Source organism: Coffea arabica, chromosome 8c (genome assembly GCF_036785885.1).
Source record: "Coffea arabica cultivar ET-39 chromosome 8c, Coffea Arabica ET-39 HiFi, whole genome shotgun sequence".
NCBI classification, from domain to species: Eukaryota; Viridiplantae; Streptophyta; class Magnoliopsida; order Gentianales; family Rubiaceae; genus Coffea; species Coffea arabica.
The window spans coordinates 34,841,930-34,906,069 of NC_092325.1; the positions used below are offsets into that span (position 1 = coordinate 34,841,930).

General features: G+C 36.0%; 8 protein-coding genes across 11 annotated transcripts; 7 read left to right on the plus strand and 1 right to left on the minus strand.

Annotated features, from left to right (window-relative positions):
• Positions 1-5,672: 5,672 nt before the first annotated feature.
• Positions 5,673-6,238, minus strand: LOC140013509 (uncharacterized). The gene is made up of 2 exons (XM_072062813.1): positions 5,866-6,238; positions 5,673-5,803 (listed from the first exon to the last, which is right to left on the minus strand). The coding sequence occupies exons 1-2, from the start codon at positions 6,236-6,238 to the stop codon at positions 5,673-5,675; spliced, it is 504 nt and encodes a 167-aa protein (XP_071918914.1).
• Positions 6,239-13,799: 7,561 nt separating this feature from the next.
• LOC113706006 (protein POLAR-like 1) lies at positions 13,800-16,156 on the plus strand. Its single transcript, XM_072063787.1, has 3 exons — positions 13,800-14,150; positions 14,926-15,413; positions 15,643-16,156. Exons 1-3 carry the CDS (start codon positions 13,892-13,894, stop codon positions 15,937-15,939), a joined length of 1,044 nt encoding a protein of 347 aa, XP_071919888.1. The 5' UTR covers positions 13,800-13,891; the 3' UTR covers positions 15,940-16,156.
• Positions 16,157-21,400: 5,244 nt separating this feature from the next.
• Positions 21,401-23,492, plus strand: LOC140013510 (uncharacterized). Its single transcript, XM_072062814.1, has 2 exons — positions 21,401-21,648; positions 22,242-23,492. Exon 2 carries the CDS (start codon positions 22,254-22,256, stop codon positions 23,490-23,492), a length of 1,239 nt encoding a protein of 412 aa, XP_071918915.1. The 5' UTR covers positions 21,401-21,648; positions 22,242-22,253.
• Positions 23,493-29,568: 6,076 nt separating this feature from the next.
• Positions 29,569-30,363, plus strand: LOC140013511 (uncharacterized). Its single transcript, XM_072062815.1, has one exon. The coding sequence runs from the start codon at positions 29,569-29,571 to the stop codon at positions 30,361-30,363; it is 795 nt and encodes a 264-aa protein (XP_071918916.1).
• Positions 30,364-30,525: 162 nt separating this feature from the next.
• LOC113706007 (uncharacterized) lies at positions 30,526-32,851 on the plus strand. The gene is made up of 3 exons (XM_072062816.1): positions 30,526-30,894; positions 30,961-31,205; positions 31,918-32,851. Exons 1-3 carry the CDS (start codon positions 30,526-30,528, stop codon positions 32,849-32,851), a joined length of 1,548 nt encoding a protein of 515 aa, XP_071918917.1.
• Positions 32,852-32,936: 85 nt separating this feature from the next.
• On the plus strand, positions 32,937-33,983 carry LOC140013513 (uncharacterized mitochondrial protein AtMg00810-like). Its single transcript, XM_072062817.1, has one exon. The coding sequence runs from the start codon at positions 32,937-32,939 to the stop codon at positions 33,981-33,983; it is 1,047 nt and encodes a 348-aa protein (XP_071918918.1).
• A 4,081-nt stretch (positions 33,984-38,064) lies between these two features.
• Positions 38,065-42,733, plus strand: LOC113706008 (probable receptor-like protein kinase At5g18500). 3 transcript variants are annotated; one of them, XR_011820271.1, is made up of 7 exons: positions 38,065-38,218; positions 38,564-38,619; positions 39,832-40,162; positions 40,346-40,701; positions 40,847-40,976; positions 41,493-41,523; positions 42,399-42,733. XR_011820271.1 is itself a non-coding variant. In XM_072062344.1 (7 exons), the coding sequence occupies exons 2-3, from the start codon at positions 39,468-39,470 to the stop codon at positions 40,128-40,130; spliced, it is 564 nt and encodes a 187-aa protein (XP_071918445.1). In that variant the 5' UTR covers positions 38,065-38,218; positions 38,564-39,467; the 3' UTR covers positions 40,131-40,162; positions 40,346-40,701; positions 40,847-40,976; positions 41,493-41,523; positions 42,399-42,733. The 3 variants fall into 3 exon arrangements, 2 of the variants coding, with proteins under 2 accessions (XP_071918445.1, XP_071918446.1); XM_072062344.1 differs by having other exon boundaries at positions 38,564-39,958; positions 40,058-40,162; XM_072062345.1 differs by lacking the exon at positions 40,346-40,701 and having other exon boundaries at positions 38,564-39,958; positions 40,058-40,162.
• A 5,594-nt stretch (positions 42,734-48,327) lies between these two features.
• LOC113705216 (chorismate mutase 2) lies at positions 48,328-51,286 on the plus strand. Of its 2 annotated transcripts, XM_027226999.2 has the most exons (5): positions 48,328-48,797; positions 49,844-49,930; positions 50,027-50,170; positions 50,419-50,511; positions 50,829-51,286. In XM_027226999.2, the coding sequence occupies exons 1-5, from the start codon at positions 48,594-48,596 to the stop codon at positions 51,057-51,059; spliced, it is 759 nt and encodes a 252-aa protein (XP_027082800.1). In that variant the 5' UTR covers positions 48,328-48,593; the 3' UTR covers positions 51,060-51,286. The 2 variants fall into 2 exon arrangements, with proteins under 2 accessions (XP_027082800.1, XP_027082801.1); XM_027227000.2 differs by lacking the exon at positions 50,027-50,170 and having other exon boundaries at positions 48,442-48,797; positions 50,829-51,210.
• Positions 51,287-64,140: the final 12,854 nt, after the last annotated feature.

Consider the following 64,140-nt stretch of genomic DNA (forward strand, 5'->3'; position numbering starts at 1 on the left):
GGACTGGAGATATTTGTCTCTTTAATATTTCAATTGGTAAGGGGGAATTTTATCGGAATAAAACTAAAAATAATTAAGTAATTCAACTAAAAATAAATAATTAACTAGCACGAATATAGGCAGGAATTAAATCAAGAATAAATAAATTCTAACCAAGGATACAACTACTCAAACACAGTCCACTTATCCGATCATTGATGCATGGGAGGTTCAATTAATTTATTAATAGACTAGTTATAGTCGCCGACAAACTCTAACGATCAATTTTTCATTAATTTATTGATAACCAAGATACAATCATTGATTACCCCTAACCAGAAAATACTCTTAGGTACGACCATAGGAATTAATTTCTCACTTGCATTAAGAACTAGAAAAATCTAACCCCAACCAATAACACGCTACGAGAGTTATTTAAATTAAATTGCACGTTCCCCTAGTGTGTAAATACGCCAGTTGCCACTAATATTAATCAATCAAATAATTACGGATTTAATTGACTAATTTGGCAGGAAATTAATAAGTCGCATTGAACGTCGGGTCCTTGACATCCAATTAACAAAATAATCCCAAGAAAATTCAAGTAGACAACGTGCAAATATTAACAAATTAATGAACGCATGAAAACTAATTAGATCTCACAGATATTCAGAACTGCTCCATCGAGTTGATCCTTGACTAGGTGAGGAGATTAGCCATGCCGCATAAGTAAATCTCCACGCAAATTAATTGAATCCATGAACGTCAAATCATTTTTCACTAATTAATCAAGAAGTAAAAAGTGTTTCTCCCGTTGTGAATATTATCAAACAGTAGGCGTGCATGAAAAAGGGAACAAAGGAGAAAAACTAAAACTATTTCTAAAAAGGCCTTCCGCTAGACGCGGTACGTTTCTCCCTTCAAAAGCCAAAAGAAAAAATGACACCATCCTCTCTAGTGGTCCCCCACGAATTGGGAGTCCAAGTGCAAAAAGCAAGCTCTGCCAAACTCCTTGTATTTCCTTTTCTCTTGGTAGAAGGACTCCTAGTCAGCAAAAGGGAAATGGAAGTCTGTTCCTTCTCAGCAATGTGGGCCATATTTGTGAAGTATTTAGAAGTCTCCATTTTTCCCAGAGAGTCCCTCCTTTTTTGTACTTTTTTGCTTCACTTCCTGAAATTGAATCCAAATACCAAATATAAGTAAATATTAATAATTAAAACAATATTTGGCAAGGATAAAGGGGAAAAATTAACAATAAAATAACCAATAATTAATATCTTATCAATCCCCCCCACACCTGAATCATGCTTGCCCTCAAGCATGAGAACAGCAATTGAACACCAAAATTTGACAGTGGCTATTGCTCTAACTACCGTATTGCCAAGATACCCAGAAAAATATATATCAAGCATCACAGGTCAAGATCAAAGAAAAATCACCCCGGTTAGCTTCCCAACCACCAACTCCTCCAATTTAAAGTGAACTAATCTAAGAAAAAGGAATAGTTGCTCACATTTATCAGCAAATGGTCCAACTATTAACCAAAATCTCAACATTAAACCCATAAATCGGCAAGCTGACTTTTATCACATTTTGGTACAACCTTCACTTTTTTATCACATTTTTCTATTGTCTCTTTTTTTTTTCTTAGAATAACAAAAGACTTAGTCTCTAGCCATTAGAGTCTTTTGACACGAACTCCAACATTTGTCAGATGAAAGAGCCCGGTTACTCAGCTCCTATCGCTATACGACTATGTACTCATAGCAGTTACTACCTTTTGACGCGAGAATCGACACTTTCAGGAGAAGATCCCCGGTTACTCAGTAGTAACAACTAGCAGAGCACAGTCAACTTTTATTCACAACCAAATAACAAATAACTCGAAATAACATAGCCAAAGCACAAAATAGCAGCAGCTAGCCTCATTTATTCAAACATGGAGAACTAAATTTAATAACCGGACCAATTCACATGAAAATGCCAACAATCATTCCCTATGCCTAGAAAAGTTAACCAAAAAGTAGAAAAGTCAAGCAATTACTGATATTCACCAAAAAGAAATTTCTGAACTCAATCACATTAACTTGATACACTTTTATTACTAAAATTTGGCAATAGCAGCATTAGAGACAACAATCTAGCATCAAAACTTGGTATTCATATAAGAACTGATCACTAGGAAAAAAAAAGAAAAGAAAATGAATTAAAGATAGGCAAAAACAAACTAAACATAAAGGACAAACCTCTAGAAACTAAAAACTGGAAAAAACTAGCACCACAACTGATCCTCCCCACACCTAAATGACACATTGCTCTCAATGTGACTAACCAACAGCAAAAGTAAAGAGTAGGGCAACGGTACTTCCCTGAAGTCGTCAAAACAGTGGAGGGTCAGGTGGAAACTGAGGAGCAAGGCCTGCATGGTGCATAAATGCTGTCAAATTTTGCGCCATGCTATGCAAGTTGATGTCAATGTGGGTCACTCGATTTTCCAGTCGCTCGCCGTCATCTGGAGTTGGAGCCAGTCGTCAACCCCTGGGGTAGGATCGGAGGTAGACGAGTCGGGATCACCCCCATCAGTGGAGAAGCGGGCAAAAGATGACCAAGAGGGGGCTCGAAGCAGTCCCGGGGGAACAACCTCCCACCCGTTGTCACCTTCCCGAACCAAACCCATTTTCTCTAGACAAGGAATGTCCAGGGGCTCCATTTGACAGGCGACATGCAAATCATGATTAGAAAGATCAAGCACATGCAAATTAACAGTCAAATGAGTAATGTATGACCCAAGAATCAAGGGGCGCTTCTTTTTAGGTAAAACAGATTTGAACTGAGAAGCGAGCCAGCACCCCAAGTTAACTTTAATGTTATTATGCATGCACCAAATAAAGAAAAATTCCGACTTAGACAACACGCCCGAGCTATCTCGCCTACCCGAGAAATTATAGGCCAAGAAACGGTAGATATAGCGAGACACCGGGTCCTTCAGATAAGAATCCTTAAATAGACAGGGTCATAATTATCACGGTCTACGGACATCTCCTCCCAAAGATGTCGATAGCGGGAGAAAAAAGGTTGTACGTAGTCACATGCACTTTCGACATACTCCCGAGATTCGACATAGGCTTGATCAATAAAACCTAAGGCTAGATTGAAATCAGTAATGGAGTGGTGGAACTCTTGACCCATTAGTCTAAAACGGATGACATTGGGAGTAGAAACTGTGTAACCTGTGGGGAGGTCGAACTCGAACGTGGCATAAAACTCCCTAACCAACTCGACAAAAGCTGGACGGTCAACAATGTAAGTGTAGGGACTCCACCCAATGGCCTGGATCAAGCGATCAAAGTCAACCCTAATATTTAGAAGGCCCAAGGGTGCGGCGTCTTGATATCGGCAGGGAGTAATCTGCCGTTCACAACAAGCAGCATATCGCTGCTTGTCGGCAGCCCTAGTGAAGTTTAAATTACCCCCAAAATGTGCAGGGTCAAAAATATGGACGCCTCGTTACCTCCCAAGGCGAGCCCTCCTCCCAGAGGAGGAAGAATCGTGCGATGGGTCAGAGTAGGAAATGGAGTGCTGAGGTGGTGGTGGTTGAGAAGTTCTAGGTGTCCTAAACCTAGAAGAGGATTGTGGTCTCGCCATTGTAACTAGCAGGCAACCCAAACAGCAAAAGACAGAATAACCAGCAAATTGGAATCAATAATAATGGAAGAACCACTAGTGCCGCTCCCGTATGCAACCCAACAATAGACAGCACAATTCAGGCACCCAAAAGCTATAAAAATACCCCAACAGTACAGCAAAGTCAAATAATAAGTACTAGTGTCCCAAGCCTAGCCAAATGCAGAATCAATGGACCCCAAAATCACAACAAGTGCTCCAAAGAGCCTAGTAAAGAAAATCAAAAGGATAAAATGCTCCCACGCAAGGCAATTTAAAGCAACCAACTTCAATAAGCAAATTTAAGCGTTACAGGCACTTCCCAATTTACAAAACAACCACAGCAAATTATCCACAATTAGACACAAATTATAACAAATTAGACACAATTGGACCCAAAATCGTAACAACTGTCTCCAATTAGACAGTCAATTACCCAATTCAACCTGCTAAAATTAGCAATTTACCCAAGAAGATGGCAACTCCAGCAACAACAGTTCAGAAGTTGGACAGAAACAACTCAATCACAAATGCTTAGTAGTAACAACTCGATCAAATAGGCAACCAATAACACAGGATTAACAAATGTTAAAGAACTACCATCTCCAGTACCACTGGTGAATGCACAGGGGAAAATTAAATCAAATAGCCAACTCAAACCACTGTGATATCTCAACCAATAGCGAATAGTACCAGAAATGAGAAGAAATCAAAATGAGAAACAATGGACTACTAACTCCCAAATCACCCCAGATACCTCCAAGCACATGAACTGGCAGAAAAGCCGTCAAATTTGATCCCCCAGATGCCATAGAAACCTCAAGTAGTCAAAACCCAAACAATATTCCACAATGTAATCAATACCAGAAAATACCCCCAAATGGAGCAGCAAAGAAACGTAATTCTACTCCAAAATTAACCCCAGAAAATACTCAAATCACCCCTGCTTGTATCCATCAAGAAACCCACGAAAAGGCACAAAACCCAGCACTTGAAGGTTCAGGGAAAATACTAAAACAAGGATAGAAAGTTAATACCTCCACCTGTCAATTTTGACAGGTGGTGACGTGCGGCAAGGAGATGGCGGACAGCGGAGGCGGTGGCTAGCGTGCTAAGAAGAGCTGGTGGTGGAGCTGAACGTGCGGCAATGGAGAATGGCGCGCGATGTGGTGGAGACATGGCCTGGCCGCAAGGGTGAGCAGCCGCGCGGTGGAGGGTGAGATCGAGAGGGAGAGATGGCGAGGAGAGAGAGTGCGATGGGGTCGGCGGTGGTCATGTGCAAGGGGGAGAGTGAGGGAGGCAGCGGACGCGATGTGGGTGGCGGCGGATAGAGGTTCAGCCGAAAGAAGAAATAAAAGAAAAGAGAAGCAGGGCAACGGGGAAGAAAAGGGAAAGAAAGGAGGAAGAAAGAAAAAGAAAGAAAAGACAAGAAGACAAGAAGGAAAAAGAAAAAAAAGAAAGAAGAAAAGAAGAAAAAAAATAGCTTTTAGTCTATTTGTTTTTTCTTCTTTTTCGAATTCAAATTTCAAGAAAAAAAATGAATTACTGAGAAAAACTAAACTAAAGGCCAAGAAGAAGAAATAATTTTATTTTTCTAAAATAATTTATTTTTTATTTTATTTAATTAATTTTCAAAATTTGAATTTCTGAAAGAAAACACAAAACTGAAGGTTTAAAAGGAAAATAAAATTTTTTTTGAATCACTTTTGGGTCGTTCAACACCGCGTAGGCACGCCAAAATTGCACTTCCTGCTAACGTCGCGAGATGTTGGATTTTACTAACATGGCGTGGGCACGCCAAGATTGATAAATGTCCACTAACCTCGGGAGACACTAACACAGCGTGGACACGCCAAGATTCCACTTCCTGATCACAATGAAGGAAAATATTAAGACCGACGACTACCCAACTAAGAAACGAAAAAAACGAAAAAAATAAACAATGAAAAATAATAAAATTCATATCCGGGTTGCCTCCCAAAAAAGCGCCTTTCTTTAATGTCTTTGGCTAGACATAACCCAAGATTTGTTTAAACTAAGCAAATCAGGTCTTCCAGTTGCATCATCTCCACTCGTTCAACTGGAAATCCTTCATAATACGGCTTGAGACGGTGACCATTTACTACAAATTTCTTCTCCATTTTTAAACTCTGGATCTCCACTGCACCATAATGGAAGACAATAGTCACAACAAAGGACCAATCCAACGAGAACGTAATTTACCTAGAAATAACTTTAATTTGGAGTGGTACAGTAGAACTTTTTGCCTGCAGTCGAACGTCTTTCTAGAGATCTGCTGGTCATGAAAAATCTTATTTTTCTCCTTATAAATCACCGCGTTCTCATATGCTTGATTTTGAATTTCCTCAAACTCTTGTAATTGCAACTTCCATTGAATTTCACCCTCCTCGATGTCCATGTTGCACTGTTTTACAGTCCAAAATGCTCTATGCTCGAACTCGACCGGGAGGTGACATGACTTTCTAAATACCAAACGATAAGGGGACATGCCAATGGGCGTCTTGTACGCCGTTCTATATGCCCATAAGGCATCTTCAAGTCTCATACTCCAATCTTTCCTATCAGGTCGAACCATCTTCTCTAAAATCGACTTGATCTCTCGGTTCGACGCTTCCGCCTGACCGTTTGTTTGAGGATGATAGGATGTGAATACCTTATGTAAGATGCCGTACCTCCTAAAAAGTGCAGCGATCGTCTTATTGTAGAAATAGCTACTCCGATCACTCACAATTGCTCGCGGCATTTCAAAGCGGACAAAAATATTAGACCTGGCGAATTCTGCAACTACTTTGGAATCATTAGTACGGATGGCCTTTGTTTCCACCCATTTTGAAATATAATCCACAACAAGTAATATATACAAAAAATCATAAGACGAAGGAAAAGAGCCCATAAAGTCAATACCCCAAACGTCAAAAATTTCAATAAAAATCATTGGGGTTTGGGTCATTTGATCCCTACGAGAAATATTACCTATTCGTTGGCACTTATCACAGGACTTACAAAATGAGTAGGCGTTCTTGAATAGGATCGGCCAATAGAACCCACTTTCTAGCACCTTACGAGCCGTTCTCTTTGGTCCAAAGTGACCTCCACATGCAAAAGAGTGGCAATAAGTTAAAATAGATTGGAATTCAATTTCACTTACACATTTTCGGATGATTTGGTCGGCACCCTACTTCCAGAGGTAAGGATCACTCTTTAACTTGTTCCTCTTTGCATCACTCTTTAACTTGTCCCTCTTTACCTTAGGCCATCCTGCAGGGAACTTGTCAGTGACTAGAAAATTCACAATATCCGCATACCATGGTAAGGATAAATTAGCAGAAAATAAATACTGATTGGGGAAAGTTTCTCTGAACGAGAGGTCGTCTTTGGCGACTTGCACTCGACTCAAGTGATCTGCTACCAGAGTTTTCGCCCTTTTCTTGTCTTTGATCTCCAGGTCAAACTCTTGTAGCAATAGTATCCACCTTATAAGTCGCGGTTTTGCCTCTTTTTGGTCAACAGATATTGCGATGCTGCATGATCAGAAAAAATAATAACTTTAGTACCTAGTAAATAAGACTTGAATTTCTCTAAAGCAAAAACAACCGCCAAAAGCTCTTTTTCAGTGGTAGAATAGTTCAATTGAGCTCCGTTCAAGACTCGCGATGTGTAGTAGATAGCGTGGGCTGCCCTTCCTACTCTTTGACCCAGCACCGCGCCCACTGCATAATTGCTGGCATCGCACATGATCTCGAATGGTAGGTTTCAATCAGGAGATTGGATAATAGGTGAGAAGGTCAATAGCTCATTCAACCTATCAAACGCCCTTTTACATACTTCATTGAACTCGAAGGGCATCTCCTTTTTGTAAAAGGTGGAATAAGGGTGCTCTAATTTTCGAGAAATATTTGATGAACCTTCAATAGAAACCTGCGTGACTCAGAAAAGAACGCACTTCCCACACACTCATGGGGTAAGGTAAAGTAGATATAACGTCTATTTTTGCTTTATCAATCTCAATACCCCTGGACGACACTACATGATTCAATACTATTTCGTGCTCGACCATAAAGTGACACTTTTCCCAATTAAGTACGAGATTAGATTCTATACACCTAACCAAAATTAATTTCAGATTATCTAGATAGTTGTCGAAACTCTCACCATATACACTGAAATCATCCATGAAAACCTCAATAATCTTTTCAACATACTCTAAAAAAATGCTTACCATGCATCTTTGGAAGGTAGCAGGTGCATTGCATAACCCAAACAGAATCCTTCAGTATGCAAAAGTTTCAAACGGGTACGTGAATATCGTCTTCTCCTAGTTCTCGGGGGCGATAGCAATCTAGAAATAATCTGAAAATTCATCCAAAAAATAATAGTAAGTTCGACTTACTAATCGCTCTACCATCTGATCAATGAAAGGAAGGGAAAAATTATCCTTTTTTGTGACGGTGTTCAACTTCCTATAGTCGATACACTGTCGCCACCCGGTGGGCTTTCGAACTGGTACGAACTCACCCTCTTGGTTTGACTCCACCGCCATCCCTGCCTTCTTCGGGACCACTTGTACTGGACTCACCCAGGAGCTATCTGATATTGCAAAAATTATCCCTACATCCAGTAGTTTCAGGATCTCTTTCTTCACTACCTTCATCATGAGGGGATTCAATCTCCTTTGAACCTGCCGAATAGGTTTAGCGCCTTTCTCAAGTCAAATTCGATGCATACACACCACGGGGCTAATTCCCTTAATATCGGCGATGGTCCATCCTATCGCCTGCTTGTGTTCCCGCAGAACTCGAAGTAGTTTGTCTTCTTGAACTTCTGATAGGCCCGCGAAGATGATCACCGGGAGTATCTCCCCCTCACCCAAGTATGCGTACTTCAAATGTTTCGACAGGAGTTTCAACTCTAAGACAGGTGCCTGCACCACAGATGGAAGTAGCCTTTGGTGAGGTTCAGGTATAAAAATGGGTATAAGATCATATCTCGTTTTTATGGGTGGTAATGTTTGTCATGATCCAATCACACATTTCAGCTCTTCACTCAATTCCACCCCAGAGGTCATCTCTGACTCGAAGCGCCTGGTCAATGCGATTTCTAACTCATCCCTTCCTTCAATTTAAAAAATCTCTTGTACAGCAGGGTCAATAACATTTACAGAGAAAACGGAACTAACATTTGAATTGGAAAGATATTTCATGGTTTCGAAAATGTTAAAATAAATAATGTCACCATCAAATTCTATAGACAGGGTACCCTAATTAACATCAATTTTGGTTCGGATTGCGCTCAAAAAGGGTCTACCAAACAGTAAAGGTGATGGGTCATGAGAATGTTCATCATCCATATCAAACATATAAAAATCAGTAGGGAAAATCAATTCATTAATTTTTACTAAAACATCTTCAATCAACCCGTCAAGGTATGCATTGGTTCGGTCAGTCAGTTGAATTATTATTCCAGTCTCTTTTAAAGGGCCTAAATTCAAAGAAACATATATGAATTTTGGCATGACATTTATCGAAACTCCTAGGTCTAACATGGCCTTTCTAATCAAGGTATTACCTATTCTACAGGGAATGGTGAACATACCTGGATCCCTGCATTTCGGTTGAAGCTTCCTTTGTAAGATTGCTAACACGTTCTCTCCCACTATAACTCATTCATCTCCTTTCAACCGCTTTCGGTTGACACACAAGTCCCTCAAAAATTTTGCGTATCTGAGCACTTGTTTAATCGCGTTCAGTAGGAGAATGTTGATCTCCACCTTGCAGAAGATCTTCAGGACCTCTTTCTCCTTGTCCTGCTTCTTTGGTCTCTCTATCCTGCTGAGAAAAGGATAGGGATTAGTTCTAACTGTAATGATTGGGCCCGAGAGTACCTTTTGATCTTTGTTGTTTCTGCCCTCCTCTTCCAACTCTTTCTCAATTCGTTCCTCGTCCTTGTCTTTTGGCATCACAGGTTCGGGTCCTTGGACTTCCTTGCCACTCTTCAAGGTCATTGCACTCACATTCTTCGGGTTCAACTCAGGTTGAGATGGTAACTTCCCTTGAATCTGGGACTCCAAACGGTTGATCGTGATGGCTATTTGATTTATTTGAATTTGCAATGATTGCAGTTGTCTCAATTGATTTCTCATACTTTGCAGGTCTGAATCCGTCTTCTGTTGATTCGCAAGTAATTCCTTCATCATCTCTTCCATGGACGGACTTGAGTTCGAAGGGGGTGGTGGTGGGCGAAGTTGGTACTGCTGCTGATACCCTTGATGCCTATTTGGTACGAAATTAGACTGCCTGTTCCCTCTATAGTTGAGGTTGGGATGATCTCTCTAACTAGGATTGTAGGTGCTTGAGTAAGGGTCGTACTACTTTCTTGGCGCGGGCGCGTGACCAGCCATGTTCACCTGTTCTGCAGTTTCTTCCTAAACCAGTGGACACATCTTCGTAAAATGACCCACGGCAGTGCATACCTCACATATTTTGGCTTGTGAGGCAATTCCCACAGCTAGTTGTCGCACGAAAGACGTCAATTCGGAGAGTTACTGTTGGATAGAGGATGTTTCTACCTTATTCACCTTATAGGTCAGAATATCCTCTCTTGAACCAAACTCCTGTGAATTTTCAGCCATCCCCTTAATCAACTCCCATGCTGCCCGAGGAGTCTTGTTCACTAACGCCCCTCCACTTGCAACATCAATTATGCTCCTATCTCTGAAAAGTAGCCCCTCATAGGAATATTAGATGAGCAATTGCTCACTTATCTGATGCTAAGGGCATTTGATGCACAGTTTCTTGAACCTCTCCTAGTACTCAGAGAGAGACTCGCGTGGGTGTTGTTTGATACCGCATATCTCCTTCCTTAGGCTTGCAGATCGAGACTCCGGAAAGTACTTGCCCAAGAATTATTTTCTTCAGCTGGTCCCACGTGGTGATACTACTTGGTGGTAGGTAATACAACCAGTCTTTTGCGGAGTCCTTCAAAGAGAAGGGAAAGACCCTCATTTTTATCTACTCTTCTGTGATTTTCGAGAGCTTCATACTGTTGCAAACGACATCAAACTCTTGCAAGTGTTTGTAGGGCTCCTCACCTGGTAGACCATGGAAAGATGGCAACAGATGAATTAGACCAGATTTTAGTTCAAATGGAGTGTTATCATTCAACCTTGGGAAAGTAATGCATAAAGGTTGCTGATTTAAATTAGGAGCAGCCAACTCCCTTAGTGTCTGTGCATTTGTCATGGTGACTTCCTTTTGGTCCGAGTCACTCGAAGTGTTACCAAACGAATCTGCTGGTCCAACTTCTGGCTCAAGTCTCTGATGCAGCACTGGAGTGCTCTTCTCTGAGTTGTCTGGTTTCTTTGCACGTTCTACGCGCGGTCTTCTTTACTTCAGGGTCAAAAATTAATTCGTCTGTACGAGAAGAACGAGGCATAAACTAGAAAAATATCAGAAAATTAGAACAAAATTGAACTTAAAAAGAAACAAATAATTAACGCCAACCCCCGATAACGGAGCCAAAAATTGATAACGGCGCCAAAAATTGACAGGTGTCGAGCCTGTGCAATAATAAAAATAGAACCTAACTACCACTAAAAGCAGTCAATAATTAATCCTAGGTACTGGAGTAGGGACTCTAGGTGTGCAATGGGTTACTTGATTCACCATGTTTCCGAAAAGTTTGCTTAATTCGATATAGCAGAATTAATTAGTTGACAAAATTTTACTAAATAGTAGACAGTAGCAAGTAGGGTCGTCTCCTCAGAGACTGGAGATATTTGTCTCTTTAAGATTCCAATTGGTAAGGGGGAATTTTATCGGAATGAAACTAAAAACAATTAAGTAATTCAACTAAAAATAAATAATTAACTAGCACGAATATAGGCAAAAATTAAATCAAGAATAGATAAATTCTAGCCAAGGATACAACTACTCAGATACAGTCCACTTATCCGATCAATGACGCAAGGGAGGTTCACTTAATTTATTAATAGGCTAGTTATAGTCGTCGAAGAACTCTAACGACCAATTTTTCCTTAATTTATTGATAACCAAGGTACGACCATTGATTACCCCTAACCAGAAAATACTCCTAGGTACGACCATAGGAATTAATTTCTCACTTGCATTAAGAACTAGAAAAACCTAACCCCAATCAATAACACGTTACGAGAATTATTTAAATTAGATTGCACGTTCCGCTAGTGTGTAAATATGTTAGTTGCCACTAATATTAATCAATCAAACAATTACGGATTTAATTAACTAATTTGGCAGGAGATTAATAAGTCGCATTGAACATCGGGTCCTTGACATCCAATTAACAAAATAATCCCAAGGAAATTCAAGTAAACAACATGCAAATATTAACAAATTAATGAACGCATGAAAACTAATTAGATCTTACAGATATTCAGGACTGCACCGTTGAGTTGATCCTTGACTAGGTGAGGAGATTAGCCACGCCGCATAAGTAAATCTCCACGGAAATTAATTGAATCCATGAACGTCAAATCATTTTTCACTAATTAATCAAGAAGTAAAAGGTGTTTCTCCCGTTGGGAATATTATCAAATAGTAGGCGTGCATGAAAAAGGGAACAAAAGACAAAAACTAAAACTATTGCTAAAAGAGCCTTCCGCTAGCCTTTGTACGTTTCTCCCTTCAAAAGCCAAAAGAAAAAATGACACCATCCTCTCTAGTGGTCCCCCATGAATTGGGAGTCCAAGTGCAAAAAGCAAGCTCTGCCAAACTCCTTGTATTTCCTTTTCTCTTGGTAGAAGGACTCCTAGTCAGCAAAAGGGAAATGGAAGTCCGTTCCTTCTCAGCAACGTGGGCCATGTTTGTGAAGTTTTTAGAAGTCTTCATTTTCCCCAGAGAGTCCCTCCCTTTTAATACTTTTCTGCTCTACTCCCTGAAATTGAGTCCAAATATCAAATATAAGTAAATATTAATAATTAAACAATATTTGGCAAGGACAAAGGGAAAAAATTAACAATAAAATAACCAATAATTAACACTCTATCAACAAGTCAAAATACCCATATCTCTAGGTTTATGAAAGGGATAAAGAAAAGTTTTCAAAATTATCCTAGAACAATGGAGGAGGGAAATTTCCCTCCATCTGACACATGGGACCAAAAAAAAAAAAGAATTCAGAAGACAAAAGGTACCCTACCTTTTGTCATTGTCGGTCATCTTTTCTCTCTCATCTATCAGCCACTTTTCCCTCCATCTTTTCTCTCTCCTCTATCTACTCATGAAAAGTGCCCTCACGCATGTCAGCTCTAAATAAAAAGAAAATATAGCTGTCTAAAACTCTTTTTGACTTATTCATGTATAGAGCAAAATTAAAGACAATAATAACAGATTATTAATGAAAAATTCTTACATTGTAATTCGAGCAGCAGTAAAATCTTCTTCCCGGATTTTCAAGTATCCAAGAGGTGCACAATGGTGTTTCTTTACCACATCCACACATTTTTTGGGGCGATCTTTTAATGTTGTTTGAAGCACTTTGTGACATTTTTATGATACTTTTGGTTGACAAAGAAAAATTTTAGGAGCTGTTGGATCTGTTAAAATGAAAGAGAAAAAATATGTTACAACTGGATGGAAGCATGAAAGAAAAAAAAATAGGCTAAAAAGCATCAAACATCCCTTTTTATAACTCATTGAGGGACATTTCAGTCAGCCAAAACAAACGGCTCTCTTCCAATGGTAATTTTGGCATCTTGAAATTTTTAACGGTGCAATTGCTTAGCTGGACTGACGGATAGGGTAAACTGTGAAAAAATAAATGTTGGGGTGTAAATTGAGAAATTGCCCATATTTAAAGGGGATAAAGTGCGATTAATCCTAATAATTATTATTTAAATTATTTTATAGAGATAATTAATTATTAATTATCGTTGGCGTAGAAGCATCCTTTTGTTGAATAATGAGAGACATATTGAAGATTGTGCACTCATTTCCATTTAAACTTTTCCCTCCACTTTTTAAGCAGTTGAACAGACAGCAATATTACTTCTTCGAACTGTCATCCTCACTTCGGGATGATCACATTCAATAGTCGCTTTCTCCCCTATAAATGCACATAGGGATAAACATTCTCCACGTCTCTCTTTAATCGATATAAATTCGAGCACAAATTCACGAGAAGTGCATGAAATTTGTCTCATCTTCTTGAATATTCGCTTCTGATCAAAATCATTTTTGGCATCTATACCAGAATGGTCCAAAAGGGTTGCAGCAACAACCCCTTTACAGCCGCTATCATGACCTGTCGGCGGAGAAAAAGGAGGGAAAACTGCAGAATCTTTACCTGTTTTTCCCCTTGGTCAATTATTTCATCCTGGTTCAATTCGGAAAAATCTAGAAATGGAAAGGATGTTGATGGGGTGGAGTTTCGTGACGAAGATTCAGACGATGAAGTTGCACTTGAGTACTTGCACGAGAAATCATCATCTAATTCTGCCCAGGAAGTTTCAGGTATGCAGTCCAAACTCTTGAATGCAGTCTTCTGATTATGGGATCGGATGATAGCAATTGGACATGTTACTATGATTTAACACATATTTTTACAAACTCATATCAACTCGGTTTACTTAATTATACCCATTAACAGCATTTGTCGTAGAAACTACATCATTTGTTTAGATACGTTACTTCGAAATTTACCAGTTATGATTAGCTAATGACTACTTTATTTGTCTTTCACACTTCTGTTTGGCGAAAATTTGATCGAGTAATATCTTGTTCAATATCCAGTCACACTGCTAATAAACTATTGACACCATGTCAAAAATTTTAATATGGATACTTATCATGATATGTATATACTCTTAAAGAATGACGATGTTGCTTTCATGCGTTATGGATACTTTCATTGATATTAGGAAACTTGACTACTACTCATTGCTAATATCAAAATGGTCACTTTTTTAAATAATAGTTTGATTTATATTACAATGGTAAAACATATGCACTTAGTCGGGCATGCAAGAGCCCAGTTTGCTTTCCACCTTGTGCAATTTAGCATGGAGGAAGTTGTCCAAACCTACCCATTTCATGAGTGATGTTCAATGGACAGTGCCAATTTAATAACCATTATCACTACTATCAAAATGGTTTTAAAGATTGGAAATTTGATAAAGTTGGTTAATATATAAAGAGAAAGCCATGCCAATTTAGGGGGGCTCATGGTTTTTTCTTTTACCACCCTCTCACCCTTTTGCAAGTTACACATATTCAATCAACATTTCAGGGGAACACAGAAAAGAGGCCTCTTTCAGCTTGGGAGTTGGATTTGCTCTAATTTATCTCATGGCTATGAGTAAAATGGAACTTAACAAGATGGTAGAGTTATCCAAACAAATTGAAACACTGCTCCGAAATGTCAAATGGCAACATCAAAATGCAGTGGCAGGTACAAATATTGAAACTTCTCAAACCTCATCCAAAGCCCAAGAAGTTTCTGAGTATGCTATTACAGACCATGGTTCTCTCCAAGTAGATTCTAGTCATGCCATTATAGAGCATTTTTCTCTCCAAGATGGTCCATCTTCTTCCTGGGAACACGAATATTCAGGATCAGATATCACTTCAAGCAGTTGTAACGGGAAAATGAATAGAGAAGGGAAAATTGTGGAGATGGACCAGCTTGAGGCAGAACTTGAAGCTGAATTACAAAATCTCCAATTGCAGTTGGATACTGAAGTTATGCTGATTTACCCCGACAAGAATCATGGAAAGGTACTGTACCAAAAAATTCCCTTTATTATTGATGACGGTCTTCAGGAACCATCTCAAATAAATTGTGGTTCACATGAGATCCTCTTTTTTTTTTTTTCGAGACATGGTACATATAGACCTAGTCTATATCAGAAATGTACGGTGAATAAAAAACTCTTTCAAGTTTCTCAATTTCGAAGAAATAACATTCTATTTTCTCTTCTTAATTTCTAAGGCCTAATAATTGCAGATAGTTGTTGAAGACTCTGCACCCGAAGAAAGCCAGATTACAAATTTTGGGGAAGTATTTTTACAGCCTGAGATAGGTAGCCTCGAATATTACCACGGAGTTTCTCCAAGAGAGCTCGAAAGAAGATTGCATGAACTTCAAGAAGTGAGGCAGGAAGAGAGAATTAGAGAGCTTGAATCAGCTCTAGAATTTGCAATTCACAAGCTTAATGAGAACCAAAGAGAGCTTTCTTGGTGGAAAGACACTGGCAGGGTTGGTTTTCATCGGATTCCCCTTCGCTGTCGGTCCATGAGGTAACCATGAAACTTAATCCAACATTGAAGAAAATGATATACAACAATAAAAATGTTAGTCTGCAATTTCTAGCTATGATGCTTCGGCTGAAATCATACACAGGGGTGCACTAAAATGGCATGTTCTGTTCCTCTGCATCCCAAGGAAAAGTAGTGAAGAGCTTATAGGTATTCATTATTTTTCTTTTTTTTTTTTTAATGTTATACTCTTTCACTCGCTATTTCCAAATTTCAATATTTAATGCGTAATTTTTTTTTTATAAAGTAGTAAAAATTATGTTTCTCAAATCAAATCAAAGGCCATGCCAAATTGATCTAAGATGAGAAGTCTTGTCACATTTGCTCGGGCATTTAAATTTTGACCAGGAAAATATGCTGACAAAGCTTATTCTGTATTGTACATGAGTCGATTGTGTTAAGAAAAAAGAAAGAGATTATGTCAATCATAGCTAGCTAACATAATGACCACTAATAAATCTTTGGGTTAATAACACTTTGTCCCCTGAAAAGTGGGGGTAATAACACTTTGAACCCATCAATAAAAATAATAGGCACTTTACCCACTTGAGGTATTTTGTTAGTTTTTGTGGCAAGCATTCTGTTTGAAAAATGCAGAAATTAGACTGCTTAAATATTTTGACAATTTTACCCTTATGCTATTGATAGTAACATACCCTTGTGCTGTTGATAATTAACAAAAATTTAAAAAGAACATTTATTGAGGAAAATGGATGTTTAAATATGTTGACAATTTTACCCCTATGATGTTCATAAATTTATGTACCCTTGTACTGTTGCCTAATGGTAAATAATAGTGATTTATAAAGGACAGTTATTGAGGAATAGAAGCCACGCTTACCATGGGAGGTTTTCTTCAAAAACAACACATATTTAGAGGTATTCAAACTTTGAAAATTGAAAAATTGACCAATCCAATCTAGATTGTATATTGATCAAATGGAAATTGATATATCTAGATTGACATCCAAACTTTAAAATTTGGTAAAATAGTTTAGAAATAGATATTCAAATTCGATTACTCTCGACTAAAATTTGGTAAAATGATTTGAGAATGACTATGAAAACTCAATTACCGATTCCTCATTACCAACCAAATTGTCGAATTTTATATGTTAACATATTATATATATATATATATATATATATTACCTACAAATATATATATCATGGAGATAACCGACCAAATTGTTGAATTTTATATGTTAACATATATTTTATATATTATATATATATATATATATATATATATATTACCTACTAATCTACATATCATGGACTAATCTATTGTATAAATGGTGTCATAATTTATAACTTATAGTTCTATAGGATCAATTTGACTAAAAACAAAATAACAACATGAGAGTAGAATTGTCAATAGATTTAAGCAATCTAAATATTTTACTTTTTCAAATAGAATACTTGACATACACCAAAGTCCAAACAGAATACCCTCAAGTGGGTAAAAAGCCAATTATTTTCATTGAGGAGGGCAAAGTATTCCTAACCCCCACTTTGAGGGGGGCGGAGTGTTATTAACCCTAAATCTTTTTAAATTATAACCTCTTTTAGTTTCCCTTGGTACCAAAACATGTAAAGAGACTATTGTTACAAAATGTTCCTCAATTATCTTACTAAACCAAGACTTGAAAATGATAAGGTTTTTTTTATTTTTTGGTAAGTGAGAGATTTTGAACCAAGATCTCCTACTGATAATCTCTCCCACTTTACCTTCCCCACAACAAGGTTCTTCTAATTTTTTTTTCTTTTTCGCTTTTATTTTTTAATTTCTGAACATTTTTTATGTCTTGCAGCATAAACAAAATTTTCATGATTTGGTTCCATCTGCCCTGCGCCCCATTGCTACAGCCAGTGACGCACAAAGGGGGCCGGCAGGAAAAAACTTTTGCCTTGCACAAGCCTGAATTTTCTAGCGTGCAACTTCAGTCGGGCAATGCGTCACTACTGCGTTTGATTGCGAACAATCAATACTTTGTCGGCTCTGCTAGTTTTCCGCAGGGCACCCATCCGGATGGCATACTTCACATTAAAAAAAGTTCAACTGTACGATTTTTAGGACCTTTTTCTTCTTTATTTAAGTAATCCGGAACATAAAATCAAGACAAGAAGATTTTCCCATTCTAAGGTTGAAGCACACACGAGCTTCGTTCGGGGTTTACACTTTACAATTAGTGGATCCAATCTCAGATCCACTCAGTCACACACCAAAATTGGTAATAAGATTTGAACTTTAATTTCACTTGAGTGTACAAATCTTATTAGTTAAATCTCTAGGTTTTTTCTAACCCAAGTGAAACGGGATCTAACGGTAACAAGTGAAACGTTGTATCAACTTAACGACTTCCTATCAACTCTTCACTTCATTAGTTCACTAGATAAAACAATTCCTGTGGACAAAACGACTAAATATTGCATGGATGAATGTTGAATTCAGTGACAAAAGGCCATGGTCTCAAATTGGCTTACTTACCCATTAGGCTCTCCACAACGGTAATGGAAAATTGCATGATACAATTCGGGATTGAGATCTTCCATTTGAACATTTTATGGCATAAATTAGCACTTAGAAAAAATTTTGAAATTATGGTATGATGCTTGAGTAAAAATTATATACAATTATTGTATTAGTATTTAATATTGTTGTTTTAGCAATTATATGTACTAGTAGTCGAGACACACTCAATGCACGCACATTTTGTAAAATATGATACACAAAAAAAAAATGATATCCTAATAATACAGATCCTTTTAAAGGCTCATTCTTTATGAACGATGGTTCAAGAAATACGCATGTGATGCACACACTATTCAACAGTACATTTTCAAATTTATATATAAAAAAAAAAAAAAGGAAAAAAGATGCGCAAGAGAGGAATTCTCTGTGAAGTACAGAATATTAAAATTCACCAAGCCAACCAATATCCCACAATTAAACTAAACATCCTCAAGTTAACAAACACATGCGGCTCGAAAACTTAGCGAGTAATATTGAAGTGTGCAAAAGGAAATTGTAATAAAAACAAAGTACCCATACATACATACATACATACGTGGGAAACCACGAAATTGCATCCTAGAATTGACAGCAAAGAATGAACTTTGCTCCATAGTCGGTTTGTGTTCTCCTTGAAACCACGAAAACCAGTTTTGTATTAATCTTTTCTGATGCTAATTTTTTTTTGTTTTTTTTTTTATTTCAAATTGAAGATGACAATCCAGGAAAGCTTAGATAAGCAGAGTATGGTCGCAGCAGTTGCCCAAATCTGGGGATATAGAAGTTGAGATGGTTACAAGGTAGTTGCCTAAACATAGGGGTATGGAACTTGAGATTATTGTGTAGTGCTTCATCATGCAAGGGCGAAATAGGAATAACGAATAATGACAAAATATTTTAATACCAAACCCAACACCCGCGCGTTATGTATACAAACAAATATGGTAAGATGCAACCTTTTACATTATTGTCTCTTGCAATTAAAACTCACAATTGTAATGATCAAAAAAGAAAAACGCATAATTGTAGAAAACCCAAAATCTAAATGCACCAAAAAATTTCCATATAGACGTAAAAGGCATGCGCAGAATTGCCCACAATATGTGGCTTGATTAGAATTCCTTCATGTAGGCCTACTATGGTTTGGGCCTGGATTTACTTCTATGCAACTTTAATAGGAACAAGAAGACTTTAACAGTTTCATCCCAAATTTTGACATTATTTGGGCTGAAATTATTAAATTTTGCTTTTATAGGTTAGAAGGTAAATGTCTGGATTTCGACTGGAATTATTAAACTATGACTGTTCCTATTTAACTGAGATAGTGCTAAATCCAGGCCCAAACCGTAGTAGGCTGAAAGGAAGGAATTCTAATCAAGACACGTATTGCGAGTAATTTGAAATTTACTTTTCGCTAGTCTGTTTGGATTGCTATTTTCTATAACTTTTATAAATATATATATATATATGTATATATATATTGTATCAATTTGATATGTATGAGATAAAAAAGTGATTAAAAATTATGTTCACAAAATATGTAAAAAATTTTTGAAGAAAAATCCCAATCCAAACAAGGCTGTTTTTCTAGGTCTATGTTTTGGTCCTTTTGGATTATGGGTTATGTATTGTGGGTCTCTACGATTATGAATTTTAACTGCAAGAGAGTGTAAAAAGTTACAACTTTCTATATTCTACTAGTTGAAATGAGACTTTGACACTTGCATGTTAGGTTACCCAGAGTAGTAAGCTGTTTCTATTAGACTATGGGCCTGTTTGGAATCCAGTTTTTTGGGCAAGTTTTTTACCTACTAGTTTTTTAACAACTTTTGCTACAGGAATCCCAAAAAACTTCTCAAAATTTTTTGCCCTACACACTTCAACATACCCAAAACACACCATAAAAAATTCCCTTTTCTTTTTTCCTTCTTCCTCCCCCATCCCAACCCACCACCGCCGCCGTTTCGTCCCCCACTCCGCGCGTGCAAATAATCTGGGTCACGAGTTTGGGCTGCGTCTGGTGCGCTATGGAGCAAAGGAAAGGCTGAGCCTGGGCTGCCAGAACATCTGGTGCGACTGGGCTGCAGGGGAAGGGCGGAGGGGAGGAGAAGGGGAAAGGGAGGGCAGAGGGATGGCGGGGGCAGAGGGGTGACGGGGAAGGGCAGTGGGAGGAGGCGAGGGAAAGGGAGGGCAGAGGGGTGACGAGGGAGGGCAGTGGGCAGGGGGCAGGGGAAAGGGAGGGCAGAGGGGTGACGGGGAAGGGCAGTGGGTGGGGGAAGAGGGAAAGGGAGGGCAGAGGGGTGGCGGGGGAAGGGGGAAAAAGGAGGGCAGAGGGGTGGTGGGGAAGGGTAGTGGGCGGGGGAAGAGGGAAAGGGGAAGGGCAGTGGGCAGGGGGGTGGGGGAAAGGGAGGGCTGAGGGGTGGCGGGGGGTGGGCAGTGGGCTAGGGGGCGGGGAAAGGGAGGGCAGAGGGGGTGGCGGGGGGTGGGCAGTGGGTGGGGGAAGGGGGAAAATGAGGGCAGAGGGATGGCGGGGGAAGGGGGAAAGGGAGTTGCTGCTGGGAGGTAACGGGGAAGGGGAAGAGGTAAGGAAGAAGAAGAAGAAGAAAGGAAAGAAAAGAAAAAGGAAAGAAAGAAAAAGAAAGAGAAAGAGAAAAAGAAAAGGAAAAAAAAGTTTTTACCTTACAAAAACTTCTACAAAATTTTTCACCTTACAAAAGTTTCTATAAAATTTTTTTAGAAACTTCTGCAGTGTACTACAGTAAAGTTTTAGACAAACTCTCTAAAAACTCAGGTTCCAAACAGGCCTATATTTGTCTTTTAGGTGAATCAATTAATAATGGGCAAATTACATTTTAGCCCCTTGTGGTTTTCGCAAAAACCACATAACCCCCCCATCGTTCAAAAAGCTATACATAAACCCCCTATGGTTTGGGTTGAACTGGCAAATAGACGGAAAGCACCCACCGTAACGATTCGTGGGCAAAATGTCCAAATTACCCTAATATAAATACAAAAAGGAAGCAGATGAGTCAGATTCTTCCTTGTTCTGTCTTTGTCGTGAGAAAAGGAGAGAAAAACATGACCACCGAATGAAGGAGAGAAATTTAACCCACAAAGATCTACCATTGAAGACCAAAAAGTAGCTGTGAAAGAGCATCACGAAAGCTGTTGTTGCATCTGGTAAGTTTTTTGACATCATTTTAGCATATAAGATGCACTTGCATGGTTTTTGAACAGAAACTAGCGGGCATTGGAAAGTTAATAAATCAGTGATTATTTTGCTTAAGCGTTGATTAATTTAAAATTTTGCTGCTTTGGGACAATCTGTATTATCATATTTAAGCATAGAGTATTTTATCGACTAGAATTGAATTTATGCATTAAGATTAGGGTAAAGAAAATTGCATTCGGGAGTTCTAAAATCACCGGAATTTCAACTAAACATGGGTAGAATACGACTTTGTTAGTTTGAGATTTGTTGATTAGTGTCAGATTTGGGTCAAATGTGGGTGGCTTGATTTTCAATAATATAGAGTGATTTGGCTGCTGATAAAGTTTTGACAATTTGGACATTGAATAATTTTTGCTTGTCGGCTTATTGGCCGTCATGTGGTCCATGGAAGTATGCGATATGCAATATGTCCTTTTCTTAATCAGATTGTATTTTTTTGTAATCATGTGTTTTCATTGAAGTGTGTAATCTATTAAATGTCCTTTTCTTAATCAGATTGTGTTTTTTTTTCTTATCATGTGTTTCACTATTTCTAATGCAGGCTTTGAAAAAAATGACAACTTCAAAAAGAATTACTATAAAATTGCATTTCGGTGGTATATTCATATGGGAACCAGAAACTGTCTATACTGGTAACAATGTAGCCATATTTAAAAATTGTGAGACAAGAAAATTGTCCAGGGATATGTTGTGTAAATTGTATAGTAGGTATGGTGATGCCTCGAATGTGAACCTATATTTTGAAATACCAAATTGTGGGTTGTATGTTGGAGCAGCTGAAATTAAAGGAGATAAAGAAATAGAGTTAATGTTAACTGCACATGAAGGAGTAGATGTTATCAACATATATGCTGAATTGCGTGATGAAATGCCTAGTGAAATTGCTTCAGTTGGAGTAAAAAGTCATGGTAAAAGTGCCCCCACTGATGCCCCACATAGTGGAGCACAAAATGTGGCATCTGATAAAGATACCCCAAAAAAGTTAGCAAACAAAAAGGGGAAACAGATAGTCAAGAAGTCAGTGAGAAAACAGACCAAGCTAACTGGAAACAAAAAGCACAGCAAAGCAGAGTCTAATTCAGCAAAGGAAAAAGGTGAAAAAGCTGTAGAAAAGCAAGATGAAGTTGAAAAACAGCCTGAAAATGAAGATGAGTACGGTGATGCTACATCTGATAGTTTAGAAGAGCCTGAGTGGTTGAAAGAGGGATTAGAAGGACCAGAAGATGAGGATATTTTTGCAAACAGAGCAAAGGCTAATGAAATAGAAAATCAGCAGCAGGCAAAAGGCACAGATGAAGAACCAACAACAGCGAACCAGACATATACAATGGAGGATCTGCAAACACCAGGCTCTTCTAAGAACAAATTTGAAGAAGGGGAGAGTTCTAAAACTAATGAAGAGTGGAATGAATTTGCTATTGATGATGAAGAACTGCTTGACACTATGTGGGGAGATGATGAAAGAAATGGGAAAGGTAATAGTTGTCGAGATTTTAATGCTGCAGTTGAATTCAGAAAGTCAGATTTTGAGTTGAAAGTTGGGGATAAATTTAAGAACTTACGGGCCTTTAGAGAAGCACTTGTGGAATGGAATGTCAGGGAAGGCTACACCATGAAGTACAAAAAAAATGAAAGAGCAAAAGTTATTGCCATGTGCAAAAAGGGTTGTTCTTGGAAAATATGGGCAAGCCCAATTCAAAATGAAAGCACCTTTCAGATCAAATCAATAAAGGGAGTGCATGTGTGTGGAAGAGAATACAGCAATCATCATGCAAATGCAAGATATTTGTAAAAATTGGTTATGAACTTCTGGACAGCTATATTGTCAAATGAATCCAAAGTTCAGTGGTGTGAGCCCATGTTAAGTAAGTCATACGAATTTGGTTCAATGCTTGGTTCAATGCTTCAGAATTTGGTTCCATGCTTGAGGCATCTTGGAAATTGGCTTTTGATGTGTGCTTTTTTGCTTTAGAACTTAGTCTGAACCTTTACTGCTCCTTATTTGTCTATACTTGAACTCTTGCCGCATAGCTATAATGGTAGTTAAATTAAGGGATAATTTCAGAGCAATGTGGTACATGTTTACAAGCAAGCAGGTTAAAATCCCGCCTGCATAATAACACTGAAACCCGCAAGCGGGATTCTGTGTTTTTTCTATTTCAAGGTTAGCTCGCATGCGGGTTAATGTTATATTTGAGCGCGAGAAGAAAAAATTGGTAATTAGACTCTTTGGGCATTATAAGTAAATATTTAAATTAATGGCAGTTTTATTACACCAATATTATTATATTATCATTATTATGATTATTGTATTATTTCTTATGCAAATATAACATTTAATTATTTAAATTTGATTTTATTTTTACAATTTATAAAATTTTTATCACTTATATAATATTTTTAAAACCCTAATACATCTAAATTTGATTTTATTTTTCAAATTTATAAGATTTTTATTTAAAAAAATGGGATACGGATAAGATATCCGGTTGGTTCGATTTGCATAGGTGCATATGAGAATATCTGAATACTCTTTAAACCCGCATGCGGGTTTAAGGAGATTATGGCAACTCTCTGATACACTAGTTACCCGTCCAACTCTCAGGGGAGGTTTCTGAAATTATCCCTTAAATTAATTGAGATACTTTCTTTTGCTTTAAACCATTGCAAATGTCCACTTTGGATAGCTCATGTATGTGCTTTTTGGCTATGCTGTCTCGATGAGTACCAAGTTCAGCCTGTGAGTACCAAAGCAGGTTCATACCAACTGGAAATCATGTTTGCCTATTATATCAATTGACTACCAAAGCAGATTCATTCATTCATTCATTGAACACAACAGGTTCAGATTTACAACACTTTTAGAGCCACAATTCATCTGAATTATTTTCACTTAAACATCAAAATGAGAAATGATAGCACAGATATAGCAAAACAAGCACCCACGCAAATCTTCATGGCTCCTAAGCTTTCTTCAATGTTTTTCATTTTCCTCAAATATAAACCACCATCCATGCGCAAGCCTTCCACTTCTGAACTATCAATACTTGATTCTCCACTAAATATGTCTCTCCTTGTAACATTCAAATCACTAGTGTAATTTTGTCTTATTCTCCTTGTTGGATTGCACCATGAGAAAAATTCACAACTTCTTGTCGCACAAACAAAATATAGCTTTCCTTTTGAAGGTTTGTCAGATTCAACAATTTTTACCGCTGCTTTTCTCCCACATGAACAAAATAGGTATTGGTACCTTAGATCTTCAGTACTTCCACCAGCACTGCTTGAGCATGACATCTATAGTTTATTGAAAAAAAATTAATAATCCATTCAAGTCATATTTCAGGAAAAGGAAAAGACTGCACCTTGATGTTAGAACTCACCTTCAGATTTCCTTCGTTCTCTATCTTGGGTTCCTTCACCAACATTCAGTGCAAAGTCAGCTACAAAGTATTTCGGAAGATGGAAAGAGATGAGGAGCACCCATCTAGGCTTTATTGGGTACGTCAAATTGGTCAGGGGTAATATGGGTATGTTTCCTACTGCTACCAGAAGAACAGGCGCGTTTTGCCCACGAATCGTTACGGTGGATGCTTTCCGTCTATTTGCCAGTTCAACCCAAACCACAGGGGGTTTATGTATAGCTTTTTGAACGATGGGGGGTTATGTGGTTTTTTCGAAAACCACAGGGGGCTAAAATGTAATTTGCCCATTAATAATACTAGAGATTGCTATAGATTGAAATTAGAGGTTTTAACGAGTCGAATAGAGTTGAATATTTGGTGTTCAAGTTCTGTTTCTATAATTTATGAACAGGATTTGATTTGACACGAATATTAGCGAATTACACTAGTTACACGAATATTTGGTGTTCAACTCTTTAAACCCGCATGCGGGTTTAAGGAGATTATGGCAACTCTCTGATACACTAGTTACCCGTCCAACTCTCAGGGGAGGTTTCTGAAATTATCCCTTAAATTAATTGAGATACTTTCTTTTGCTTTAAACCATTGCAAATGTCCACTTTGGATAGCTCATGTATGTGCTTTTTGGCTATGCTGTCTCGATGAGTACCAAGTTCAGCCTGTGAGTACCAAAGCAGGTTCATACCAACTGGAAATCATGTTTGCCTATTATATCAATTGACTACCAAAGCAGATTCATTCATTCATTCATTGAACACAACAGGTTCAGATTTACAACACTTTTAGAGCCACAATTCATCTGAATTATTTTCACTTAAACATCAAAATGAGAAATGATAGCACAGATATAGCAAAACAAGCACCCACGCAAATCTTCATGGCTCCTAAGCTTTCTTCAATGTTTTTCATTTTCCTCAAATATAAACCACCATCCATGCGCAAGCCTTCCACTTCTGAACTATCAATACTTGATTCTCCACTAAATATGTCTCTCCTTGTAACATTCAAATCACTAGTGTAATTTTGTCTTATTCTCCTTGTTGGATTGCACCATGAGAAAAATTCACAACTTCTTGTCGCACAAACAAAATATAGCTTTCCTTTTGAAGGTTTGTCAGATTCAACAATTTTTACCGCTGCTTTTCTCCCACATGAACAAAATAGGTATTGGTACCTTAGATCTTCAGTACTTCCACCAGCACTGCTTGAGCATGACATCTATAGTTTATTGAAAAAAAATTAATAATCCATTCAAGTCATATTTCAGGAAAAGGAAAAGACTGCACCTTGATGTTAGAACTCACCTTCAGATTTCCTTCGTTCTCTATCTTGGGTTCCTTCACCAACATTCAGTGCAAAGTCAGCTACAAAGTATTTCGGAAGATGGAAAGAGATGAGGAGCACCCATCTAGGCTTTATTGGGTACGTCAAATTGGTCAGGGGTAATATGGGTATGTTTCCTACTGCTACCAGAAGAACAGGCGCGTTTTGCCCACGAATCGTTACGGTGGATGCTTTCCGTCTATTTGCCAGTTCAACCCAAACCACAGGGGGTTTATGTATAGCTTTTTGAACGATGGGGGGTTATGTGGTTTTTTCGAAAACCACAGGGGGCTAAAATGTAATTTGCCCATTAATAATACTAGAGATTGCTATAGATTGAAATTAGAGGTTTTAACGAGTCGAATAGAGTTGAATATTTGGTGTTCAAGTTCTGTTTCTATAATTTATGAACAGGATTTGATTTGACACGAATATTAGCGAATTACAAATGTTGTTTGAATTCGATTCATTTATTTGTATAAATATTTGAGTTCAATCTCAAACTTGTCTCGTTAAACTATACGAGTCAAATTCGAACTCAAACTTAAGTTCGAATTTGATTTTGAAGATGATTTAATTATATTTTTAATAAATAATACATTAGTTAGAATATGTCCAATCGTATTTATTGATTTTAAAAAAAATAATGCTAATTTATGTATAATTACTTTTTTAGTAAAATATAACATATATTTAATAATATTAATTATTTTTATTTTTATTTTATAATTATATATGTATTCACAAACAATTTGAATAATTCGTGAATAGATTCATGTTTAGCTCAGTTATTAAATAAGTCTAATATTGTGTTTGAACTCAATTCGTTTATTAATGACAAAGCTTTTTTTTTTTAACTCGAACGAGTGGCAGACGAACATATTCGTAAATAGTTCAGTTCTTTAAAAGCTCTAATTGAAATAGTAAGAGCCAGAAGACATTTGTTTTTTTAAGAGATTAATAAAAACTGATATGAGACATTGTGCATGCTTTGAGTTCTCAAAGAACCCTCCTCTGATGATTGGCCGACTCCCATGATTGTCTGACAATCATTTCTATTTATCCAATTTGCAAGCAAATTCATTGAGGCCACGTATATTGTACAATCTTGCAATTGCAGGAAGTCAGTACTAGTAGGTGTGAGGGATCCGCGCGGTTGGAGTCTGATACGATTCCATTCAATTATTATACTTTTTACATTATTTGAAAAATGCACTTTTCATCCCCATTGTTTGGGGTGTTGGATAATTTCATCCCTAAAGTTTTAGATAAAACACATTTCATTGTCATAATTTTATAATTTTGACCAATTTTATCCTTAAAGTTTGATGCAAACACATTTCATCCTTAAGTTCTTAAATTTGACTAATTAAGGACAATTGATAAATTGTCAAGCAATTTGAATGGAATGTTATCACTTGACCAAGGCATGCTAGTTAGTAAAATACACAAAACATTGGATCAACAAAATCCTCAAAAATTGTTTTTTAATTCACTTTCTTGTTTAAAAAATAAAAAAATTTTAGCTACCATTACTCTCTTCTTAATCACAAACTGAACAAAAAGATCGAAAGGAAACGAAGTTGTGGAGAAGAAATAACCCAATTATAGCCAATTGGATAAATTTTTCAAACAATTCCATTGCAACCAATTGGAGAAAAATATTAAACTGAAAGAAATAATTGGTTAGATTGTCATTTATTTGCAAAACTTTGTTTTGTTGCATCATATACATGTTTTTCAAGTTGTCTATCTATCATCTAATCTATTTTTTTATCTCACATATATCATATCATAAATAAAAAAAATATAGTTTCTTATCCGAACACACTCATTATGTTTTATATAATTTAATCAATGACTGAATTAAGTATTAATAATACAATTATTAACAGGGAATGCTAGTCATGTGATGATATTCCGTCCAAATTGGTTAACAATCATTCAATTGTCCTTAATTGATCAAATTTATGAAACTGTGAGGATGAAATGCGTCTGCATGTAACTTTAGAGATGAAATTGGTCAAAATTATAAAAATACGAGGATGAAATACATTTTGACTAAAATTTTAGGGTTGAAATTGTACAACACCCCAAACATTGGGGATGAAAAATACATTTTTCCCTTACGTTATATTATATTCAGGATAAAAGTACTATACATGAATAAAAAATTTGACATATGTTAAATATAATATTATGATATATTTGTACACTAAAAATTTAAACAACTATAATGACTAGAAAAAATCACATAAAACACAATTACACTGAATCCTTATCCGGAAGCATTAGCACTGCCATAAAGGAGCTGTATGGGTCACTGAAATAACTGCCGGCCGCCTTTTTTAGACGGATTTGTGCTGGCCACAAAACATACCAAACTGCTTTTGATGCTCGTGGACGCATACTTCTAGCCTTCCTCTTTTTGGGAGGGAAAATAACCTCATCGAAGATTTTTTTTAGACCTATAAACCCCAAATAATTTTAAGATCTGCCCTTAACCTCTATAAATTAAAGTGACAAAGAAACAACACATCCAGACTAAGGGTGTTTTACAAATCTCATTTGCAAGCCTTAATAATTAAAAGCATCTAGAAATGTTGCCAGAAACTTAGGAAAGAAAGGAAGGAAGGAAAAACCCTATTGTGTTAGGACTGTCACTACCTTATGGTTTAGCAATTTACCTTTACCCCCTTTAGACAAATATTTTTTACTATGAAATTTCTCAAAATAAAGAGTCAAGATTGAATATTATCTATATTTGTATCTGTAGGAATCTTGAATGAGTAATCTTAGGAGATATTTTAGGTAAATTAGTGGAGGAAATCAGGGTGAATAAGCTATCTCCAAAATTAAGGGAATTAGATGTAGACTTTCCTTATTTAGTGTACCAGAAAATTGTATACATAGATTAGAATGAATTGTAGGAAAGATATAGAATTAATAAAATCTCTTTGATTCTTTTCTAACATGGTATCAGAGCCCGTCTAAGGTTCTGTGAAAAATACCACCTTTGCTTCTTGTCAATTCCAGCCTTAATTGCTGGTTCCTTTCTTATTCTCTCCAGCCTTCATTGTTGTTCCTTTTACTATACATTTTTTTTTCTTCTATTCAATCATGGCGGATACTACATCCTCAACGCGGCAATTGTCTTCAACTGTGGAAGAAGAACAAAGTACACGGAACACAACAGAGTTTCAAAACATCCACGCAGCATATAGACTAAATGGAAAAAATTATTTGAAGTGGTCTCAATTGGTTCGAATATTCCTGAAAGGAAAAGGAAAGTTGTGTCATCTATTGGAAATAGCATCGGATAGTGAAACGGCGAGGTTTGAAGCATGGGAACAAGAGGATTCAATGATCATGTCTTGGTTATGGAATTCCATGATTCCTGAAATCAGCGATACATGTATGTTTCTTCCTACAGCAAAGGCAATTTGGGATGCCCTTCATCAGACATATTCCAAGGTTAATGATGCAGCTCTTATTTATGACATCAAGACAAGGACAACTGGAGCAAAACAAGGGACAAAAATAGTGACAGAGTATGCCAATTTTCTGCAAAACCAGTGGCAGGAACTGGATTATTACAGGACACTTGATTTGAAGTGTAGCAAATGTGCAGTGTTTATCAAGAAGTTCATAGAAAGGGATCGAGTTTATGATTTTTTGGCTGGCCTAAACTCTGAATTCGATCTTGTACGAATTCAAATTTTGGGCAGGCCAGAATTTCCCTCTTTAACAGAAGCAATATCCCAGGTACGTGGAGAAGAAAGTCGCAGGGGTATTATGTTAGACCTACCTTCAATAGAAAATTCAGCCCTTTTAAATTCCAAATCTCAGCAGTTGGTACTGAACAAGGTTGCTGCGGACAAGACCAATCAAACAAGTGGGCAAAAGAATCGTTAGGAGTTGTGGTGCACATACTGCAAAAAACCACGACACACCATAGATCAATGCTGAAAACTACATGGGAAACCACCCACTCGTGAATGGGGACAGAAAGGTGGCCAGCAAAGGCAGGCTCATACGTCGGTTCAAGATCCAACTCAAGTGATTGGAGGGTTTAGTATGGAGGAAATTGAGAAGCTTAAAAGTATGTTAGAGACAGTTGATAAACCAACAACTAACAATTCTCAATCAAGGAATCCGGGTATGTGTTCATTGACACTTTCAAGTAAGGCTCTAGTCTCTTTTGCGTTTAGTGTTTTTGGCAATGAGCTTAGGAATGTCTGGATTCTTGACTCTGGTGCTACGGACCATATGAGTCATATTTCAAATAAATTCAAAACCTATAACCCCTATCCTAGCAATAGAAAGATTGTTGTCGCAGATGGTACTACAACCACTGTGACAGGTATTGGAGATGTCCAAGTTACTCCAAATTTGATTCTTAAAAATGTTCTTCATGTTCCTCAGTTATCTACAAATTTGGTTTCTGTAAAAAAACTTGCCAAAGATCTAGCTGGCTCTATTATATTTGATGAATCCTGTTGTGACTTCTAGGACCGGGGATCGGGGAAGAGGATTGGACTTGCTAAGGAGCATGATGGACTCTATTACTTGGATACATCCAGTCAACCAGAATTTAGTAAATCTGCCCTGTCCACATTATTTTCACCCTCCAATAAGGATGTCATCTGGTTACATCATAGACGTCTAGGTCATGTGTCTTTTTCTGCACTAAAAATAATGTTTCCCTCCTTGTTCAAGGGATTTGATGTTCAGTCTTTTCATTGTGATATTTGTGAGTATGCTAAACACACTCGTGTACCATTTCCTTTCAGTAATAAACGATCGTCTTCTCCTTTCTTTTTAATCCATAGTGATATTTGGGGGCCATCAACTATTCCAAACATCTCAGGGTCTAAGTGGTTTGTCACATTTATCGATGATTGCGCAAGAGTCTCTTGGATCTATTTACTAAAAAATGAGTCTGATTTGATTCATATTTTCCCTGTTTTTCATGCAATGATTCAAAATCAATTTGGCACCAAGATAAAACACTTTCGTTCAGATAATACTCGTGATTATTTCAATCAAATCTTGAGTCCATTTTTTCAAAAAGAAGGAATCATACATGAATCATCCTGTATTACCACTCCACAACAAAATGGAGTGGCAGAACGGAAAAACCGACATCTTCTTGAGTGTACTAGAGCCTTACTGTTTGAACAAAGTGTGCCAAAAGCATAGTGGGGAGAAGCTGTACTCACATCAACTTATGTCATAAATAGAATTAAAGTCCACTAGAGAACCTATCCAAATTCTACCCCGATATTCGATCTTCCTTTAATCTCACTCCTCGAGTTTTTGGATGTACTTCCTTTGTTCATGTCCATAATCATAACCGTGGGAAGTTAGAACCTCGTGCTCTTAAGTGTGTCTTCGTAGGGTACTCATCTACTCAAAAGGGTTACAAATGTTATCATCCACCTACTAAAAAACTCTATGTCTCGGCAGATGTTACATTGTTGAAAATAAGCCATATTTCATCACTCCTTATCTTCAGGGGGAGTTAGATACACTTAAAGATAAGGAGTTAAAATTTTCCTCCTTAGAGTTGTCCACATCTGAGTCATCCAAATCTGAATTCCAAGAGTCAATTCTTCAATCTGATGTGGTAGAAGAAAAAAAGGAAGATCGTAAAATCTATGACTGGTTCCGGTTTGACCAAGTGTATACAAGGAAAGGAGATCCCATCGTGGTTACAAGGCAAGAACAATCCTCTAAACCAAGCTCCAGGAATGAGGTAATAATGAGTGAATCAAATCTGAATTCTACACCACCGACTGACCATTCTTCCAGCTCTAAATCACCTTGTCCTGAACCTCTTAGCCTTGACCAGGACCTACATCTACCTATTGCTGTAAGGAAAAAACCCCAAGAATGCACCAAAAGACCCCTATACCCATTGTCTCACTTTGTGTCTTTTGAGAAGTTTTCCCCAAGCCATCAAAGCTTCCTTTCCACCTTAAACACAGTCTCTATTCCTAACTCATTGTCTGAAGCACTATCAAAGAAAGAATGGAAACTTGCTATGGAAGTAGAAATGGATGCATTAGAGAAGAATGGGACCTGGGAATTAGTTGATTTACCAAAGAACAAGAAAGTAGTGGACTGTAAGTGGGTGTATGCAGTAAAGTTTAAAGCAGATGGGCCCCTAGAACGCTACAAGGCAAGGTTAGTCGCGAAAGGATACACACAGACATATGGAGTAGATTATCGGGAAACGTTTGCTCCAGTAGCAAAGATGAATACAGTAAGAATTCTGCTATCCTTGGCTATTAATTTTGATTGGGAATTACAACAGTACGATGTGAAGAATGCTTTTTTTTCATGGAGAGTTAGAAGAGGAGATTTATATGAGCATTCCACCGGGATTCAGTGGGGTTGACAAGAACAAGGTTTGTCGGTTAAAAAAGGCATTATATGGGTTGAAACAATCCCCACGTGCTTGGTTTGGATGATTTGCCAAGGTAATGATAACTAATGGCTACAAGCAAAGTCAAGGAGATCATACCCTGTTCATCAAGCATTCAGCCTTCGGGGGAGTTACTGTTTTGATTGTTTACGTAGATGACATTATAGTGACAGGAAACGATGAAGTAGAGAAGAAAACTTTGAAGTGGTGCCTAGCCAAGGAATTTGAAATAAAGGGTTTAGGAAAATTGAAGTATTTTCTGGGAATTGAAGTGGCTCGATCAAGGCAGGGAATTTTTATTTCTCAACAGAAGTATGTTATGGACCTGCTCAAGGAAACAGGCATGATAGCGAGCAAACCAGTTCGAACTCCCATTGAGCAGAATCACAAATTAAGTGAGGCTCATGAAGAAACAGCAGTGGACAGAGAGATGTACCAAAGACTTGTTGGGAAACTCATTTATCTCACACATACTAGGCCAGATATATCTTACTCAGTCAGTGTTATTAGTCAATTTATGCATGATCCTAGAGCAGTTCATCTACAAGCAGTTTATCGAGTGCTTCATTACTTAAAGGCACATCTAGGGAAGGGAATTTTATTCAAAAAGGGTCCTGAAATTGATCTGGCAGTTTACATAGACGCAGATTTTGCAGGGTCTGCAGTCGACAGGCGATCAACTTCGGGATATTGTACATTTCTTGGAGGAAACTTAATATCCTGGAGAAGCAAGAAACAAAGTGTGGTAGCAAGGTCAAGCGCTAAAGCAGAATTTAGGGCTATGGCAGCAGGGGTATGTGAATTATTGTGGGTTAAAATTATCCTAGAAGACTTGAGGATTCAATGGAGCAAACCGATGAAACTATACTGTGATAACAAATCTGCTATAAGTATAGCTCACAACCCAATGCAACATGATCGGACGAAGCACATAGAGATAGACAGGCACTTTATTAAAGAGAAGCTAGAAAGTGGACTGATTTGTACTCCGTATGTTCCGACAGGATTTCAACTTGCAGATGTGATGACAAAGGGACTGTGTAGCAACATGTTTCATGAAAGTGTTGTCAAGCTGGGAATGGAAGATCTATATTCACTAGCTTGAGAGGGAGTGTAGGAATCTTGAATGAGTAATCTTAAGAGATAAATTTGTGGAGGAAATCGGGGTGAATAAGCTGTCTCCAAAATTAAGGGAATTAGATGTAGACTTTCCTTGTTTAGTGTACCAGAAAATTGTATATATAGATTAGAATGAATTGTAGGAAAGATATAGAATTAATAAAATCTCTTTGATTCTTTTCCAACAGTATCTATACTATATATATAAAGTCGTTACCAAACTTTTGATGTAACCTAAATATGTGACTTTATATTTTCCCCAATTTAACCTATTTTATGCGGCACTAGAACCTTTAAAAAACCAGAAAAGGAAAAAAAGTTACAGGGCAGGAAAATCCATTGCATTTTGCACATTTTCAGATTTTCTACGGTTTCCTATAATATTTGAGCTCTTTTTTTTAAAAAAAAAAAAAATTTGAGCTCCTTTGAAACTATTTTTTACTGGCAATATTGCAACAATTGAAATCTTTCAAACTATTATTGGAATGAATAATTTTAATCTACTGAATGTCTTTTCACGTTGGTTGATTGGAGGCAGAGATTAACAAGTTACACGTAAGAGTGCAATACAAATTTTTTACTGTTAATCAATTAAGATGTTGGCTTTGCCCAAAAAAAAAAAAGGAAATTATTTGTCAATATTTTCATGAGGTCAGTAATTTCTTATGGCCTTTTTTTTATGGTTTCTTCCCTCAAAAGGAGAAAAATGATCATTAAATCTCGTAAATTCTGGTTGGTCTCTGTAATGTGTATCAAAAGTATTGTTAAATTGCATAACTATATGGTTTTTGGTCATACTGGTGAGAAGTGAGAGACTAAAAATATGGCCTTCATCAATGATTGAGATTTGTTTGCCTAGTAGATTGGAATAGCTCCAGAGAGAAAATCATTTTACAAGTAATTTGCCTTTGCCATAATATTTTACTTTCCAAGAAAAAACATATTTTACAATTTTTTTGCACGTGATTTTTCTCAAAAACATTTAAGTATGCACCAAGCACAACACTATATATTTTTTTAGTGTTCTTGATTTCTATTTATTGTTATCTCAAATTCCGTTTAATACTAGAACTATGATATTCATGAAAATAATTTTTGAATATTTTTGAAATCATTAGTTACTTATGAATGCCAACAACTTTTTGCCCATTTCACTTCACCATATGTTCCACGTTTTCATTTCTTGCAAGTCAATATCAAGCCATTAACATGTAGAATGATAAAATCATTAAATAAAACAGAGAATGAGGAACTATGTTGAAATTTTGCTTATGGACTTTGTAAAAGTTTATTCATTCTATCCCATGATAATAGATTTTATGAAAAGATGAGCCTATTAAAATATGTAGAGGATTTGTTAATAAAAGCAATGTCCTATCCCTAGGTCCTAGAATATTAGTTTAGGATAACGAAAGGTTCATGTTTATCTATAAGAAATAAATGCATCTCAATCTCGATGGTACTCCATTAAATTGAAAACTTGAAAAATAAAATAAAATGCTTCTTCCAATTGTTCCTAAGTGTTTCACCAGTTTATGATTTCTTCTTTTTTTTTTTTTAGTGGCAAACCCCGTCCACAGGATGGGAAAAATTTTATTCATGACAACTAGTAAAACATACACAAAATTAGAGGAAAACGCAAAGTAGGAGTACTACTCCTTTACAACTTGAATATGCACATTTGAGAATTCCCTACAGTCTAACAAAATTGCAGATCTAGTTTCCCCAAGAAGATTTGTAAAAGATGTGGTGTACAACTCTATCCTTAACCGTGACCCAGCCAACTTATCTGCCGAACCATTTGCTTCCCTAAAAATGTGAACTACTGAAACTTACAAGTCCTTAAGCAATGCACGGATCCTTCGCAAAAAATTGCACAAAGGCCATTTCGGTATTCTCCCTAAATTAACCAACGAGACAAGACTCTCCGAATCCACTTCTACAAGCAATCTTCCACTATATTTCAACGAACACAATTGAAGACCATGCAACAACACTAGGCTCTTAGCTGTAAGTGCATCAATTTCACCGAACTCCTTGTAGAACGCAAAAATTATCTTCCCTCCATGATCTCTAAGCAAACCTCCTCCAGCTCCTTGGCCATTACAAACACTCACCAAGAAACTGCCAACCATTTACCTACTCTAGTAGATCGAGTAGCAAGTTTTCTCCACGGATCATCAAATTCTCCTCGGAAGTGAGCCATAGTAAAACCAGTGTTTTGAAAATCGGACCGGACCGTCCAGTTCGACCAGTTGAACCACAAACCGGCCATGGCAGGGGTCCGGTTCTATGTTGGTGTTGATTTTGTCAAAAAATCAGTCAAACCCGATCAAAACCGCTGAACCAAATCGAACCGGATTGAACCGATTTTCATGTTTCCCCTTTTGTTTTAAGTTTTGCAAAATGACCTTTCTAATACAAGACTATATATATATATATATAAACATCCATATTTCTTTTTTTCATTTTTCTTACAAAATCTCATTCTTTCATGACTCTTTCTTTTTAATCTTCAACACACACACGCATACTCTCTCCCCTCTTTTTTTGTCACTCCCTTTTTAATCAAACCTCTTTAGTTTTAATTTATTGATGTTTTCTTCCATCTTTTTAATTTTGTTTTTGTCCATTAAATTGAAAAAAGTTAAAAAAGAATTATTTTTCTTTAATCCAAATTATTTAATGCTACAACCACTCACTTTTATCTCATTTTTTTATTTTTTATCAAGTTTGCATTTCTATTTTCGATTCTCTTGACTTTTTTCAAACTCCAAATTTTCTTTTTTAAATTACAATCTCTAAATCCCAAAGACGTAAATTAAAATTTAAGTTCACAATGTCAAATTCTCATAGACTTGAATTTTGTATAATTTCAAAATATTGTGATATTTTTGGGTTGGATTTAAGATTATTTTGGTAGATATAATTGAAATTGAAATGAAATTTATTTGTTTTAACTTATAATTCAAAAAGTTTATTTTTGAAAATCCAAGTTATTCAAAAATAGTAAATTTTTCATCATATAAAGTTTTAAATTAGTTTATTGCATGTCTTATTTTGTGCATTTATATTTTATATAAATTATTTTTTAAAAATTCATTGAACCGGGGTTGAACCGGTTCGACCGATTGAATCTCGACTCTTTCATTTCACTGGTTCAATTAACAGTCCGGATTTTAAAACATTGAGTAAAACTCTTTGCACTGCCATAATTGGTCAATGTTACTAGTACGTAATGCACAAAGGCTTAAAAAAGGAATGCAAAGTTTCTTAAGATGCTATTTGGCCCCTATTGCTATCTAACAATACGGAAGTTCATATTTGGAGAATATAGTAGCACATTTTTAATGTCAAACTAAACTTTTTTTGAGTAAATTTTATATACACTATAGTCTATACAGTATTATCATTAGATCCATGACATATGTGCAAAAATTAAATTTTAAATTCAAAATTTGCATATTTGTCATTCATCCAACGTCAACAATGGATACACTGTCAGTGTAGAAAAAATTAATTCTTATTTTTTTAACTACTATTTGCTACTAGGGCCCACTTATTTATGTACACCTCTTGCATGAAAAACTTTCTTCTTTGTCTCTATGGATTAATATTCTGCATACTGACAATGTATGCATTTTCATCACTAGATGTATTATACATAATTTAAATTTAAATTCCAATCCCAAATTTTGTATATGTATTATGTATTTAACCGTGATATATATACACTATCAGTATATATAAAATTAATTCTAATTTCTATTATTCCTATGTACATTTTTCTCTTGGCTACTAAACCAGTGATAAACCTAAATGGTTTAATCACCACATTTATTAAGCAATGTCTTTTTTTTCCCCTTTCATTTTTGCTGAATGTATTAGAGGTTTCATTATTAACCATATATACTAAGGGTGAATGCCCAGGATCCACGTCGGCCGTCGTCGTCCTCTGCGTGGCAAGAGGGGATTGGCTTCCTGGTGATGCGGCACGAGGTGATTGGTGGCGAGTTTGGCTTCGTTGCAAGTGATTTTTTTTTCCCTTCACCTTTCCTTCTGTTTGTTTGGTGCTGTTTTGCTGGCGAGCTTTTCACTGGAGGTCAGCAAACTGCACCACCAACTCTACCCACTCCAGACGTCTTTCTCTTCCTCGGGGTCAGCCTGATTGTACTCATCAAAGCGGTTGCTTCTCCGACTTCATTTCTTCCTAATTCATGTGTCAGTGGTTACTTTTTTTCGGTGCCTTTTTCTCCTTCTTTCTTGCCATTTGCCATTCATGTGGTTGCCCGATTGTCATACACTTTTGTATTCCCATCTACTCTCTCTATCTCGGTCTCCCTCGACCTTCAAACAAGACTCTTCCTCTCTTGCTCTCCCTATCTCAAACGATGACCAGATCTATCATTTTATCTACACGTTTTTCTTTCTTCTTTTCTTTTCTTTGTTAATCAACAAAAAGAAGAAAACAAAGAAGCCATTTTGATGTTTTTTTGTTTAGTTTTTGTTTCTTTCTTTGTTTTCTTGAACTTGCAGTTACTCACAATCACATTTTGCTTCTCATAGATTGAGGACAATGGATTGAAAGTCCACAAGAAGAAGAAAAAGAATCAACTTTCTAGGTTGTGCTATTTTCTTTAATTTATTTTTCAGTCTTTTTCCCAATTTTACTCTAGATTGGACCTTCAAATTTTTGTAAGAAAAGTTTTTGATTTCTGATATTTAGTACTTTAGTTTTGCTGCTGTTAACGATCTCATTTCTGGTATATATTGGATAGATAGGGATCTCATTTTTCTTCTAATAGATTGAGGGGAAAATGGAAGAAAAACCGATGGGAAGAAGAAAAAAAGATTTAACTTTTCAAGGTTTGAATTTTTCTGTAGTTTATTTTCCAACCATTTTCTAATTTTACGCTAAACTGAACCTTCAAGTTTCTGCTTCCTTCATCTTCTTCTTTTTTTTTCTTTTTTATTGAAGATTAAAGGTTTTAATTTCTTGTTTAGTTATTTAGTTTTGTTGCTGCTAATAGTCTTATATTGCTTTTATGTCATATTTTGATTTCTGTTTGGTAGATTGAGGAAATACGCAAGAAAAATTCACAAGAATAGATAGATTTAGCTTTTTAGATTGTGATCTTTTTTTCCCCCAATAATCTTTGCAGATCACGTAAAATTCAGCTTTCAAGTTATATTCTATTCTTTGGTTTCCACAAAGTAGCTACAAGTATTATTTCTTAGTTTTGCATTTTATCTTTACTACTACCTTCTTAACACGGATGGTTATGCATATGAGTTACATATGGTACTAGGATATCCAGTTTGAATTGTGCTTGGAATGGATGTCTTTTGTCATTACTTTTCCATTGCAATAGTGGTGACTTTGTTCAATTTGTTCTATGGGTTCCAGATTTTTACTTCTTGCTCCACACTTTTATGTAATAACTAGACATTTAATTGGGTTCTAAAACACATGGTTAGCTTTGCTGATAATACTTTAGCAACTAAAACACGTGGCAAAGCTAAAAAGATCAAGGTTGACCAATATTCAGCCAACAATTATGCTGCCCATGATATTGATTTCCTTACCCTTCAGGGCAAGTTTAGTGATAAAGAATCAGATAAGCTTCTTAGCAGTGAAAAGGCCATGAATGCTGATAATAGCAGTCAATATGATTCCTTTACTAATTTGGAGAAAGAAGGTATCGCATGTGAGTCAGGGGAAAAGGGACGTGCTGGAGCAATATATAATTCACATCCAGTGGTTGTTTCTTCCCCTTTATCAGGTCTTCCTAAGTTTTCTCACCTTGGTTTGGGTCATTCGTTTACACTTACAGACCTTGAAGTTGCAACCAACAAATTTTCCAAGGAAAATGTTATTGGTCAGGGTGGATATGGAGTTGTTTATAATGGCCAACTGATAAATGGCTTTCTTGTTGCTGTTAAAAAAATCCTTAACGATATGTAAGTTCTCGAATGGGTTTATATATGGTCCTTCAAGTATTTTACAGAACCTGATAAATAATTGGCAACAAGCCTTTTCTCTTGTTTCTAAATGTCCAGAGGGCAAGTAGAGAAGGAATTCAGGGTTGAAGTTGAGGCTATTGGTCATGTCCGCCAAAAAAAATTAGTTTGACTTCTGGGTTACTGTATTGGAGGAGCTCACAGGTACATTACTGCTTAAACCTGTCTCATCATCTTTTCATTTGTGCATTAGATTTAAATGAGATGTAGATCAGCATTTTGTTTGAACCATTAAAATTTACCAATCATGTATTTAAACCTCAAGGCATTTTTTGTTTAGCAAACTAACTTTACTTTACCTCTGTTGGACTTCCCTATAAAATTCAGGTTGTTGGTATATGAATATGTAAACAATGGCTTCATGGAGCCCTGAGCCATCATGGTTATGTTACTTGGGAGGCTCGTATGAAAGTTTAGTGGGCTCTACACAAGCGCAAGTCCATCTACAAACTTCTTCTTGTCTTTGAAGTTATTGTTAGGTTCTATTTTAAGTTCAAATGAGATATGCTTCTTGCATTCTTGCATATTTGCACGAGGCAATTGAGCCCAAAATGATCGAGATATAAAGTCAAGCAATATACTCATTGATGATGACTTCAATGCTAAACTATCTAATTTTGGTCTGGCTAAGTTGCTCGGTGCAGGAAAAGTCATATTACAACCAAAGTTATGGGTACCTTTGGGTGGGTATTTATATCAGCTATTCGATCTCAATTGAACAAAGTCTCCATTTCCTTACTGCTTTCTGTTTGCAAGCTCTCTAATTAACCCAAACTCAGCTCTTCTTTTTCTGACATTCTCTGTTTCCCTCATTTTTTACCCATATAGATATGTAGCACCTGAATATGCAAATAGTGGCCTCCTAAATGAGAAGTGTGATGTTTATAGCTTTGGGGTTGTGCTTTTGGAAGCCATTACTGGAAGAGATCCTGTAGATTATGGTTGCCCTGCACCTGAGGTATGATAGATAGCTATGTTCAAACATATATACACATGTTTGTCTATAAATATCAAAAGTTTTGGCTGAAGAATTGGCATGCTTTTACTAAGGAGTAAACTAGATTGTTTAAAATTAAAAATGTTTTAAATCAGATAAAAATTGCCATGAATCATGTGAAACTGCAATTCACAATCTTGAGCCGTAATCAATCACAATCTGTACTTTATCTACTTTCCCTTCCTCTATTTTCCAATTTTTTCTTGAACCTACAGTATCCAAGTTTGATATAGAAGTTTGGAAATACACATCATGATAATTGGTTCTAAGTATAGAAGATTTTCTCAACATTATGAAAAAGGTTCGTATCTTTACTATCATGATTTCCAATCATTTGCTGTTTGAAATTGACCAGCTACGAGGACATCCTGCCACTCATGTTGAAATTGACTATATGTTTTGATTCAGATTTTATTTGCATAATTTCTATGTTCATATTGAAGCCTGAATCTTTTTCATCTAATAATTTGGTTGCAGGGTGTTCATCCATGCAATAAGAGAAGCATCGGTCAGTATCAGTGCCTTTTTCTTGTAATAGATTTTTCACTGGCAAGTGTTTCAAATCTCTGCTACCAGTCATTTAGGGTGATATAGTATTATCATTGGTCATGGACCAAATATTTCAAACAGTATTTCATTGCATATGATTGGATCTTGAATCTTGATTTATGTTTAAATAGAAAGTGATTAGGATATTTTGTGGAAGGCAAATATCAGGGAGACAAAAGAAGAAGTCGTAGTTAGAGGAATGAACTTCAAGAAATGGTAAACCACTTTTATTGTTATTGCATTAGAAGTTGAACTTTGATCACAACCTCAAGCTTGTGTTCAGGTGCACATAGGCTTGCACTTATTATCAGTTGAAATAGATTGTAGTAGTTTCAGTTTTGAGTAAGTAACCTCTGCTCAAAAACTTTAATAAAGTTTTTGATTTTTGGCCATCTTGGTCCTTACTACTTGGTGACAAACGCATATAATAGAATGGGGCTTAGTCACAAGGTTGATTGGGAGTTAACCTTGGACTATGATGCAAAGCATGGCTTCTCTCTCTCTCTCTCTCTCTCTCTCTCTCTTTCTCTCTCTCTCTCTCTCTCAACCATTGTTAATTCAAGGGAAGATTAAATACTCATATGCATATTTATGAGTTTTTATACAATATAGCTGCATATCTGTGAGTCATTGTACAATATATAGATATAGGTAGCTATAGTTATGCCATACTGTTTGTTAGATGTGTATTTAGATTGGTCATACATAAAAACATGTGAAAGGTTCGACCCATCCACATGAATCATTTAGGAAGATTCTTGTGAACAAGATTGATTCTATTCTGCATTACCTTCTCTAGAACACTCTTTTGAAAAACATATATCATGGATGCAGGTTATTGACACAAAAAGAGAGAGAGATAGCTATTGTTACCCACGGTGGATTCTTGTTTCATACACTATCCACATTTGGTAATGAATGTCACTCTTCAGTCAAGAAAGAAATTGCTCAGCAGCAAGTTCTCATACGATTAGTATCTATCTCCAAACTGTAAACTCCATTTGGATGATGTGCTACTGTTATGTCTGATTGTATTTTGGCAGCAAGTCTTGATCAAAGCTTGTAAGCTGTGAAGCAAATCAGATGGTAGACTATTTAGCTAATGTATGGGATGCTAACAACAGGATATCTTTTATTATGATGTTATGCTCTACCATTTTTTAGTTGCAGCAAGATGGTTATTTGGGGATTGTATTCTCGTTTTGTATCTCTATATGATTGTATATTATTTTAAAGTTCCTTTTATGCAAAAAAATTTACGAAAACTGTAAAAGCTAAAACTATAGCTTATTTTCACTATTTTATAAAATTACAAAAACTTCAAAGATATTGATGCACTTTTGTGTAACTTTTCATATTTAATATCTGAATTTGAATAACTAGACATTTATGGGCATGATTGAAAATTACACCACGCAGGCGCAGGCCACCACCTAGTTTATTACATAGGTTAGAAGCAATAAGAGAACATTAACATAGAGTTACTTTTTACCACTTTTGACCAACTCTATCTGTTTACAAAATTGAACTAATCCCTTTAGAAATCAAAATAATTAACTGTACAATTATGACTATGCTACTAAAATGTAAATTGATAAGATTAAAAAAAGGTCCACTTCTTTTTCTACACTTTTTCACTCCTCTCTCTATCTAATAAATCCCATGCCCCTAGTTTGTCATATAGAAATCTTGCAACCTTAAATACAACGCTAGTGTTGATGTTACCTGCACAAATGAAGTCGTAATCCATAACCATTTGAGATTTTAAGTTTCAATCCATGAGTATATGAATACCTTTTTTCTTTGGGTAACAAACTCTTTGGCTGCAACTATAGGTGGCAAATAAACTTATTTAGTGAAATTTATTCATACTCGCTCATGATAGATGAATGTAGGTATCTTAAATTTTTATATATGGGAATAAATGGATTACCCATTAATACTCATTTAATTAGATGTTGGGCCACTTATACTATGACCTAACAGATTCCTAATTTCTTGATCAGATGGTCCAATCAAATGGTAACTAGATCTCACACCAGGTCCAATCCATCCACAACAAAAATGTTCTCAATTTCTTGACCCACTGGACCAATTAAAATGTGTCTAGGTCTCGCACCAGGCCCAATGCATTCTTAGTGAAAATGTTATCAATTTCTTGATCTACTGGGCCAATTAAAATGTGTCTAGATCTCGCACTAGATCCAGTCCATTATTATTGAAAACGTTCTCAACTTCTTGATCCATTGGACCAATTCAAATGTATATAGGCCTCACATCAGGCCTATTATCATAATAATAGAAGGTCCAATCATATTGGTTCTCAATTCTAAATGTCCATAATTCACACAATCGTGCTTTGTAATTCTGGTCCCAATTCCTCCAATCATGACTACTTAAACGCATCAGATCGCAATGATCTCCTCACCTAGACCAAGTAGAATGTCACATTCTAATTCCTTGAAGAGCCCTTGTTCGTCCCGGAAAATCAAAATCAGACACCACCTGTCTAAGAAGAAGACACGAACTAAGAGAATTAGATTCGCGTGTGGCTGCTGCCGACTGCACTGCAATAGATGCAATAAGGAACACCACATTCTCAATATTGATGCAACAAAGAAGTTATTCCTGGGAGTTCTAGAACGATCCCCTCAATTTCACCACATTCCAGGCCACTTAGGCCACTTGATCGGTGTCAATTCAAGCAAATTACAACCTTCGCAGGAGACTTCGCCTCAACAAAATGTGGGCACAACTCATGATTAGGACTCCCTAGTCATTGAAAGACGCAGATCCCAGTAAGATCAATAATAAGGTCAGGGTTCTTGTCATGAGCCAACTATATAATTGCAGTGTCATAAGTCCAATTAATCTAGAATTAGTGTGTAATTTCTTGCCAAGTGTCTGGATTAATTGTAAGGAAGTAGATTCCGAATTTGTACGCATTCTATTTCAAGATGAAATCGATTGATGTATTTTTATTTCGATATTGCGTATTGATTACACGTGGTACTGCTGGATTAAATCCCTACCTATGTACAAATACGTAGCTACTATGCCGCATCCAGCCATGTCCCTCATGTTTGTCATTTCTTCTGATGCCACACTCGCACTCCTACACAAAGCCACTTATATCGTTTAAAACGCAGCGTATCGACCAATCTTTTAGAAAACATGCGTGTTGCACAAGAAAGGCTGAAAGTCTCCGATTTCAATTGCATTTATAATATTACAAAGACTACTATTTAAGAAATTAGGAATATGTTGGGGTCATTTTTTCCCTCCTCAAATTCAAAATTATTCCGCCTTCGTAGCAATTACTGTCACGTGTTCTTGGTTTGATTGGTGAGAATCTGAATGCCTGTAATGAGAAGAATTGGATACATTGCAAAAGGGTACGACACTCGCCAATAATATTATAAGACGCTCAGGGGCGGACACATAGATGGTGGATAGGGGAGCCACATCATCATTCATTCAAAGAATAGACGGTAGATATTTGCTTTACCTAATACAATGAACGGCTATGATTTAAGGTGCATCAATCATTGATCCACTAGTAGCACCTAATTACAAACAGTATGCATGTGGGAGCCACTTTTACAAAAGCGGTCCATGGCCAATTTCTTGATTAGATGAGAAAATGGGGCCTTAAAGGAGTCCATTGTACCACAATTGTCACGTAGGATAAAATAATAATATAAAAGTTTACCCAATCTACCCAATACAACAGATATTTTGCAGTAGGTAGAGTGACATCATAAAGTTGGATTAGGTGACATCATCTAGGTAGAACTCTACACCGTGTCTTATCGACATCGTTTCATAGAATTCCCAAGATTTCACCAAAAAATACAAAACACTTCCTTTCCGGTCATCTCATTTTCATCAAGTGCAGGGACACTGGAGTACTTCAATGAAAATACCAATTCTCTCTATTTCATGCTTCAATTTGTAGGTAAGTTAGGGGCATTATGTTCCGATGGTTTTTGACTCCATTCATACTCTCTATAATGGAGTTTCAATCACAATGTCCAAGTGTGAAGTAAACCATCCATCGTAATAGATTATAACTCACGACAGGACAATTATCTGATGTATGGATGCCTCCGACAATTCGATTGGAGCAGATTCTCATCTAACAAATCAGAAGAGCTGTGTGCTGCTGTGCTTGTCGAGGAAGGTAAGTGAATCAAAGTGCTTGCGATGAATTAGGGTTATTGTAAGTGGCCCAACATATTCCTAATTTCTTGATCAGATGGTCCAATCAAATGGTAACTGGGTCTCACACCAGGTTCAATCCATCCACGATGAAAATGTTCTTAACTTCTTGAACAATTGGGCCAATTAAAATGTGTCTGGACCTCGCACCAGGCCCAATACATTCTTGGTGAAAATATTATCAATTTCTTAATCCACTGGGCCAATTAAAATGTATTTGGGTCTTGCATCAGACCCAATCCATTATTGTCAAAAACATTTTCAACTTTTTGATCCATTGGACCAATTCAAATATACATGGGCCTCACACCAAGCCCATTATCATAATAAAAGAAGGTCCACCTATATTGGTTCTCAATTCTAAATATCCATAATTCACACAATGATGCTCTGCAATTCTGGTCCCAATTCTTCCAACCACGACTACTTAAGCTCACTGGATCGCAATGATATCCTCACCTGAACCAAGAAGAATGCCACATTCTACCTCCTCAAAGAGTCCTTGTTTGCCTTCCGAAATCAAGATCAGGCACTACTTGTCCAAGAGGAAGATGTGAATCAGGAGAATTAGATTCATATGTGGCTGCTACCTGCTGCACCGTAATGGATGCAATAAGGGATACCACGATTTTAGCCTAGATGTAACAAGAAGGTCATTCTTGAGAGTTCCAAAATGATCCTCTCAATTTCACCACTTTTCAAGCCACTTCCACCACTTGATCAGTGTCAATTCGGACAAATTACAACCTCCGCAGAAGATTCTACCTCAACAAAATGTGGACATGGCTTCTAATCAGGACTCCCTAGTCGTTGAAGAACGTGAATCTCAGTATGATCAATAATAGGGTCAGGGCTCTTGTCAGAACCAACTATGTAATTACGATGTCATAAATCCAATTAATCTAGAATTAGCATGTAATTCCTTGCCACGTGTCTAGATTAATTGCAAGGAAGCGGATTTCGAATTTATACGCATCCTATTCCAAGTTGAAATCGATTAATGTATTTTTATTTCGATATTGTGTATTGATTACACGTGGCACTGTTGCATTAAATCCCTACCTACATGCAAATACGTAACTACTACACCGCAACCTATATTTCACACCTACGTATTTCATACGTGTGTGGGGTCCACTTCTTCCACCGAAGCATGTCCACGTGTTAGCACCGAGTTCAACTGCTCCCAGAAAAGCACGAATGCTCCACATCATCCCCGATCCAGCCGAGTCCCCTTCATTTCCTCAACTGCCCTGAACAGTTGGTCCAATTCTGCGATGAATCGAACACTTTCCATGCGAAGAACAAAGTACATCCCTAAGCACACGACATGCTCCATGATGCAATCCCTCACGACCTTGAAGAATCCTGTCATGTCCCTCATATTTGCCATTTCTTTTGATGCCACACTCACACTCCTGCACGAAGCCACTTATACCGTTCAAAACGCAGTGTATCGACCAATCTTCTAGAAAACGGTCGTGTTGCGCAAGGAAGGCTGAAAGTTTAGATGTAATAATTTGATGCATATGATCTCAAATTTGGTCACAAGTATTGGATGTAATATTGATAACTGGAACGTTAGTTTATGATTGCTGACAACATAGTGATATTTTATTACAACTTCTGTAACAAAATTAATCTAAAAGACTAAAATAAACTGCACTAAGAAATTTAAACAGCCCCTAATGGAAATGATGTTGAATATACAGAAAAAAAAGGTATTTTTTATGATCAAAGAACAATTTCTTGATCATGATATAAGAATAAAAACCATGAAGATTGCTCATAAATTTAGAAAATTCAAGATGCATATTTATAAACTTCATGAACCATTTTGATCTGGGCTTAAATTTTTAACATTAGGATGGTATTAGCCCTTAAAAATAAGAACATTATATTTTGGTGAATCTAAATAAACATGTTCACCTATTCTTATTCCTTACATTCTTTTTATTGTTTTACATTATTAAATCATTTTTGTAGAATTTTCATTACTGGGAAACAAAGAAGAGAGTCTGGAAGTCCCTGTTGATCCTATATTAAATTCTTTTTCACCTATGGCCATCTTTTTCTTCCTTTCTAGGCTTATCAAATCTGGACCGAAGAGTGATTCAAAAAACCTTCCAATTCACTATTCAATCAGTTCGACTTCGATTCAAAGGTTTAATAATTTTTTATTCATTTTAGTATTAAGAATTTTGAATAAAACTAAAATATTTATTTTAAAAAATAAATACTTAATAAAAATCGGTTGAACCTTCCGATTTTTATCAGTTCAACCGATTCTTGACCAGTTTTGATTGGTTCAATTAATTCTTTGATTTTTTAATTGATCTAGACCGGAACATAGCCGATTTGTGATTCAACAGGTTGAACCGACTGGTCCGATTCGGCTTTCAAAACATTGCTTATATTGGTTTCATGTTGATAGCTTTCAAATTAAGTCTAAATTTATCCCGAATGAAATCTAAACCTTTCTTTCAACAAATATTTTAGTTTTTTTTTTTAAATAAAAGGTGTTACTTATAATTCCTCTTCCACCCGACAAATATTTTAGTCATACGTTTACATCTGGCCTTCTTCTTTTGGGAGATTTCTGAAATTATCCCTAAAAGATTCTTCCAAAATGAACATGGTAAAGTTTGTCTTCCAAAATGTCCTATACGCATGTTTAATTTCCCAACCAGTCCACTCTCCTCCGTCAAGTCTTCTTTAAAGAAAATGGCATTCTTTTTCTTTCCATTGAATGATTTCTCACTGAAGATATAAACAAGGGAAGCAGATAAAATTTCAGTACAAGCACAAATGGCGCATTCCGATGGATTGACTCTTGAATCAATCAGAAACAGTTTGATTAGGCAAGAAGATACAATCATTTTCAGCCTGATTGAGAGAGCAAAATATCCCATTATTCCTCAGTTATATGATAGCAGATGCTCCGTTCTTCCTGGGATCTCTGGATCCTTGCTTGAGAACATCGTTCGAGAAACAGAAGCCATCCAGGCAAAGGTTAAAAATAATCTTTTTTTGGGCTTTTTCTTTTTTTTTCATTTTTTTTTTTTGGGTAAAGATTTGATTTTTTTGAATGCTACACCAACCATGGAAGTAATTTACTGCAAACCCTTTTCGATTCTTGAATGAAATTTGGATTTTTGTTGTTGGGTGATTGGTGTTAATGATCTTGATAAAGATACGTCAGAGAAATATTCTTTACTTGTTAAAATAATTAGGTAATTGATAGAAACTATTTGGAATTGTATTTGCAGAAAAGGAATGCTCAATCTAAAAAATTCAAACTACATTTTTGTAATATTTTATTTTTGTGTGGTCCTAAGTTTGAGTTTGGAAACAGATCCTGTTATCTTACAATGGTATCTCACCTACCTTATTGTTGTTGACTTGAACTTGAATTGGAAGTGTGTTTTCAAGGATTTATTGTTTTGAACTCTATTAAGAATTTTATTATTATTATTATCATTAAGTTTCTGTCTATTTCCTGATGAATCTCTTTCAGAAGGGATGATGTTTCCTTGCTGAGAAACTCTTGGGCATGATCTGTGGCAAAGAATCAGTCACCTTTGCTTAAGCCTTAGGCTGCTGAATTATCCTAGTTTTCTTGCATTTGTTACAAGAACTGATCAATAACTGATTATAAATGCATACAAATAACTGAATGTTGATCCATAAGTTGACAACGTTTCAAAGCGAATCACTTGTATCCTGCCAGCATTGCAAACTAGCTTTAGAACTGATGAATTACTGAATCTCAATGCTCAACCTGGCTGAATCAGCAATTCGAACTTTTGGAAAGCATGTTTCATAGAAGAGTGTTGGTTTTCTCTGCAGCTCGAAGGAAATATATTTCTTTTATCTTGTCTTGCCAACTTCTTTTGGAATTCCCATTTGGTTCCTAAACGAAATTAAGTTTGAGACAGAATCGTTGGTGAATGATGAATAAATTATCTGCTAAAAAGTTTCTTGCATATGGACTTAGAGAAGTTAAATCTGATTTTTGCTCATGGCATGCCTACAGTTTTCCTCTCATAATTTTGCAGTATGGTAGATATCAATTCCCAGAAGAACATGCTTTCTTCCCGGATAACTTACCAGACTCTTTGGTTCCACCCAACAGCCATCCACAGGTAAATTTGGATATGAAATACTGGCTATTAATATATAAGCATCTCAAATAACTAGATTTCAAAGCTTCCGTTTGCCCATGCCAATTCAAATTGCAGGTTTTACATCCTGCAGCAGCTTCTATTAACATAAATAAGACGATATGGGATATGTATATCAACAAATTGCTTCCACTTATTGCATCTAAGGGAGATTATGAAAACCATACATGTGTTGCAGCCTCTGATCTTGAGTGTTTGCAGGTAAATCTGGATGTCTGTTATCCCTACATAGCATACAGAAGCAGTGTTTGAGAATCATAAATGCTGGAATTAGCTTCTGTAAAGGGTGAAAAATGATTTTTAACCATGTTTTTGTTAAATTGATGAATGCTTATTATGCCCTTCATTCCATGAGAACTGGAGCCAAAGAACCAGGTTTCATTCTTGCAGGACTCTTTTGGCTGCAAGACTGCTTCTGAAACCATTTAATGCTAAGTCTTTTATTCTAGGCACTCTCTAGAAGGATTCACTATGGAAAATTTGTTGCTGAGGTAAAATTCAAGGATGCTTCTGAAGAATATTCACCTGCAATTCAAGCCAAGGTAATTCAGCATACTAGTCCATTTGAACATTTACAGCAAAAAATGGTCCATTTGAACATTTAGAGCAGAAAATGGCAAAGAATTTTTTCATTTCTTTTCAGTCCTAAATGTAGGAGCTTTTGCACTTTAACTCTTCTGCTGCAATTCATCTGGTTGTTTGAGGAATAATATATTTCTGATTCCAAGTGTCCAATTATGAAGTTTGAGTTGGTCCCTCTCAAATCGCTATCACCACTCAATTGGATTCAATCTTCTGACTTAACGACATTGAATCCACAGTCTTTGAAATTTATGAGATAAAATTTCGGTTCTTGCAGGATAGAGATGCTCTGATGAAGCTTTTGACATTTGAAAGTGTCGAGGAGATGGTGAAGAAGAGGGTGGAGAAGAAAGCAAAGGTGTTTGGGCAAGAAGTGAACCTCACCAACGATGCTGGCAATGGAAAGTGCAAGATCGATCCATCTGTTCTTCCTTGCCTATATGGAGAATGGGTCATGCCTCTGACCAAACATGTTGAAGTGGAATATCTTCTGCGTCGTCTAGACTGAAACCTTTTGAGACTTCCATGATCCTTTTCAGTTACATGATCTATTATGTGAGAAGGATTCACGGGGTTAAGATCAAATCATGAGTATGTGATTACTTCCGCTGATGTATAATGCAAATTGAAGCTAGTTTTTCATGACTAGCATGCTGAAATCCTTGCTTTTTCTTTTTTCCAGTTACTATTATATGGTACTTATTACAACATAGTTTGCCTGGCAGATAAAATACAGATGACAATTTGCTAAGCACAAAGGAGTACTGATTGCTTGAATTCTTGAAATTTATTTGGATATTGTGTCAGATTATTTTTTTTCATGGTTGAGTGGGGTGCGAGGTAAGGCGAATAAATTGCATGCAACCCGGACAGATGCATAAGTTACAAGAATCACTTTTGAGAAGAAATAAATACAAATGCTATGTTTCAAGAAATATGCATGACAGACTTGACTTGGAAGGTTTGCTAATATTTTACCCCATATTCAAGGAGCTTGAAAAAAAATAAATTCTGTTTGTTTACTTAAATAAAAAAGAAAAGTCCTAGAGAAAGTAATGATACAAAGCACAAAATAATTTTTGCAATAACAATGTGGAGATTATTTATAAAAACAATTTAAATGACACTATAGCATTTTATGAAATATGATCTAATTAGTACTTTTGTATTTGGATGGGAAATTACGTGAAAATGTTTTAGTACTTTTTGTAATGTTATAGATATGAGATAAAAATATAGTTGAGATGTTATAGATATGAGATAAAAATATAGTTGAGAAAATACGATGATGGTTAGAAAATGTAGGTGTGATACAATGTGTTTTTTTTTTGTTTTTTTTTAACAGCCTAAATGCATAACAATATTAAGCATATACTCTTTATGTTGTAAAACTAATACAAAAAACTCCCAAAAGTAGGGATTGGAATAGTAGAGTAAGAAAAGAGAGAGATAGAATTATTATATTTACTGATCAAAGTACTTCCAAGTCTCAAGGTTACAAGGTTACAAATGAAGTAGGATACACCCCTATATATAGGTGATCCAAGATCAAAGGTACATGAACCCTATTAAATGCAAATACATGAATTTAGTACATTAAGTACATCCATAAATGAGTTCATCCAATGTACCAATGAATTTAGGGAGAATACATGTGACTATCATCTTGAGAATGCAAACGGACATCTTCATCTTGTAATCCTTCTTGAGAATATCAACGGACAGCCACATCTAGAGAATATCAACGGACATCCACATCTTATCATTATTTCATAACACTCCCCCTTGGATGTCCATGATACAAAGAATACGCCTCGTTAAAACCTTACTAGGGAAAAACCCAGTGGGATAAAAACCCTAGTGAAGGAAAAAGAGTACATTATTCTTGTGTAATAAAATCTTCCCCTGATGCAAACATTAAATGAGATCTTTTAGCCGACGCATACCAATATTCTTCACTAGTTTCCCAAATGTAGTAGTCGGCAAAGCCTTGGTAAACAAATCGGTCAAATTATCATCCGATCAGATTTGTAGCAGGATTTGTAGCACATTAATCTCACCATTCTTCATTCCAACGTCATCTTGTAGGCGAGGAATTAAATCTTGCTAATAAATTCACAGCAAATGATATATCTGGCCTTGTACAATTAGCAAGATAATAAGCGCACCAAATGCACTGAGATATGGTACTTCAGGACCAAGTATCTAAAGGAATCCTTATTAGGATTCAATGATCTGACAACCATTGGGGTATTTAATGTATGTGCTTTATCCAGACGAAATCGCTTTAATACCTTTTGGGTATAAGCAGGTTGGTGAATAAAAATTTCACTCTCTAAATGCTCAATTTGTAAACCAAGGCAGAATTTTGTCTTTCCAAAATCTTTGATCTCAAATATTCGACAGCCTTTTGGATCTCTTCAGGAGTTCCAATCAAATTGAGATCATCAACGTATATCGCAATAATCACAAAATTTGACCCATTTTTCTTGATAAAAATACATGGACATATTGGGTCATTGGTATAACCTTTTTTAGTTAAGCATTCATTGAGACGGTTATACCAGATACGTCCAGATTACTTGAGCCCATACAAAGACTTTTGTATTCTAATAGAATATACATCTCTAGGACTTGATTTACATGCTTCAGGCATGTTGAATCCTTCAGGGATTCTCATGTAAATATTATTGTCAAGATTCCCATACAAATAAGCAGTGACAACGTCCATCAGACGCATATCAAGTTTTTCATACACTGCAATACTCACAAGATATCTAAATGTGATCGTATCCACTACAGGTGAATAAGTTTCATCATAATCAAATCCAGGCCTTTGTGAAAAGCCTTGGGCTACAAGTCTTGCTTTATATCTCACTATTTCATTCTTTTCATTCCTTTTTCTCACAAAAATCCATTTATATCTAACTGGCTTTACACCTTCAGGTGTTTGAACTACAGGTCCAAAAACATTCCTTTTAACCAGTGAATTTAATTCAGATTGTATCGCATCTTTTCATTTTGGCCAATCATTTCTATGCCGACATTCATCAACCGATCTAGATTCATGATCCTCATCAACTTCTATAATATCAAGTGCTACATTTCATTAGACTCCAATTAACTTTTCTATAATTTCATTCTCTTCAGGAGTTGGCTCTTCGGGAGCTGGCTCTTCACGAGCGACCTCTTCAGGAGGTTAAATTTTGTCATGACATTTATTTAATCTCCGAAGATATTTGAAATCAATTGATACCTTATATAGGTAGGCCGACCTTTATTTGTAGCACTTGTACATGTCCTTCAGGGACGTCAATTTTAACAAGAGTGTTTCCTGCAGGAAGAGTTGATTTAATGACTCTTCTGGGTCGATAAATATAACTTTCTTCAAATGAAGAGTTTCTTGAACTTCTAGTTCACATTATTTTATATGAGGATCGAGGAAATCTAATTTTCAGATGATTTCCTTTCGGTCGATCTTTTCCTCCCCCTAATGTCGGGATAGATCACTCATCAATAGATCATTCATTAATATTTTACGATATTTAATCGTAAAAGGTGATGCATACCCGACATAAATTTCTTTTGGAGCCATGTATAATATAAAGGGGGGTATGTATAAATATTTGTTGACATTCAAATATTCTCACTTTTGCCAAATCATATATCCAGTGGGATCAGTAAACTTCAGGTTTACTGCAGATGATGATTATAAATCAAATGAGAATGAAGATAACTATATCAATAACCATTACGCGCTCGAATGATTATTATGATATAATTAACCTTTATTTCACATGATCTCTATTTGATATCCATTTCGACGGATAAATTTCTTCGAGACTTGGGAGAGAGTAGTGCATTATTTATGACAATTTTAGTTCCTTCAGGGAGAAATAGAGTGACTCTTCCGGAACTCTCAATTAATTTTGCACTACCACTTATGGTATTAACATTTGGCATCCATCTCCCATCTCCAAAAAAGAAAAGTATCTTTTATTTTTCAATATAGTGTGCATAAAAGCACTACTAATGAGACAAATGTTATCATCACCATTATATAGACCCAAAAATTTGGCATCCATTTCTTCTTCAGGAAGAAAATAAATGAAACTAAACCTTGATAAAAGATGCGGGAATAGACATATGCAAAGTAAATTGATAAAGCTAACAACATATCAAACAACATACTAGAGTAATTGACAATCCTGCAAGACTAACAACATATCAAATATCTAGACAAATATTAAATATATGATCATTTTGCATCTTCAGGATGCTCAAAGAAATCGGCAATATCTAGATGTGTCATGTCAGCATCATCATCATTCTTTTGATCAATAAAATTTGTCTCAACATTTTTGTCCTTCTTTTTCAATGATGCTTGATAGAGGTCAACAAGATGTTCAGCCGTACGACAGGTGCGGGACCAGTGACCTTCCATACCACATCGGTAGCATTTTTCTTCATAAACTTTATTTCCCCTTCATTCGGATCGTAGTCATTTTCTCTTTCTTGAGAAATATTTTATTGCTTGCCATGGTGATAATTTTCACGGGGCATAAATCTACTACGATCACGTCCACGGCTACGCCCACGTCCACGGTCTCTTTCACGGCCACCTCTACGGCCACGTCCACGACCTCGACCAGAATTTTGAAATTGAATCCCATTCGCTTCAGGGAATAGACTTGCACCAGTTGGTCGGGACTCATGATTTTTCAGCAATAATTCATTATTTTATTCAGCCAACAGAAGACATGCAATAAGTTCAAAATACTTTTTAAATCCTTTCTATCTATATTGCTGCTACAGGAGCATATTAGAGACATGAAAAGTAGAGAATGTTTTTTCTAACATATTTTCATCAGTAACTTTTTCGCCACACAATGATAATTGAGAAGTAATTCTGAACATAGCTGAATTATATTCATTGACAGATTTGAAATCTTGTAGTCGTAAGTGGGGCCAATCATATCGGGCTTTTGGAAGAACGACCAACTTCAGGTGATCGAATCTTTCTTTCAAATCTCGCCAAAGGATAAGAGGATGTTTGACAGTAAGATACTCTACTTTTAATCCTTCGTCTAAATGACGACGAAGGAAAATCATGGCCTTAGCACGGTCTTGGTTTGAGGCATCATTCTCATCAACAATAGTATTACCAAGACCCATTGCCTCAAGATGAATTTCAACATCCAAAACCCACGATAAATAATTTTTTCCAGAAATATCAAGAGGTACGAACTCTTGTTTTGTGAGATTAGCCATAAGACTATGCAATAGATTCGTAGGAAAGAATATTACCTAAATAAGTAGTCAAAAGTTGTTTGAGCAGAATCTTGTCTCGTTCTTCACTTTTGCTTCGCGTCTTTCCTTCACTCTAAGTAGAGGCTCGTGCTTTCCTTCGCTCAAGGTAGAAACTCGTGCTGATAACGTGTTGTAAAACTAATACAAAAAACTCCCAAAAGTAGGGATTGGAATAGTAGAGTAAGAAAAGAGAGATATAGAATTATTATATTTACTGATCAAAGTACTTCCAAGTCTCAAGGTTACAAGGTTACAAATGAAGTAGGATACACCCCTATATATAGGTGATCCAAGATCAAAGGTACATGAACCCTATTAAATACAAATACATGAATTTAGTACATTAAGTACATCCATAAATGAGTTCATCCAATGTACCAATAAATCTAGGGAGAATACATGTGACTATCATCTTGAGAATGCAAACGGACATCTTCATCTTGTAATCCTTCTTGAGAATATCAACGGACAGCCACATCTAGAGAATATCAACGGACATCCACATCTTATCATTATTTCATAACACTTTATGGTTTGTGTCAGATACATCTCAAAGAAATTCTTGAAATCTTATTTAAACCAAACTAGTCGGTAGAAATAGACAACTACTAATACTTCTTTTACTCTATGATTTTTTTTTTCTTTTGGGTGGGGAAAAATTTAGGATTAGGGGGGGTGAATCCATTCCAAGTGAAAGGGCAGCATACCAATTCCTTGGAGGTTTGTACTTTGTATTTAGTCATTGCTCTGGGATTCGAGTTTTTTAAGGTGTCTTCTGGTTAAAGTGGTTGCCCTTATTGGGTTTTTTTATTTTTGGAAAGCCTCATTGGCTCTTTTTTTTTTTTTTTACCTTCCTTCTATTTGTTTTTATTTTTAAATTTTTTATGAAAGGCTTATTTTTTTAATTTTTTTATGGAGAAATTAAGATTTTAATGTCACATCAAACATGATAAGACTCTATCTATCAAATAGGGAGGGGAAGTGTAAGTGAGAAATTTAAGATTCGAAATCTCCTACTTACATTTAAAAGGGGAAAAAAAGTTAATCTATGATAGTAATTGACTTGATTTGAAAAGTCAATCTATGATTGTAATCGATTTGATTTAAAAAGAATATTTTGTATATCAATAAAAATAAAAATTTGCAATACCATTACAATTTGAGTTTTGGCAATAATATGATCTTTATTGGCTTATATTAGACACAAAGAAGGAAATAAATCAAAAGTTACAAAAGTTTTGAATTTTGAGCCATTTGAAAACTGGATTGGATCTCGCCAAACTTCACATAGGCGGCCTAAATTTAAGCCCAGGAACTAGGGTTGCAAACGAGTCGAGTCGAGTTTTGATTGCAGCCCTACCAGGAACCCAACATTCGATTCCAACCACTAATATCTTTGTACCCAAAAACTTGGCTAAACACCGGGCAATGCGCGTGAGGTTTTTTAAGTTTGCCATGCCCCATTATGCCCAAAAGTGTGAGCTTTACCTTTTTTTTTTTTTTCTTAATATGATAGATTTTATACTACACTTACTCCTGCTCTATACTAGAGGGAGGAAAGGATCCAAATGGATCAAGGAGTAACCAGGCAGGGACTGAACTATCATCGAGCCTTCATACCCACTGACGGAACATTCCAAAAAATCCTGAATATTAGAATATAGTACACCCAAGTAGTGCCTTAAGGCTTCTTTTGATGGCCAACTACTCTAGGAATAGATAGTTCTTTTTTTTTTTTGTCGGACACGATAGATTGTATACTATACTTACTATTACTCTATGTTAGGGGAAGTGGGGGATCCAAAGGGGGTGACCTTTACCCAAAAGTGTAAAAAGTAAACAACACTATTGTCCAGTATTGATCACCATTATTCAACCCACAATAAATCATTATATATAATACTTTAAAAGATGGTATCATTATGGGAAAAGGTTCTTAAACAGATTGAAGGCAAAATCTTCATCATCTGCATCTTCAAAACCAGACAAATACATTATTAACATTAATAAATTCATAAAAGAATAGAAAAGAAAAAAAGAAAAATAAATTTTAAAATATATGAGCCAAAGGCTGAGAAATATGTGCATGTGACCATTTGATTTGAGAGTAAGAAGAAGAAGCACTAAAATCATGATTATCCCGAAATGTTCATAAACACTCAACTTACATTTCATGTTCAATCAACCTCTATTGAGCTTAGAAATATGCGACATAATTAGCAAAGGCTATAACAACACATTAAAGACCTTACTCGGAGTGAACAAGAGACAACTCAAAGTCAAATTTTAGGTTACTTAGGATGCAGCGATTGAGATAATGGCATGCGCTTTGTATCCAATGCTCTTTACAATTAGGAACACCTAAGAAGGTGCTTAATATGTTAAGTTTGCAACAATTCAAAAACAAAGACTTAGAAAAGTGCAATATTCACAAGTGTGTCCACAAGGAAATTATTTTGTGGGAGATGAAACAGCAAGACATATGCCACCTGTTTCCCCATAAGTTTATTAAATCCATTGACAAACACCAATCCATGTAATTATTTCTTGAATGGTTTAGATAACAAACTATATTATAAACTAAGGGTGCAGTTGATAAAACTGAAGTATGAAATCTGAAATCTAAAGTCTGAATCCATTAAGTTATTGAATTGTTAAATATTAAATCTAATACATTTGAGTGCATATTACATTCAATGATAAGTGAATAGCTCATCACTTAATTTTGAGAGCAAATTTTGCCTAGAAAATTCAGTACCACTTAATCAATTCAAATGTTCAATTTTTAGTTATCAAACGGTCTGAATATGTTAAAATTCGATTTTATTAAATTTAAGTGTTGAATTAGATTATTAAATGGGGACTAAGTGCTTTTATACTACTATGATCCATTTTTCTCTACCCCAATTCTATGGACCTTATCAGTGGATACACGAACCTCACAAGGATATCTTCATTCAAAAGTCATCAGCTCTAAGAAGAAGATACCAAAGTCTCTTGCAGAGCAGCACAAACCGCATCATAAGTATATGTCTTCTTCTTGCCTTTATAGCTCATTACTAGGGGAAAAAGCCCGCGTGTCGCGCGGGAGTTTAGTGCCTGTAATTAAAGATGGTTAATAATAATTATTTGCTATTTTGTAGTATAAGAATTGAAGTATGATAAATTTATTATGTGATATTTAATAGAAAAATCATAAGTTACATATTGAGTCAAAATAAGATACGATCAACCATTTTGCGTCTGACGAAGTAAAATAAAAGCCATATTTATATATGCTCACGCATTTTAAAGATATTAAAATCTGTTGTTTAGTTTAAATTTGATCAACCACATTATCTTGTCAAACAAGTGAGATTTGAGCAGTTAGCATACTTAAAGAAATCATTGCTAATGGAATTTCGTTTCTTGCAAGCCAAATTCTTGAATTTATATTGATTCCAAAGACATCATCACGAGATCTCCACCTTGACCAATTAATTAATTATGATTTAGGATATATAAAAAGCATCTTCTTCTCGATAAATGTTACAATCACGAAACATCAGTTTTTGAGTTAGTTGCAAAGATATACAACAATTAACCCGCTAATTTAGCGGAGCAATTACCTCAAAAAAGTATTAAAGCATCTTAATCCACTCAATTCAAGAAAACAATTAAAAGTAATGAAGTATATAATTTAGATTTGCAGCCAAATAGTTTTAAGCAGATAGTTAAACATATTGACAAATCAAATGAAGTGAAAAAATTGCCTAAATGGAATCGTTTGAAAATTTCCCTAACTAATAGTTAAAACAACAAAAGAAGTAAATGCAATCTATAAATGAAAAATTTTATGATGATAAAATTATTTTAAACCACAAATAACAATTAACAAATATGATCTCCTTCCTATCAAACTTGTCTAACATGGATAATTGAATTGAAACACTTAAAAATTATCGCACATACAACTTACAAGATTACAAATTTCTTACAACCAAAAAGTAAATTGGCTAAAAAAACATATCTATTGAGAAAAGGTGTTGCAAAATAAGGAAGAGGAGTAACTAATGTACCAACATCTGAATTCAATAGGCTGCATAATTGTGGTGGAACAAAACTATAAGTAAATGAAATGAATTTGAACATAAGGGTTACTACGGTAACGGCCAAGAAACCAAACTTCTCTGCTAATTGGCATTAATTGTCTTAACATGTATATATATAATAAGTTTGTAAATAATTGATGAGAAAGGCTTTAGGAAATTACGAGATCTGAATGTTAATACAATTAAAGAAGTAGAAGGGTTTTGATGTAATTCCATTAAAATGCGAGCTGAATTCAGTTGTACCAAATGTTCAATCGAATATTAAACACTGTCACATGTCAAACTTGCCTTTAACTTTAAATGTCTGAAAGGGCATCTAAGTAATTATAGCAAAATTAAATTAGTTATAATGAATTGTATTCAATATTTCAATTGCACTTCAAACATTTTCATATTCCCCAAATAGTCTTACCCTTGCGGTTGAAATCCAAAGACCATCTTTGCCCTAAATTCATTCTTATATAGTATAAAGATATTTGACAAAGTAAACCAATTGTAATTTCTCGTCACATCTCTATCTCTATTTACCCATATAATCACCAAAAAAACACAAAATAATCATTAAGTGATATTTGGAGAATACAACTACAAGAAAAGGAATAAAGAATACAGCCAAGAAAAATATACTAAATAATTGAAAGAAGGGAAAAGAGTCCCAATGGCTCTCCAACTCTTTCCCAAATAAAATTTTAGCCCTCCAACAATTTAACGGTAAAGTTTTGGCCCTCAATCTAATAAAATAGCATATTCATGGCCCTTCTGTCAAATCCAGCTGTTAAAATTGACGGAAAGTATTATCTCGTGAGATGCACAACCAAACATCGAGGGCATTATAGTCTCTAAAGGAGGGAACTTGCAAATCTAGAAAAGAAAAATCTTCTAGCTTTAGCTGACCCTTCAAGATCGCAGACCTGAATTATAACTTGGAGGCTTGAAGTAGCAGAAGGGGTAGAAATTGTTGGCAGCTGGCAAATCACGGTTCATCAATTTTTGGACAGCAGGGCAAGAATGCAGGCAGTATGCAGGCAGTATGCACCTGCACTACAATCTGCCATGTCTACAACAACATTACTACAAAAAGCTGCTCAGATTGGAGTAGTAGCAACTAATGTTTCACTCCTGAGAGGGTTCGGGATTGTTTCTTCGGCGTCAGCTTCCAGCAGGCAGCAGGAGTGGAGTGGGAGATACTATTAATATCATTGTTGGAGATTAAAATGAGGTGGGAAAGATGGGGAAAGGAGAGGAGGAGCTAGAGGTGACCGGTTTTGGTAGAGAACGTCCAGTCTTGTTTGCGTCTGGGTGGGACTAACATGGCCGCAACTAGGAGGGTAGTGCTTATGGGGGAGGGGGAGTCCAAGACGGCGATGCGTTGGAGAGATGTGTGGAGAAGATGGCTGTAAAGGGGAAGAGCGGGAAGGAAGAGTGGGTTGGGAAAAGTGAAGGTGATGTATCGAGAAAGGACTATGGTTTGGAAGGTGGTTGGGTCTAACACAGACATTTTTGATGCAGAGAAATTTCCCAGAATTTAATCAAGCAATCTTTGGGAGAATCTGGGTCCGTTCGCGAGAGCGAGAGAGAGAGAGAGAGAGAAGGTGGACTTCCTTTTTGCAGTTGGGCCAATTTTCACTCCAACAACAGTTGATGAATTGTCACCTAGATGCATTCATAGTCAGCACAAAGGTGCACAAAGCAGATTCTTGTTTCTCGTTTTTCAGTATCATATGTGAAAGATTTGACAAGCCATGGTAATTCCTTGGTGTCCCTAACTTCGCACTAGGGTTTTGGAGCAAAAGGGTGGAAATTGTTGGAGGGAAAATCATGGTGAAAATGTTTTTACTCTTTCTTTGTTCAGAGACTATAATACCCTCGATGTTTGGTTGTGCATCTCCCGAGATAATGCTTTCCGTTAATTTTAACTGCTGGATTTGACAGAAGGGCCATGAATATGCTATTTTATTAGATCAAGGGCCAAAACTTTACCGTTAATTATTGGAGGGCTAAAACTTTATTTGGGAAAGAGTTGGAGGGCCGTTGGGACTCTTTTCCCTTGAAAGAATAACCTTATAAATCACTTGATTACCATACAAAAGTTTGATGTCGTCGAAGTGAATGTGTCAGTAGAAACTCCATTGCAAAAGAAAATCAAAAATATTTAGAGAAAGCAAAATCAATCAATAATTTTTCTTGATATTCTCTTGATAGCTTCCGTTCATAGAGAGAGCATTTGGAAAACAAAAGAAAAAATGGAACATATTTGCAGTACCCAATAAAAAAGGGAAACGATGGGTGTTTGATTGTTGTTTGTCTGTTCTACAATGATCCTTCAAAAAGGAAAAAATGGAAATTATGAATAGGAAAGACGTAAATTACATAGTAAAAAAAGAATAACATAAAAGCTGTAGAAAATAACACACTTCCAATAGTTCATCCTCCATTTGTTGAAGACCTACGAAAATTACACCTATTGTTAACAAATCTATGTAAAAAAAAAAGGCCACAGAACACAGAAAAATTGAAACATAAGCCTCTGCACGTATTCCTCTTCCTTTATCTAACAGATACCTTAAATCAGTAAATATCAGCCAAATAAGATTTATTAGGAACACGTTAAAAAAATCCAAGGAAAAAAATCCAAAGTTAACTTATTTTGGACAAAAAAAAAGAACAAAAAACGAGGCCACTTGAGAAATGAATTTCCACAATTCTTCTTGCTTTAGTAGATAGTCTTGGGGTCTGTTTGATAACCTAATTCAACACTTAAACTTAATAAATTCAGATTTTAATATGTTCAAATGTGTTTTGATAACGAAAAATTGAACATTTAAATTAATTAAGTGGCACTAAATTTCTTAGGCAAAACTATTCATTTATCACTGAATGTGATATACACTCAATATATTTGATTTAATACTTAACAATTCAATAACTTAATGAATTCTCCCAAAAAAAAGTGATAAGCTATTCATTTATTACTGAATGTGATATACACTCAATATATTTGATTTAATACTTAACAATTCAATAACTTAATGAATTCAAACTTTAGATTTCAGATTTTAATTTTCAAACTTCGGTTTTATCAAATGCACCCTTAATGCCTCACCCTATAACAAAAATTATGGAACTTATTAGAGAACAAAAGAGAATTTTATTAGGGGAAAAATATACACTGAACAAAAAATGGAGAAAGCAGCGTATTTGAGAGAAAAACGAAAATAGAAGAGAGAAAAGAGAAGGAGATCATGAGAGAAGCAAATGGTACAAAAGAGTTGAGGTCATTGATGTGAATGGTTAAGGTTTATCAGTCTTGAGACCAACTTCATCGTTGCAAAGTCGGGAATCGAGGAGAACTTGCATTGGTTCTTCTGTACCTTTTTTTTCAACAACGATAACAATTGTATAACCTATTATATGCTAATCTACAGGGGAGGGGGAGCCTAAGGAAACTTGTATATTAGGAACTAATAGGTTTACAGACTTAATTAGACCAACAGGGTGCTATGACACCATTCTTGAATTTTTTTTCCTACAGCCCACCTATAGCCCAAGGAGGGACTCAAGTCCCTCCATGGTGGCCATTGAGCTAAGTTCAGTGGTTGGTTCTTCTGTACCGACTTCCTCCAAAAATCGGTAACAATTACTGCTTATTCATGTAATGCTGAGAGAGAGAGAGAGAGGGGCAGACACCACGTCCATCTCACCAGTGGCCAATCCCCTTCAACCGCCTAGACGCCACATAAGCAGACTACCATATTGACGTGGCAGGGGCATTCCTTCTTATACTATACTAATAATAATATTAAGGGCACACCTAATGTGTATGCAGTTTAGAAATAATTATTAATTTTTATGAATATATTATTTTTTTGCAAAATTAAATTTTATATAAATTCTTCATGAAAAAATTGCAATTTATTAGTAATTTTTTCTTTAATACAATTATAGTTATTTTGATAGTTACAATTTACGGAATTTATGGGAGATCATATTAGCAAATGTTATTAAGCGGTTAGGGTAAACATTAATTTTTGAAAAGACAAAATTGGAAGTTCAGAAAACAATACAAAATGTTCACTCGAATTGCCACCTCTCTCCCTTTACTATTATATATATATATAATTTTATAAAAATTAAATTTTATATAAATTCTTCATAAAAATTTGCAATGTATCATTAGTTTTTTCTTTA

Coding starts and splice junctions, on each gene's coding strand:
- LOC140013509 (XM_072062813.1), bottom strand. CDS start 6,238: ATGGTTCGACCTGATAGGAAAGATTGGAGTATGAGACTTGAAGATGCC. Junction 5,804..5,865: donor CAAATTAAAGTTATTTCTAG/GTAAATTACGTT, acceptor ATTATGGTGCAG/TGGAGATCCAGAGTTTAAAA.
- LOC113706006 (XM_072063787.1), top strand. CDS start 13,892: ATGGTCCAAAAGGGTTGCAGCAACAACCCCTTTACAGCCGCTATCATG. Junction 14,151..14,925: donor TTCTGCCCAGGAAGTTTCAG/GTATGCAGTCCA, acceptor TCAACATTTCAG/GGGAACACAGAAAAGAGGCC. Junction 15,414..15,642: donor CCGACAAGAATCATGGAAAG/GTACTGTACCAA, acceptor TAATAATTGCAG/ATAGTTGTTGAAGACTCTGC.
- LOC140013510 (XM_072062814.1), top strand. CDS start 22,254: ATGACAACTTCAAAAAGAATTACTATAAAATTGCATTTCGGTGGTATA.
- LOC140013511 (XM_072062815.1), top strand. CDS start 29,569: ATGGCGGATACTACATCCTCAACGCGGCAATTGTCTTCAACTGTGGAA.
- LOC113706007 (XM_072062816.1), top strand. CDS start 30,526: ATGGAGGAAATTGAGAAGCTTAAAAGTATGTTAGAGACAGTTGATAAA. Junction 30,895..30,960: donor TATCTACAAATTTGGTTTCT/GTAAAAAAACTT, acceptor TGTGACTTCTAG/GACCGGGGATCGGGGAAGAG. Junction 31,206..31,917: donor TTTCATTGTGATATTTGTGA/GTATGCTAAACA, acceptor ATGTCTCGGCAG/ATGTTACATTGTTGAAAATA.
- LOC140013513 (XM_072062817.1), top strand. CDS start 32,937: ATGATAACTAATGGCTACAAGCAAAGTCAAGGAGATCATACCCTGTTC.
- LOC113706008 (XM_072062344.1), top strand. CDS start 39,468: ATGGTTAGCTTTGCTGATAATACTTTAGCAACTAAAACACGTGGCAAA. Junction 39,959..40,057: donor AAAAAAATCCTTAACGATAT/GTAAGTTCTCGA, acceptor CTAAATGTCCAG/AGGGCAAGTAGAGAAGGAAT.
- LOC113705216 (XM_027226999.2), top strand. CDS start 48,594: ATGGCGCATTCCGATGGATTGACTCTTGAATCAATCAGAAACAGTTTG. Junction 48,798..49,843: donor CAGAAGCCATCCAGGCAAAG/GTTAAAAATAAT, acceptor ATAATTTTGCAG/TATGGTAGATATCAATTCCC. Junction 50,512..50,828: donor CACCTGCAATTCAAGCCAAG/GTAATTCAGCAT, acceptor CGGTTCTTGCAG/GATAGAGATGCTCTGATGAA.